Raw genomic sequence first — 71,626 nt, 5'->3', positions numbered from 1 at the left:
TCACAAGCTGCCCTGGGCAGTGATTGCAAAATTGAGTTGTAAGCATCAAAAGGAGACTGGAGTCATCCTGAAGCTCACCCGTGGGTGTCCCTGGGATGCAGGAGGCTGAGAGTGCTGCGTGCTGGGCAGGGAGGGATTCCTGCTCTCCTGGCAAGCCTCTCTGGGCTCCCTATCCACAGCTCATGCACACACTGTGAGGTAAAGCCAGACAGCATCAGGGCAGTTCTGCTTTCTTCTCAGCATCCTTAATATGGGTGACATTCCTAATTCCCCTAATAATGCTAATTCCTGAAATAATACCAAAAATTAAGCCTATTGTTAAGTGATTAACACATGAAGTGAAAAAAAAAAAACAAAAAAACCCTATAAACCCCATTTTTGTTTATGTTCAACCATTGTAGTAATACAATAGGAAAATTGCTATTTATTGTTTATGTATTTATCTAGCTTTCAACTGTTTTAGCTTGTTTTCAGGATCCTTCACATTTTAATTCCTGATGTAGGTGAGCAGCAATGTCTGGAGACAATTCCATGCAGGCAGGAAGAATATGCAGTGTATCTTTTATGGAGATACCCCTTGTTTGGTGATTTCCCAAACTGGAGTGGAGGTCACTACTTCCCATGTGCAGCACGGTCTCTATTTGGGGAGGGCAGGGGTTTTGTCACCATGTGAAATTGAATTGTTTTTAAGATGAAATTTATTCCTCTTCCTCCCAGTTCCTGTGGTAATCTATTGGTGCCTGAGGGCAGCATTTCTGTGTTTAGGAAAGGCACAGCAGGGAAAATGTCAGGTGACTTTCAAGGTACTTGGAACAACTCTGCTGACCCTGGTGGGAAGACCAGGGCCAAAAGGTGGAAGGACCTGATGTACCTCAGGCTACTCTGACAGAGAATTGGATCACAGCCTGTGTAAATAAAGGTCAGCACAGCTGGAAATTCTGCAGAAAGTTGAGCAGCTTGGGCAGATATTGCTCCAGACAGGAGCAGGTCCCCAGTGCCTGGGGAGGTCTGGGACAGCCAGGACCACTCAGCTTCCCAAGGAATATCCAAAGCCAGCACCTCCCTGCAGGCAAGAAGAGCTCTTTAAATGCAATTAGGACTTGGGTTACAGGCTGGCTTTGCTGTGTAATTATCAGCATTACCTCAGCATTATCAGCCCGGGATTTCACTGCTGATCCCGAGGATAATCCTCACCCGAGTGACAGCAGAGGCTGCTGCTCCTCTCCGAGCTCAGCATCCCCTCCCACCCCACTGGTGTTTGCAGTGTGCGCTGAATTTTCTGCTTTGGTGAGCACATGGTGTGAGAATGGGCAAAAGAGGATCCTCTCAGTTCAGCCCCAAACCAGGGTAGAAGAATACTAGCAGAAATTAGCCAAAAAATATTTGTCTTTCCTGCCAAACCCTCTCAGGGATTTTTTTCCTTTTCCTTCTTTTTCCCCCTCCAAGTTTCGCACAAAGCTCTGTCTTTAGGATTAGCTGTCTACAGGCAGCTCTTTGTATTCAGCTGAATTTAAGATTATGGCTGAGCCATAAAAGGGGAGAAAGGTGACACTGGAGAGTTTTCTGCAGCTGTAAATCCTGAAATATTCAGGCCCATGACATTTTTGTAGCTGGCAAATGCTGACTGAGGCATATCTGGTCAACACTGGGGCCCAAAACTGGCTGGATTTCATAGAAGAACCTGCTGTGAGTCTCAGGTTTGGGTGGCATCAGATGCTTTTAAAGACATCTTTCAGGTCAGATGCTGAAGTGCTGGTTTTATTTGCTGCTCTCTGCAGTGATTGCCAGGAGGTTTCACACTGGTCTCCAAACCGTCCTGAGCTGATGATGGCTCTGGAGTACTCAGATGTGCTTTGACTGAGGTGTTAAGACGTGTGTGTGATGAGTTAAATCTGTCTGGAAAGGTTAAATGGGCTGGGGCTGTGCAAACCAGCCTGATTCAAATTCCAGTTCATCACTGGATTGGTATTAAATCAAATACTATTTACAGACACATGTATAAGTCCCTGGGTTTTGATTAACAGATCTTGAGGTGAAGGGGATCTTTGGGATTATCATCCTACCACAGGCCTCCCCTCTGGAATCTTTGTGCTGGAAATCATATTTATGCAAGTGAGCCTCCTACAGGCAATGAATTTTAACTCCAAAGTTCATGTCTTTAGTGTTCAGAGACAGGAAGGCAGCTTGAGATGTGGTTTCTCCCCATACCTAATGAATGTTATTATGAGGAAATCTTCTACTGGATCAGATGCTTCCAATGAGTCTTTAAAAGGCTTTGGATGTATTTAACAGGGTACCAGAGCTCACCACAAACGGGAAGAGGAAAAAATTTATGAAGTCTGAGGCTTTGTCACCATGGTGACATCTATTTGAATTTGGAAGCTGCATTAGTTTGAGCTCACAGATTTTTCTTTTCCTGTCATTAAAGGCACACCTCTTATCCTCTCTCAGTTCCCTCCTCCTTCTCTTCTTACCCCACAATGACTACATTTAAAAACTAAATTTCCTTTCAGAGAAAAAAAATGCACAGGATAAATTACCTCCATCCATTACTGCCTCCAGCAAGCTGCAGCTGCTGAGGTCCATTTCCAAATGGACTTCATGTATAAAATGAGAGAAAAAAAAAAATTTCTTTTCTGTGCAGTTGAACAGCTATGATCAGATATGTCCAAGTGTGAGAGGCCTTTAATGATCACAGGGCTGACCACATTCACCCCTGCAGTCACTCCCCAGGATTAGGTGGAGTTCACAGCAGAAGTGGATTGGACCCAGGGAAGAACATCAGTGGCCTTCTGGGTTTGCTTTGCAGAGCACGCAAAGAAGCTCTTCAAAGGTTTGTGGTACAACATAACCTTGACTTCAACTCTGGTTTTAATGGCTACTTGGAAGATGACAACGACCACACTCTTAGGGAATCTGTCATGGGGTGAGAAGCCTCAAAACCACAGGGCCCAAACCTAAGCAGAGATGAAGCCTGTGCAGCCCACACAGCTGCAGTGGCAGCTGTCAGGAGGATGCCAGAGCAAGCCCTGCTCCTGGCTGACAACTGCAGGGCAGAGAGGCTGAAGCACAGCTTAAAGGGGAAAGGTTTCTTTGATGGACATCCAGGATGGGTGATGCTTCCTTTCCTGCTGTGCCTGGGAGATGCTGATCAGCTCCCACAGCAGCCCTGCAGCCAGCATGGATGGGTGGCATGGCAGGAGCCCTGATCCGTAGGCAATGGCACTTAGAGAACGTGGAATTGATGAATTTGGGTGTTTGTTTGACTTGTCAAAGGGAGAAGCCAAGCTGTTGTTGATGCATAGAGGAGGACTGGGCTTATTCATTTGCTAATGGTTTTCTGGCCGCAGGGAATCTTGGTTTTGCAGGAATTCTGTCCTGGCACTTGGTTTTAGCAGGAGTTTTCTCCCCTGCACTGACCATCCCTCCCCGCCTCCATCTGTGCTCACAGTCTAGTTCACTCTCAGTAACACGTATTTTATTAAATTTGGCTGTGAGAATGTCACCAATTATGAAGGGAAAAGCACGAGTGAAGGTTAGGGGGGAAAGGTGAAGGTTAAATTCAAACATTCATAAGTTTATGGGGCAGTTTGTCCTGAAATCAAAGCCAGGCATTCATGTTGAGCTATGTAAACAGGAATAAACACTCATGTGAAAGTCACTTTTAAGGAGCAAAAACCCGTAAGAATGTTTGCTGCAAAATATGTGCTTTCTTCTCACTCCCTTCCCCTCCTCTTGGCCCCACAGAAGGAGATTGCTCAGAGTGCTTCCAGCATGGACAATGTGATGCCTCCAAAGACAAAGACAAAACCATCCCTGCCACGGACACATTTCATGCTCTGAGCCACTGCTGGCAGCACGGCCTCAAAAAGCAGCATAGGACTGCAGAACCCTGGGGTTAGGACACATCCCAGTCCTTCTTGAGGTGCCCAGTGATGTTTTTTCCTCAATACCACACTCTGTAAAGGTTTAGCTCAAAGTAAAGTTTTGGGAAGAAATGAGAAAACTGGTGAGAACAGTTTTTTAAAAAGCAAATTAACCTCAGATCCTCAGCTACCTTTTATTTACCAAACAGAAGAAGTTTCTCTGTGTGATACATTTCTCAAATTATAGGTTTCCCATTTCCTGGCATCCCAATAAAGTCTAGATGAATGATGAGAGAGTCTGCTGGGAGAATGAGTAAACATCTCCTACTGTCTGGAATGCAAGACGACTACTGTCTTATCCTTTGTTACAGGTTGTTAAGATAAAATTACCCTATATATCAACAGCACTGTCAATGAAATTAGAAAGGGTATTTTACCTCCACACTGCCCCCGAGGGTTTGAGGAGGGAGGAGGGAAGGCAGTTGTTTCTTTGTTTATTTTGGTTTTTCTTATGCCGTGAAAGAAAGGAAGAAAAGGGGTTTGTTTTGGGTTGGGGGGAGAAGCTTTATTTTGCTCCTTTTTAATGCAAATGAAAAAGAGGAGAAAAGCCAAGGAGAATGTGCGAGGCAGGTTTGGGTATTTCACTGGCTGTGCAAGCAGGAGAGGGAAAAAGTATGGTTTGATGAGAAATGCCCCAGGACAGGCTGAACTGCAGTGGCAGCAAAGCTTGGGTGCAAGGAGACCCTGAAGCTGCAGGAGGTGGCTCCAAGCAGGGCAGAGTCCCCGAGCCAAGGACACCCCGGGGCTTTTGTCCCCATCAAGTGAGTGCTGTGAGCAAGGGCTGCTGCAAAATTCGTCAGCTGCAGTTTGGGGAGAACCCTCTTGTACATGCCTATAATCCACTGACCTGTCTCTGGTGTGTCTTTTATCAAATCTTCTTGCTGTGCTGCAGTTTTCCTGGTCTTTAGAGAGAAGATCTACTTCTGGATTTTCTGGAAATGTGAGTCTCATGAGTGTGCACTTGATTGCCAAAATACTAGAAAACACTGCACATGATCTCCCTGTACTCAGAGATACCCAGTTTTCCTTGCAATTAGGCTGTATCACCAAAGTAATCACCTGGTTTAGGTTTGTTACATTAATTATGTCTTCAGCTGTCACTGCCCTTGAACCCTAGAGCCATGAGTGGGATCCAAAACTTAAATCCCATTGCCTCTTCTCCACAAAAAAATTGATTCTCTGTTCCAGACACCTCTCCCAGATGATCCCTAAGCTGCAGGAGGTGCTGGGCTGTGGTGGAGCTCAAGGGCTCCTTGTGGAGGAACAGGGCTCTAGTGCAAGTCAAAGCCTCATCACTTCCATGTCCTCTCTTGTATTCAAGTCAGCTTCTGTCACAATCTCAGTCCTTTGCCTTTTCATTCTATTTTTCCTGAGAACTTTGGATCAATTTTTTTTTTTAATTTTAAAACAGGGCTGTTTATTCGCTTTCGAAAGGCAAACATTTCACACTTAAAATATTTTCATTTTGAAAACAGAAAAAAAAATTGACTGGAAACAATACTGGAGAAAAGCTGGCTATAAAATGCTGAACTTGGGTGAGAAATGCTCTTGGATTCACAGAGCATTCCTGAGTTCCCCATCCCATCTTGTAGCATGTCAGAAACTTTACATGTCACTCTCCTGCATTTACGTGTGTGTGTGCACACGCACACAGGAGAATTTTCTCTGACAAGCTGTAGGGCTTTGCTACAGATTTTCCATCCCTTACCAAGTCAAGAAGAAAATATCTTAATGCTCTATTCACAAAACACTTTTGGCCTGTTTCCATTTGAAAGTTATGCTTGTTTGCATAGGCAATTCAGAGGGGAGTCCATAAAACCTTGTTTTGCCTGAATTTGTGAATGTCTGCCCTCTGCACGGTCTTAAAATGAAATTACATTGGAAAAGGAGCTGTTTTGGGATGCATACATTTTGCACATATCCTTTAAATAACTCGGATATGTTTTCTAAGGGGGATGTTTTTCCTATGCACTGAAGGCCATGTTTGTACCACCACCTACGAATTTCTTCAGCTTCAAAACAGCACTGAGTAAATAGCTGAGGGTTTTGGCAACTCAGTGTTTCCAGCACTTGGATCTTCCTGTTGAAGAGATCCCTCAGCAAAGGACAACCTCTTGCTTTAATTCTTGCTGCTTAGTTCCAGCAGAAAATCCTTCTCCTGCCTCTGTTCCCAGCCTAAATCTGTGAAAATGGGGACAAAGCCTCTTCTCTGCCCAGCCCTGCCAGGAGCAGCCAGCCCAAAACGGATGTTTGTCTGTATTAATCAAACACACAAAGTGTGCAACCTGAACTCTGTGCAGAACTGAGTGGGAAAAGTGCAACCTGACCACAAAAGTATTATTTTATAAATAAGGTCCTTTAGTAGTAGTTAATTGGATACACATTTTGCTGGATTCATGGAACATTAAAAACTATCATATCCGAATTGACTGACTGAGTTCATGTTACATCTCCAAATTGCCAGTGACCATTCTGCCTCTCAACATCAGACCTTGGGTTCAGCAATCTCGCTCCAGGGCCTTTTTTTAAGTACATGGCGCTTTTTTTTTCCCCCCCTAATAGAGATTGATTTAGTGTATGTTTAATGGCCCCATAAATCACTCAACATGCCCAACTCGCATACAAATTCTGCCAAAAAAAAAAAGTTTTCAAGGAAGCAGATGCCTTGTTCGTGGAACCAATTTGCCCTGCTCTCTGCGTGTGCACGAACCCACCATTTCAAGAACCTCCTTATAAAAATGTTCTGCTCTCCCAGGCCTGCACGCCGGTCATTTTCTCTGGGGCTGCTTTCTTACCATGCCAAGTTAAACTCGGGCGATTCCCCCGCTGTGCCCGTTCTGTTCGAGTGCCTTTTAGATCAGCAATAAATAAATTCATTGTGCGTTTCAACAAGGAGAAAGAGCTGGAGCTGGAGCTGCATTGTGCCTGCCCTTGTGAAGATCTATTGTGTGCAAAGTAGTGCGCTATCGGATGGCGTGGGTCATTTTTCATTACCCCACTGAGGATGCAGCTCAAAGCAGAGGATTATAGAAACTCATTTCCTTTGGTTAGGGGAAAAAAAAAAAGAGTTAACATTCAATAAACTCGAGGGCTATGACGCAATGTGGCCCTCAGAACCTTCCGAGCAGAGCTGTTAATAGCTTCCTTTCCCAGGACGCGGGTTTGCCCCGCTCACTTATCGACTTTGATGCATTAGTAAAAGAAAATATCAGCCCCTCATAACTCTCAGAAATGATACAATACATCACTTAAAAGTAAGCTAGGATCAACACATTGTTAACTGTTTGATCTCTCGAGTCAAAATTAATGATAGGTGTTTTGCACACAAAAAAATGAATGTTAAAAGGCTATTTAAGCTAACTAAAGACATCCCTACAACATCAGGGTTGAATTGGAGGTGATTTCCTGCAATGCAGCTGTTATAAGTTTATCAGTCTGCGGGTGGCAGTAACCAGTAATCATAACCAGATTGCAGAGGGGTGGGATGGAACTTATCTTTAAATAGAAGATCTATCTAACTAACTAACTACAGAAAGCTGGTTGGGAACTGAGTCCACGGTATTATTCACTAGAACACCCAAGGGTCTGGGAGAAGCCAGTTTTATGTATATTTTAAAGAAATGAAATGATTCTGAAGGTTTAACTGCTAGGCAGGGAGAAACCAAGGTTCATAATGATTAACAGCAGACCTCCTGCGCTCTTGTACTTGCAGCATTTACACAATGATGATAGCTAATAAGAAATGGCATTAAGAAATGACTTCAACTTTCTCCACTGAGATCTTGCCATAGGCTGTTGATGAACTTTTAGCTCATTCTCTTGTGACACGGAAAGGAAAGATCTGAAATGCAGCATATACTTCAAGCAGAAAAGCGACTGAAAAAATTCCAAGAAATCTCTGTGAAGAGCCAAAGAGAAGTGTTGCACTGTGAGACAATGCCTCTGGACAATTACAGCCTGTTAGTTTTAATGCAGCTCCAATTGCTTCCGTCTGCAGCTAATCTGACCACTGGAAACAGGCACTTTTGCAATGCCCTTTAATTTTTCTGATTTGTGTGTGGGCAGTATCTGTTGGTATTAATATGCCTCTTTTTCCGGATTGAATTAGAGAAAACAAGATGAGCTTTCAAAGGAGCCTCGGCTTTCTTTGAGAAGCGCGAGCTGCAGCGCACGGGATCCACGCGGATGGGTCGGGTCTGTGCCAAGTGCCTGGTGTGCAAACACAGGAAGGAGGCACAGAGAAGTCCCATGGATCCCCAGATGTCCCCAGCAGCACCCCACAACCTCTTTAGCCATCCTTGCTCCTAATTCTGCCAGATACCCCAGGTACTCCAGCTCCATCCTTAGAGCTGTGCCCACAGCCAGCAGGGATCCCCACAATTCCCAACGTTCTGAGCCACGCAGATCCACTGTTTTCTGTGGATGAATGGATGCCTTAAACAACTCATGAGTGAGCCAAAATCTTCTTCCATCCCTGCAGCCAGACAAATACACATTTTGTTTTTAAACTGATCCTAGTTTGCAGGAGGTGTTTGTGTGAGCCTTTCCCAGATCCAGCTCCCTCCCCTTGTAGGGATTGTCTCATGCCTACACTTAAACCTGGCTTATGAAAACCACAGTTCCAGAGAAGCTCAAATTTGCTCTTTTTATGAGGAACAGGCTGAAAAATGGCAAACATAAAGTTCTAATAAAAATGAATGTATTTTTAAAAATTCTTCACACAGCCTTCCTTCAAATTGTGCTGCAAGCTTAAACCTAAAATAATTATTCCCCATGTCTGACATCTGTACATTATTTATACAACACCTTTTTTCATAGAGGTTTTTTAATTATTATTCCAGAGGTGTTTTTCAGTGGAGAAAAAGGAAATTATTGATGAAACTGTAAATTTGAAATACATTTCAATTAAGACCCTTAGTCATTTCCACTTTTTGTTTTCCAAGCCTTACTCAACAAAACCTCTTAATTATTTCTCCATGGCGATGGGATCAGCTCACTCTGCTCCTCTCCCTGCGGGGCCTATAAAACCCTCAGCTGGCAGATCTGTGTGTGCAACAGGCTGAGAGATGTGACACATCACAAATATCTGGAGAGGATAAATTTTCCATTGAACAAAGTATCAGAGAGGCCCCTGCATTGCCTGCATGAGGACAGGTGGATGGGGGCCAAACACTCCCTGATTTTTTGACTTGCTGTGTGATTTCCCAGTTACAGCATTGGGGGTGACCTACTCCAGGCAGTCTGGCTGCCCTCATTCCTGTCTGCTCAACTGTTGTCACTCCAGACTCCTCACCACAAGCTCTGCCCCCTGCATGCACTGCTTTCTGTCCTTTACAGCCCATCCCATCATAGCCGTTTCTTCCAAAATTCTGGAAAATTAAAATTTTACAGGCGGGGAAACTCTGGCACTGGTGGGTGAGGCCTCCTGCAGGGAGTCATGCAGTGGATGATGTGAAACACAGATCAAGACTCCAGGTCCAGCTCCTTCCCTGTCATACTGAGTTATGTCTTGTTAAAGGACAGAAATGGGAGTGCAAATTATCAATATTCAATAGAGGAACTTTTGCCAGAGTAGGCTCTGAAATTCTCTGATGTGTCAATCACTTAATTTATAGTAAAGGCTGTGTTGGGACATTGTGTGGTTTGCTGCAATCCTTAGGTTCACAACCCCCCTGTCAAAACACAGCCCTGTGCAGGTGTGGGAAGTGCTTCCATCCATCTGAACTGGAGGAAGATCTCTCTGCAGAGAAGGGGGCACTGGTAAACAACCAGTTAAGTGGCTGGGGCACTGTCACTCAATCCCTGCTGCACTGCAAAGCGCTGGATTCCTAAATGTGGGACCCAGATGCAGAGGGAACAGACCACATTAAAGTGGTGCTGATCGCCCGAGCTGTGGCTCTGAGGAAGATGCAGAAGTGCTTGGGAGGCTGACACAGGGCTGGGGACAGACAGCACAGCCAGCAATGGCTTTTGCAAGGCACATGTGAGGGGAACAAGGTTTCTGTGCCTCCACCAAACCTCCTTGTGTGCAGCCTGGGGCATCTGAGACCATGCCTGCACACCCACATGCGTGGGCAGGGCTCCCAGCCCCTCTGCAGATGTGGGCCCCCCCAGCCTTCTAGAGCAGCTTGGGAGAGGACTGTTTTGGGAGCAATCCTTGCTAAAATGAGCCATGAGATGTGAAAAATCTACCTTTGTTACACAGGCTTTCCAAAGAAGCCTGTGATTCCAAGTGATTTCACTAGAAACTCCCTCCCCACTGCCCAGCTGGACTTGTAGAACAGCCCAAAACCTGCTTGGACATCCTGATTCTCTGGGCAAGGAGAGGGAGACAAGACAGAGGCAGGTTCTGCCTGGTCCCCACGGTGATGTAGGGTAGAAAGTCCCCTTGCAGAGGGGTCAGGGGTGCGGGTGGCTTCTCGTGGCCAGCAGAGGACTCTGAAAGGCTGTGTGAGATCACAGTCCCCGAGGTGAAGGTGCTCACCAGCATGGGTGATTGCCTAATTAGTGAGGCCCTTGGGGATGGAGCCTGGGAGAGGGGCAGAGAGAGGCTTCTCCATCCTTAAACCATATCATATGGGGGAGAGACAACCTCATTGCCTTCTAGTTGAAAAACTGATGGCTAAATTATCACCAAATGAGGTGAAAAGCAGAAGTTCCCAGAAAGGACTGAGTTGTAGGAATTTAAACCAGTCACTGAGAAGCTGAGCTTGGTTCTGGGGCTTGGTTAGAGAGGCCAGAGTTTGTTCTAAGGAGGGGAAGGGTCTTGTGGCCTCTGGTATTTTGGTGACTTCAGAAAGGTGCAAGTTCTCTTTTCCCTGGAGGGACAAAATGCTGGTGCTACCTTGATGTCACAGCCTACTTCTCTTGAGAAGAGAACGTGGAGGAAATGAAAAAGGTGACCTCTGGTACTGGAGAGGTAAGATTTCTCTTTTGTAGTCCTAAATAAAATGATGCAGTAGTTTGCAGTGTCTGAGTAACAGGATTGATCACTGAACAGGCTGCAGCTTGAAATAGTGTGTGAATCCTGATAGAGGAGATTCTGTGTAGTGTTTTTAGAGTAATGTTGTTTTGATTATTATCCCAATGATTTATTTGCTCTGGCTTTGCCTTCTTTTTGGTCCTGACCAGGACTGGGGCTGGTTGTGACAGAAGCAATTTGGGCAGTGGCCTCTCTGTTGTAGCTGGCAAAATTTGCCTGCTGGCTCTGTGTGTTGTGCCCTGCTCTGCTGCTCCCCACTCTGCTCCACTCACTGAAAGGGGTGAGTACAGCACAGAGCTGGGGGTGGTTCCTGCAACTTCTTCACACTCTGCAGGCAAAATAATCTTGAAATTGTGAATTTTGCTGCTGTAGCTTGATCTGTAGGGAAGAGTGGATGTTGCTCTATCCATGTAGGGGACCAAAAGCATTGCTTGGAACCAGGGGTTCAGAAACAATAAATGAAGAGATGCTCTGCCTTCGAAAGTTGGTTTGTTCTTGTCCTCAGGACAGCAGAGCTCAGCCTGCAGCTCTGGCTGGAGGGATTCTGAGCTCCATCCCAGAGCAGGCTGATCCCAGCTTCCTGAGTAAGGCTGGCTTGTTGGAATAAGCTCTCCTTTGATCTGGCAGACAGAAGCCCACAACAGCTGCTCTGCAGCAGATAAGGACAGGCACTCTCCAGGCTGATGGTGTTTGGAGATTAGTCCCAGGATGTTGTGCAACAGGCGAGGTCTCCCACCTGCAGCTGGGACAGGAGTGGGGAAGGGACCTGTCTGCTGTACCAGGGCTCAGGGGTGATGTAAATGGATGAGCTTCTGCTTCGTCCTCCTCTGCTGTCCACCCACAATTCCCTCACTGGGCAGAGGCTGGGGAGAAAAGCTCTTCTTGCCAGTAAAACGTGTGAGCTGAATCTGGAAGTGGCTCTAAAGATTTTTTTGGTTGGCTGTTTTTTCCCCTTCTTTAATGGAAATTGCTTGGTTACAAGCTCCTCTCTCACAGTTTTTTAGTAAGAAGTTCCTAACATTTATTATTCCAAATAGACTCACTAGAATGCTTTTTTGACTTAAATGTTGATTTGATCTTGCGAGAGAGGGTGATGTGGCTTGTGTAGCCCTTTGGCCTTTGTGGTCACACCTTTCTTGGCACTTGGGGATGTTGTGAGCTGACAGCTCAGTCCCTATCAGCGATGCCAGCTCTCTGTGAGCAGCAGCCCTTGGATCTGGGGGCTGCCAGAAGTGTGGGTGAGTCTGGAAATAACCTTTGCCTGTAGTCAAAGGTAGTCAGGAGTGGTGGTGGACATGACTTCACCGTGCCCACTGCTCAGCATGAGTAACCAGTTCCATGCATTTCCATGCCAGCCATTAATTTCCAGATGCAATGACTAGCACGGTATTTTCCATTTCCAGGTCGTGTTTGTACTGGCACGATTTAAAATACTTTGTAATTACAGTGGTTCCTATAGTCGACCTTCTAGAGCAATGCAGGGTGCTTGGAAGTTCTTCTTTAACCAGCAATTTTGGTAATGACAGTAATTCACATAATCTATCTTTGTGGCCTTGTGGCTTTCTGAAGTATAGGCCTTTTTTTTTTTTAATTTTTCAGAGATGTAGCCCTATCTCTATATATAGCTCAGTAGATATCTGGTATTCTGGATGTGTTAAGACAAACTCCACTGAGGAATTCCGGTCCCATCACCACAAACCTTCTGATGTTGCTGTTAATGCAACTGAGTACATGGCAGAAGAAAATGGAGTGGGGTGGGGGAATATTGCAGTTTCCTCTCAAAGATGAGGAGGCTTCAACAAAAACAACTTCAGGCAGCAGTGGAGCTTCATTTTGGCTGACAACTCACAGCACAATAAGCAGTTTTGGCAGCCAATTGTGACAACATCCTACTGAACAGGGAAAATCCTTTAGTTTGGGGGAGATGGCTGAATCCCAAAGCTGCTCTCATTTACTGGTTTAGAGTAACAGAGGCAATTCTAAATTACTTGAGGGAGAAATTGCTCAGACAGATCAGAGGCAGACATCTCCCTCCATGTGCAATTAGATGTGCTGCCTCCTTTGAGAAGGGGCCAAAGCAAATGGGAAGCAGCAATTAAGGTAGACACCAGCAATGAGGACCTAAAGTACAGGGCACAGTGTTTATCAGCTGTTGCTGCACGGAAAAGGTCTTTAATTTGACTGAGGAGGGAAGAGCTGTAGCTCAATATTCTTGTGAATTGATTAGCTGTTATTTTTCCCAGAAGATCCTCATATGTGCCGGGTGGGAGGGACAGATGTTGATTAAATGTAAACTTCTCTGCAAATGCGTGTGTGACCTCTGGCATGTTGTTCATTCACACTCCCTTCAGAGGCAGGGAATAGAGCTGGGGAGGGTTTTCCATGCCTCTGTCCAATTAACCTGTGTATTTTCCACCAGAGGCTGACAAAACTGGGGGATCCTGAGCCTAGAACAAGATCCTGAGATCACTATTCTCATACTGGCAATAAATCACCCCAAATAATTTATTTTTTAAGCTGTAGGAGCAGTTAATGCAGTCTCTGGTATGCCAGGGTCTGACCTAGATGGTGACAATCCTTGTGATCTGTCCCACCTCTCCATTTGCTGAGAGTATTTCAAGAGGAGGAAGGTGAAGGACAGACTTGATGCATCCCTGGTCTCCCACCTCTGTTGATAAAGGGAAGGAGGACACTTGAGGAGACACCAGGGTATGTCTGACACATGGTCTGGAAATGAAACAAAAGCCACTCCAGTATCCTGCAGTGCCAGCAGAGATGTTTTCCTTTTCATTTTCTGAGAGGTGCTGCAGCAGAAAACCAGATCTGCTTCCTCAAAGACTGTCTCTCCCATCTGGAGAACATAATATTTGACCCGTGGGCTTAATTTGCTGTCAATCTCCCACATCTCCCAGGAATCATCCTCCATCTCCTTTTAACTTGAGGCTGTTACCTCTTGCCCAAAAAGCCAGGTTTCTCAAGGCTTGTTCTTGAGCCAGATGAGAAACATGAAATAACTGAATGCAAAATGCAAGCGTCTTCCTTTTTAACTGACATCAATAAAAACTCTTTGAAGAGGGAATGCTTAGCAAGTGTTAATTAACAGGACTGTCACTGTGACTCCACATTGCCACTGCAGAGTGCAGTGAGTCACTGGAGACACACGTCTCTTTTTGGCTGTGACTTTTTTTTTTATTGAGCATCTTGTTCTCAGCTGCTACTAGAAGCAGGAAATCTCTCAAAGCTGTGAAGAGTCGATCCAGTCTGTGCCTTGAATTGGTTATGCTTTTCCACCTACTCCCATGAAGAAGTGCCTCCAGCAGCTCTCACATGGGACTGCTGCCATTCCTGGCCAAGGAAGAAATTTGGGACCCCCTGTCTCCATCAAGTGTACTCAGACCAGAGTACATCCCCACTAATGTAGACTATGAGGAGGTTAGTTTTTTCCTGCAAACCAAAAATACCAACTTTTTTTTTTTTAAATATCTGGAAATAAACAGTTACATGATCCACTGAAATTCATAACAAAGAGCAAATTGAATCCTTCATGCTGTGTAACAGCCATAAATAAAGGCTTTATGGCTGAGAAGTTGTAGGCAAAGCTCCAGCAAAATCAGATTTATTCCCTCCCCACCCCCTGCACTGTAAGTCTCTGGAAATGGGGGTTCCAAGGGCTGTTCTGACACAACATTAACTGCAGCTTCTTATACCAGACTCCCTGCCAGTATTTACAGTTCACATTCTGTGCATGGTATGTGTGTATGTAACTGCACCAGCTTTTACAGTTGATTTCTCAGTAGTCATGTGAAACCAAAACAACTCATGGGCTGAGCTTGGAATCGCTTGTGCATTTTTCTGATTTAGAATAAAAAAATTCTGCCTTGGTGTTAGGGAGAAGGATCTCCTGGTTAAAGTTGCTCCAAGTTGATGGTGGCCCAATCTCTGTGAGTGTCGTGTTCCTTCTCCCCAGCACCACTGGCTGGGTTTCCAGGGGAGCCCTGCAAGATGGATTTCAGAACTTGGTTGTACAATTGCAAAGGCAGTAGCTGCATTTTTTTCTTCTCACAAAGGCCTGGTGCTACCTCTACTTATTGTCTCCTCTAAAACTTAGCCCTGAGGTGTCATGAAATCCATCTTGGGAGTAATTAACCTTGGAGTAATTAACTCCTAAAACTGCAGTTCAGCCAGGTCATTCCCTGTTAAGGAAGAACAACTCATTTCAGTGGATTTAAGAGCTGGTTTCTCACTTCAGGAGACAAATACAGGTCAGCAGTGGCAGCAGATCAGTGAGAAATGTATAAACAAATCGTAAGCAAAGCTCCTTGCATGTCAGTTTTGGATCAGCTGATATGTTGGTTTGTTCTCCTTTCTTGTGCGCTTAGTACGTAGCCTAAGATAGAAGCTAAAATGAGGAATTTGTTCCCATTAAGCAGCTGCCCAAATCTCTCTTTTTAAAGAGTCTGAGGCAGAAGATGTAGAGCCACTGACTGCTCTGCTCTTGTCTACAGCTTGTTTTAAGCACTGAGCAAAATGACTTAAATTGTTGGGACCTGAGAAATGATATCTTTGAGCTCTGACCCCTCATAACTGAATCCAGACACTCAATGTCTCTGCTTCCACATATTTTATACGAAGCACCTGACACAGCAGCAACAAATAGCATGGGAACAAATCCAGCAGCCTGCAACAGTTCTCCTTCATTAGCCAAGCCAAAGGTCACCTTGCTGGTGTCACCATCAGTGTCTGGCCACTGCTGGGGCTGTTGTGTCCTCTGGACCTTAGTGGAGAGATCATGCAATGGAAGGGAAGGTGGGGAGCCAGGTCAGAAGAGCCTCTGTGGCCCTTTCTGCACTCCACAACCACAGGGACATCCCAAACCTGTAGCGCTGCTCTGGAAATTTAGCACAACCCCAACATGCTGGGCTGGAGCCCCAGGTGCTGACACACTAAAGCACAACAGAGCCACTGAGCTCCTGGCATCCCCTCCTTTCTTCTTAAGAGCTTCTTAAAATAAGCCCATTAGGCCCAAGTTATCAGCAGCACAGAGCTGCTCACTCAGGAGTCACCTCCGCTCCTGGGAAAGGCTCTGAGCATGGCTTTAATTACAGGCATGGAGGCTGCAGTGGATACAGCCACTCGCCCCAGACACAGCTGCTCCACTCCCCAAATTGCTGCTGACTGGCCTGGGATTGGGTTTTATTGCAGACAAGCGAGCCAGTTCTTTGAGGGTGAGGTTAATTCAAGCAGCCCCATGTAGAGCTTCAGCCTGCAAATGGTTAAATGCTTAACCATGCCTGCAGAAGCTGGTCAAGTGCAAAGTTGTCTTTCTAAGGGTTTGTGGGGCTGAGGCTGAGCCCCCTTTTTTCCCCTACAACATTCCCCAGTACCTTTCACTGGGGGAAAAAAGTGTGAATCTGATGAATCTGTCGATGGCTCTTCCCGTTTTCATTTTAAATGCAAAGCCAAACTTAAACTGTTTTAAGATTTTGCTGCCTTTATTTATGGAATTAATTCATACACAAGGATTCTGTTGGAGAAAACAGCAGATAAGTGGTAAACCTCACAATACCAAGAAACAACTTTCCAAATACCAAAATTAAAAAGCCTGTTCCCATTGCCTGGTAAATGGACCCTTGGAAAACCAGCTAGGAAACAAATCAGTGTGTTAAACCTGCTACCCTAAACTTCTAATCTTTCTCAGCTGCTGATTTAGGAATACAAATTCCACAGCATTAAGCAGAAAAAGGGAATATGTATTTTTATTTAAAACAGAGTAACTCAAAGTGGTCATAATGACCCATTTCTGTTGCTTTTGTACTTGGGTAATGAGTGACTGTAGTATAAAGTGCTCCTAGTTTTTGCCTCGAGGTCTTGTCAATCATTACCTGATAAATAAAAACTTCAAACTGGTTCTTTTTAGCTTAATTGGGCAGAATTTCTCTCCAAAGGAAGGTTGAATAGCGAGAATAATGTGTTTGTGGCAGCAGTGGAAGTCAGCAAGCAGGGTATTTGGATGGAAGCATACAGAGGATGTGAACTCTGAACTCAAAAGATGAGTCTTTGGGGATTTTTATCCAGAAGTATCTGTTCCCATTGCAGGCAGAGCTGCGGGAGGGAATCCTGCAGCCCCTGGCCATGCCCTGAGCTGTGCTTGTGCAAGCTCTGCTGTCCCTCTCTGGTTTTAGGCTTTACAGCTGACGCTTCCATAACAATCAGGAATCTTACAATTGCACTAAGGCTTATTTAAATCATTATTTTTTATTATATGAACACTGGCAGCAACAGAGGCATTTTCCTGCATAGGGACAAAAGGATCTTTTTGTCAGTACTGGAACAAAATTAAACAGCTCAATTAAGCAAACATAACATCCTCAAAGTTTGGCCTGAAAGGAAACTAAAATAACTGTTCTATAAAATGTTTTAAATGTGCTTTAAAATGTCATTACTCAGATAAATCTAGCTGTTTGGAAGCTCGTTCACCAGGGTTTTATGGCCCTGCCAGTTTATGGCAGTGTATGTATTCATGTCAAGAATTCCTCTTCCAGAACAGTAGATGAGGAGACAAAGCCACAGGAGTGCTGCAGACCAGGGGGAGGCTGCAACCAGCTTGGGAATGGAGTTTTGGCTCCTAGGCTGGGAAAGCTGCTCCAAAGCACATCCAGCAAGTTGTGTGTATTTGTGGCAGAGCTGGAAACCAGCAGATATTTCATGATACAAGGCTGGACGCGTTGAACTCGGCGGTGAAGCTGCTGTTGGCTGCAGGACTGGCCCTGCAAAGTAAAAATATTTGTTTTATTCTTTCTCTCTTTGCTGGGACCACCCCTCCCATACACCTAAATGAAGAGAACTGGGACCATAATGAGAAATACCAGAGGATCCTCCTTCTAAATTTAGGCAAGGCCTACAGAAGCTGAGTAGGTCTCGTTTTACATCAACAAAGGTCCTTCCACTCCTCTTTCCTGGACTCTCAGAGGAGTGCACAAAGCAAATTTACTTATGAATTTGTAATTGCTCGTGGAAGATGGCAGATTAACTCCCAAATGCTGATTTAATCCTTTGGCCCAGCAAATATATCTATGTAAGCTGGCACAGCTCTGCTCACACTTCAAAGAAAACAAGAACCCCAAAACTGCTGTTGTGCCCCAAAGATATAATGCTCAGTTAGAGGGATTTAGACCATTATTTTTTTTTCAGCTGCCTCCATAGCAAAGCAGTGTGTTATCCACAGTAGGAAACCTCATGCCAGCAGCATCTCTCAAATATGCTAAAACAATCTAAATTAGAAAATGTCAGCTTCTTGGCTGATGTTTCTTTGGAGTTTCTTTCTTCCTTTCTTGTGCCTCTATAATTTTATTGGGATGACTAAATCTCTGAACTATGTTAGCAGTAAACAGAACTAATTTACCCCCTGCTTCTTTGAAACAGCTGCTGACAGCTGCACCATAATTCAATCATGGATCTTTGCAGCACAGACTGCAAAACACATCCATATTTTTGCTATTCTTCCCTCCCTGTTGTATTTGGACCGAAGGAGCTGCCCCAAATAATGACATGTGACAGTTTTGCCTGTACATAGAGACTGAGCTGCATGAAAACAGAGGCTCATGATGAAACATTGTCCAGCCAGAAAGGTTCTTTGAATAAAAGGAGAATAACCACACAGATACGCAATGTTGTCGGGGTATCTTTTGTAAAGTTGCAATGATTTATTTTACTAGTTTGTACAAAAAGGCTTCTGACATCTGCTCTATGAAAAGAACCAGAAATGTGTATGCATTTTTTGCCAACTGTTAATAAATATCTTCTTAAATAAGGAAACAAATGTGTTTAGGAACCCAGAATCATTTTTCCTGCATGTGATTGAAAAGGAATTCAGAGATGGAAATAAATAATTCTTCTTCCGCTTGTGACAACTATTTACATAAAAATGTACAAACAGTGAAGCCGATGTTGAGCCTAGCAACAGAAATCCTGTAATTATGCTTAAAAACAACAACAAAAAACCAAAACAGAAACAATCCCCACATAATATTTAATATATGAGTCCTATACAGCAAGACACCGTGGTCCAAGTTAAAAACGCAATACACCAACGCAGTGACCACCAACACTGAAACACCCGCAAGAGAAAACTAATCCTTGACTACTAAATAGTGGAAGTTCAGGCATTTTAACTTTCTAGGCAGCACCTTCCCTTCCTTTAGGAGGTTTACAGAAGCACTGGTGTGTATGTCTATGCAATGTGAAATGATGCTTCCTCTCTGCGTGATTTCAATTCCTCACTCTAACCAGGGATGCTCTGAGGGCAGGTTTGGCTGGTTATGGTGCTGTCTGCAGGCTCCACAAGGGCTGGGATTTTGGCTTCAGCTGTTGTCCTGCTGTGTGGCTGGCTGTGCTTGCCCAAAGTCTCCCCGTGGGGAGGTTTGCTGCAGTCCTACCTGAGGTGTGTGCCTGCTGCAGCCAGGCTGCTCCTGCAGATGTTGGAGAGGTCTGGGGGGACACCAGGCACATCTGGCAGCTGCTCACCAAGGCCCCCATCCAAAACCTACCAGTGTTGTGGATGGGCTTCCCCTTTCCCATCAGCCTAATCCTGCTACTGAGAAAGCTGCTGGGAAAACACCAATTGGCTGAAATGAGATGAGAATTAGGCCATCAGAAACAAGTTTCCGATTTATTTCACAGACAGTAGGGGTTTTTTTCTTCCTTTGCTTTTTCTTTTTAAAGTGAGGCATCTGGTCTGGATTTGATCTGTGACTTAAGGGGAGAAGAGCAGTGAGTGAAGTCCAGAATTTCATTTATCTTCTTTCTCTAACTCTCCTCTAAGGCAAGACATGGAGCCAAGTCCCTACTGTGGCTGCATGGCCCCATCTGCTCACTGAGCAGAGACCCATCTCCAGGGATTTATGGTGTCCTGGACCCATCTGTTGGAGGTTTAGCTTTCTCAAGTCTGGAGATTTAGGGCTGGGTGTGCTGGACATAGTGTTTTATTGGGCTTTATTTTCTTTTTATCTCCCTGGTTAAATTTATGCCAATCCTACTTTGGTGGCTGCCAAAGTGGGGAATTGGTTTGTGATTGGTTACTGCAACTCTGTATTCTTCTTTGCAACAACTTTAATTGAGCCTTAATTACTTAAGTGTGATGTTTGTGTAACCTGTGACTTTAAAAGAAGGAAAAAGAAAAGCCTTGAGGGGACATTTTCTTGCTTCTGGTTCCAGCGTCTTGGTGGCCCTTGAAGGGGATTGTTGTGGGTTTTTTGAGGTGAAGCCAAGAGAGCAGGGGGTTTATCAGAAGCACTGGCCCAGGGAAGGAAGGTTTCCTGGCTTGTTCCCAGTCTGTGTGGTGCTGGGCGTACATCCCAACTCACAGCACCTTCTGCACTTGAGTCTCCACGTTCTTGGAAAAGGGCTGGAACTTGCTCCCTCAGGGAAGTCGTGGACATTTTCCACACAGCAGCAGGATCTTTAGTTACAGCTCTTACAGTAACTGCTTAGGACACCCCAGCTAAACCTCAGGCTTAATCCCTGTCTCTCAGCATTTTGCTACTTTCCAGTTTCAAGTTCATAGCAAACTGAAATACTTTCTGGCTGCAAGAGGAAATCTCCTTCCTTGTTGATAGAGAAAAGTACACCCCAACATTCTCACTCTTTGAAGCACTTTTCTTCAGTTCTTTTGCTTGCCAATTGATTTTTTTTCTTAGCCTAATCTGTCCTTTGAATTTGTGTCAATCCACATCCAGCTTTTGCTACTGTAGTTTCAAACTGGAAGTTGCATGTAACTAATCCTTGGTTTTGCTTACGAAATTGAAGCAGAGGGATGGAAGCAATAATTCTCTAACAAAATACCTGTTCACTCCAGGTATATTTTGTTCACTTATTTTATTGCAAACCGTGTTACAGGAACTACACACACTTATTAGTCACAGCACAGTCTCACCTTGGATAGATTATTACTGTTTTACTCACAATCAACACTGGTGAGTTTGCAATCTCCAGAAAGACTCATTTGCAAAAGTATGTACTGTAGGAGCCAATTTTGTAAGCAGATTTGGTTTTAAACGGTTTCTCTGGCTTGTTTCAGTTTACAAGCTCATTGTCTGTAATAAACTAAAACAAAATGTGTTCAAATGCCTCTTTAGATCCAGAAACTGCTCCATTGTCTGAACTTTCAGAGGCCTGGTCCTAAAATGGTTTGGGACTTTTTTAAACCCATGGCTGGAGCACCAACCTTTCCCCCAACCCCACACAGCCACACAAACCCGCTCTTTGCAAATAACTTCTTTTTCTTTCTTCTTTCTTTGTCCTACAAATCTAGTGGCAGCCACATGCTCGTACCACCATGTTCCTGTATTTTTTTAAGATAACATTGGAGCTGTCATCAAAATAGAGCACTGAGATGGCGTTGAGTTGTGTAGGAGCACAGCAGGGTTTCGGCACAGTCTCTGGGTTTATAAAGTGAACCTGGGGAGTGAAAATAGAGGAATGTTAAGATTTACTTCTCCCCTCTCCTCCCCCCATATTCTTTTTTCCTGGGCAACCTTCTGCCTGTCCCGTACCCTCACTCAGACAGGAGCTGAGCTGTGTAACTTTGGGATTCACTGATTCTCAGTCTGACCCCAAATCCACTTTTGGTGGCAGCACGGAGTGGATCCTTACAGAGTTCCCCCAAGAGGTGCTGACGGTGTCTTGCTCCTTCCTTCCCATGCAGTGGGACTAAACCCCCATTAGTGTCTATCACAGAGACTTTCAAACCAGAGAGAGCCTGCCAATGCCTGCAGCAAAGACAGGGTCATTTCTGGCCAGGTACTAATTGGAGCCAGGTGCTGCAGGCACCTTGAGAGCAAAGGCAGATCCTCCTTCCCCTCTTAGCTCGGAGACCCTGTTGTGAATAAATTGATTTCTGAGTAGCACCTGTGAGATGTAAGCCTGTGCTAGGAGATGGGGTGCACCTACCAGTGTCTGTACAATGGCATGATTGGTAGCATTCATGTAGGAATTCAGGGGGAAAGCACATTCTCCTTCACAGTAATAGGCAGCGTAGCCCTCCGGAGCGATGATCCAGTCCTTGGTTAAATTGAAGCCATTAGATAGTGGAGAAGGACAGAAATGCAGTGAAACAAAAAGCCAACCAGCATGTAAATCTAAACATTCATACACACAGTTACAATGGCCTGCAGAATAAAAATCTGGCCCCCCTGGCCTTTCTAAAGCTCTCTTAGAGGCCTCTAAAGAGCCTGCTCTTTCTGGAGGGACACACCCCACATTGCAAATGTGCCCACAGAGCAGCTGAACATCTGGGTTCAGTTGTTTATCCATTCAGCAGTGTCCTGCCTGGCCACGAGGATCACTTCACCCAGCAACACAATGCAGACACAAGCTTTCAGAAAGGAAAATAGCTTTAACCAGGTCTAGAAAAACGGGTAGATGAAAACGGAGAGCCGTGTGTGCCTTCAGCACTGCCAGAGGACCTGCAGGGCCACAGCCCCTCAAAAGGACCTGAACGTGCTGAGCCTCCAGCCAAGCCTCACACTAAATATTTGCATACCCAACTTAGCAGAAGCACTTAAGCATGCTAAAGGCAGTATACAATATTTTTCCCCTTCAGGATTTAAAATAAAAAATCCAGTTGGTGGCTGGATCTCACTGCTGCGGTTGATAAATGATGTGCCAAGGCACCCCACTCCCAGCCTGGTCAGCCCCAGGAATGCCACCCCCAGCCCTTACCTGCCACCCCAGGTCCCTGAAGCTGACGTAGAGCTCGTGTTTCTTGCAGGCCTGTCGCTGGTCACTGCTGCTGTTCTCTGTGAGGGGACAATGGTGGCCATGAGGTTGGGCTGCCCCAGCTCCCTCAGCAGGGAGTGAGGCATTGCTGCTCATCTGGTGCACTTACAGCTTCTTTTTTAGCTGTTTTAGTCATATAATAATAGCTGGGTTCAACCTGTATGAAATGCACTTCTGGCTTTGTTGTGCAAAGCCAAAAAAGGCCTGAGAAAGTAGGTTTTATTATCTTAATTTTTATTTTTTTTTTTACCCTGGACTTCCTCTGACCTCCTAATAGCATCACACAGATCACTCTGATTATTGCCAATACATAAGAGGAGAATCAGTGCAGTTTTAAAGTTTTGTCCATCCTGGACATGCAGTCTGAGCTGAAGACCCAAGTAAAAAGAATGGCTCAGGAAGAATTTCATCACAGAAAGGGTGGTCAGGCACTGGAAGGAGCTGCCAGGAATGCAGAGGAGTCCCCACCTCTGGAGGTGTTCAAGGGACTGGACGTGGCACTCAGTGCTCTGAGCTGGTTGACAAGGTGGGAGTTGGTCAAAGGCTGGACTTGATGATTTTGGAGGTCTTTTCCAACCGTAATGATTCTATAAAAATGTGATTGGAAGCTCTGTTTTCCTTTTCCTTCTGCTCCTCACAACCTCTCCTTCCACTCAGCGAGGCACTCCCAGAAACAGCTGGAATTTGCTGCTGCCTCAGCAGAGCCAGCCCTGAGCTGTGGCTCCTGCTGGGATCCTCATCAAGGGCCCATTCCTCGGAGGTATCACATAATTAAACCACATTTCTATTTCAAATGCCTGATGGAGTTTTCTTCCAAATTAGGAAGCACAGCTCCCCCCAGAACAGCCATGGTTATCCTGAGAATGAATGGGTTTTCCTCTTCTATGCAAGAATGTTGGGACTACTACAGTTTTTAGGGGCTAAATTTAAAATCACAAGCCCTGAAAATGAACAGCATTTGGATTCAGATACACTGATCACTTTAATGATTTCAAAATGAGAATTTATTTCATATGGGAGAAAAGGAGTTTTTCTGGTTAGGTGCTTGGGGTATTTTTAAAATTTGGGTTAAGAAATCCCTCAATTTAACATCTCTTCAAACAAACATCCTTTTCCCTGACATTTCTGGAGCAACCCTAACCCCACACCCCGTTTCAAACCAGGGGTGGACCAAAGGGACAACAAACAGATAACGTGGGGGAAACCATTCCCACCGGAGCCCCCGGCAGCTGTGCCATACCTGCAATGTTGGAGACCCGGAATGCCTCCTGGTTCTTTGGTGTTTTGGACCTGTTCTGGCTCCTCTGCTTGCCCCCCGTGGAGCGGATGCTGCGCAGGTGCACCTCGGTGGCCTTGAAGAAGGCCACGGTGAAGGGCTGCTTGTTCTGGGGGCCGTGCCTCCCGATGAGCCCCGCCAGCTTGGGGTTGATGCTTTGCCCTGCAAGCACGACAGAGTGGTGAGGGGGCCTTGCAGCAGCCAGCATAGCACAGGGCAGAGCTGCTGCCTGCTCAGGGGCACTCCTGGGAATGCCACCCACCCTCCAAAGACCTGGGCTTAATGGGCAAAGCTGCTTCTGACAAGAGCAGCTCAGCACAGCTAACTTCATGTTATATCTGTGTGTAAAAGTTACGTTAACTGGTCCTACCTATGGTTATTTTACCCCAAATCCGCTCAGCATTAACTTTTCCTGCATTCTTTAGAGGGGTTTCTTCAAGTTCACCAACGTATAATTTGAAGTGATCCTATAAAAGGAACCATAAAACTCAGCCCATAGGAACACTAAATTCCCACTGGAAGGTTATTAGCTTAAAATAAAAATGCCTTGTATGAAATGCTGACAGAGCTCCAGATACACCTCAGCTGAGAGAAACAAATGTTCAGAGACATTTTGCTTATTGCTGCATCTTGCCACTGCCATAACTTTGTACAAAACTTTGATCATCATCCATGATAATCATCTTCATCCTTCATCTTGGGCTCTAGAATAATTTGATTTTTGGTAAAAAACAATTAGTAGGTTTCTCTGTAGAATTAAATCAATTATTTACAAAAAAAAGGCAAGGAGGGGGTGGCAGTGGGAAATGTAATGTTTCTCCTTGTTGCAGTCGAGGGATGTCTGGGTGCTGCTGTGAAATGCAGAGATGATATCCAGGATTATTATTCTGTCCCAAGCTACTGAGTGCTGCTGCTAAATCCAAGTTATGGTAATGGTTTTGTGATCCTTTTGCTAAGGCCAGAGCTGGGCCTTGTCAGCCACAAATCCAACATGGCAAAGGACAGCTAACACTTTCCTGGAGAAGCCCTGCAAGGCTACCTGGGACAAGGGCTCTCAGCTCATTTATTTAGTATGCTTTTTTTAAAATAGACTGTATTTGCTTCATGATTACAGATCATGTAACAGCAGATACAAAGAAAGGTTGGGGGTTGATTAATTTTGGTATTTGACTTCACTTAAAGCCTTGAGGACTGCCCAAGCATAAAGTGTTGCACCAAAATCCTCCCGTACTTAGAGCATGTGATATCTAGTGCCTCCCTTGGCTGGGAATCATGAAACAGAGTCCCTGATTTCTGCTGGTGTGTGACACTCACCATCAATGCCTTCCACGGACAGCTGCAGGCCAAGGTTGTGCTGGGGATTCACCACCCAGTGGTTACTGGTTGCGGTTATGTCGAACACCAGCCACCCTTCCTCTGCAGCCCAGATCGTCCTGGAGTCCAGCAGGAACAAATCTGAATCCCTGAAACAAAAAGCAGAAGTCCCAGTTAGCCAGAATTTCCAGTGGAGCCTCCACAAACATCCTTTAGGCAGCACATGGGGTTGGGATTTCAGCAATATTTGGAGCTGGGCTGCTCTGTGCTCCCCTCTAAGCACTGTCAGATGAAGCCTCCTCTCCTCTCCTCTCCTCTCCTCTCCTCTCCTCTCCTCTCCTCTCCTCTCCTCTCCTCTCCTCTCCTCTCCTCTCCTCTCCTCTCCTCTCCTCTCCTCTCTCCTCTCCTCTCCTCTCCTCTCCTCTCCTCTCCTCTCCTCTCCTCTCCTCTCCTCTCCTCTCCTCTCCTCTCCTCTCCTCTCCTCTCCTCTCTCCTCTCCTCTCCTCTCCTCTCCTCTCCTCTCCTCTCTCCTCTCCTCTCCTCTCCTCTCCTTACTTTGCTGTTAACCTTGAGCTCCTGATACAACTTCAAAAAAGGTTTGCCAGGCCCAGATCTGCAGAATTACTCTTTGCATATGCAAATCCGGTAATTGGGCAGACAATGCTGCTCATTAGCCTTTCCACACATAATTTCCTGACTTTTATGCATAACTGTAGTGTTGGTGCAAGCCAGCTGGAACACTGATGTGCATACATTAACATATGTAATAGTGTTTTTTTTTTAATTTGCTCATCTGAGGTTACAGATAACAGATTGAGGCAGTAACCCTCTGCACAGTCACAGGTCTGCACTACTGTGGGTCACAATCTTTTTTTAATTCATTGCTTGGGTTTTTTTTTTACAGGCCACTGCTGGGTTACTCTAGCTGGAGAAACAATATCAGAAAATGAAAAAGATCCTAAATAGCGAGATTCTGTTCTTTAGAAAAAACTGAAATTGTCTCAGATTTACGAGACGTTTCCTGGCAAATTTCTGAAAAATTAAAATTTGAGAAAATACAGGTTCTGTAAAGGAAGGAGTCTTCTCTTATCAGAAAAGAAGGAGATAAAACTCAGATTAAAAAATGGATGCTGTTGCAGTTCTTTCATAAAAAATTACTTTAAAAGAAGAACAAAGACACATGGTGGAAGTGTCTAGACAAGTCCTGTAAGAGCTGCTTTTGTACCTACAGTGAACAAACATGACAACTTGTTCAAGTGTAATTATATCCTTTTGAATTAAGAACTATCCTTGAAAAACCCTTTAATCACATCCTCAAAGCTTTAAAAGGCCTTATGAATTTGGTCACTATAGATTTGGCAGTGCAAATATGTATATTCAGCTTGGTTTACACAGTGCCTCTTGTTGGCATGAAACACCAAGTGATCAGAAATGAATCTGAGCAGAGCTGTTGGCATAAGGGCTTTTGACTCACAGCTTTTAGCGATTCTTTCCCCTTTGACATACCAAGAAATTAGAAGCTTTTTGTCCCACACAGAACAGGAACAGAGGGGGGTTTGCAATGCTTTTACTATTTATCTTTCCTTTCAACCAGAGTGTGTAAGAGATGATGGTGTGAGCTAAGGGGTGTCGCTACCCACCTCTGACTGTGCTGACTTACATGAAATTAAATTTCTGAAATGAGTTCCTGCAGAGCACGTGAGCACACAGGGTGTGCAGGAAGAGGATTCTGTGTTTTTTCCCTAAAGCAGGAGAAATTTGGGTACCCCATGGCTGAACATGCAGCCGAGGGTGCAGCTAAGGGTGTAGTCTTTAAGCAAAGCTCTGCTTTGTGGAAGAAGCCCTGCATCAGAGCTGGGCTTGCTGCAGCACTTCCTTGCGAAGGCAGAGGGGATCCTGTGGGAGTGTTCCAGTGGATGTTTGGGAGCCAAAGAGGGTGGCTCAGGAAGGGCTGTGGTGCAGCAATGCAGAGGCTCCAGGCAGGTGTTGGGAGCTCGGTCAGCTGTGCTGAGTGCTCCCAGAAAACTGAAGTTAAACAGGACGGGTAACCCCTCTCGCGTTAGTTACAGCAATGCAAGATGCTTGAACTCCAAGCAGGGGACAAATCTCCTGGGGTTTCATCCCCACCCAGGAGCCGTGGCCCCGTTCCCACAGTGCAGGACACCTCCCACCCTTCCCTGTTTACAACACACTGAACCAAACACATCCCAGAGGAGCCAGGGACGAGGGAGTTGCATGGATTGGCCCATTCCAGTGGCTGAGGCCAAGTTTCCAGGAGTTTTTTATTCACACAGTACATTATTTAAGCATGGCCCCTGGCTGGAACTCATGATTCACACAAGGTTTACTTAACAGGGACTTGGCTTGCTTGGTTTTCTCCCCTTGTAGTTTGCAGGTCGATGATAGTAGAGATCATGATATTTTTTTTTGTTTTTAGCTACTGTTCAGCTGCAGTATTATTACTCCATGCTGACATGATGCAATCGGGGTAAGCAGACTACACGAGGAGGCATCAAGTACCAGGGTGAGTCAGTCTGGGAAATTGTATAAAGCATTTTGTTTTCCTGTAGTTACAGCAATGTGCAAACAATGGGCCTGGAGGGGAAGCCTGAAGTGAGAGAGATCAAAGGGACCCACTGAAGGGAAATGTCCTTCCCACACACACTTGGAACATTTGGACCCCAAAAAAGCCCCGTGTCAGATGCCCTTTGGAGGAGTTCAAGCACTCCTGGATTAGTGCTTTCTGCCCTGGCTCACCAGCAGTGGCCAGGGGTGGGATGCAGAACCTCACTGGTGTTGCAAGCAGAGGCTCCTGGTGGCTCCTGTTCAGATTAAAAGAAACCTCTCATCCTTTTCAAAAAGAAAACCTCCTTTAAGTGGAATGTCCTGCTCTCCAAAGTCAGGCAAACAGCATTAAATCACCAGCTAATAGGCAGCCAGCCCTCAAGATATCCTTGTTGGACAAGACACAGTAAACACAGCAAAGAAATGTTGTTCTGCTAAGACTTAAACAGCATTTATTCTGAGGGATCCCATCTAATGGCTTGTCACAGAAGGTAGTGCTGGTTAAGTCTAACTAATGTGTCTGCTTTGGGTTTTAGCTGTGAGATAAAGATCTGAGCCCAAAGAGAAAAGGTTTCTAGTGAACATCTCACTCCTGTACCTCACTTTCCAGCTGTGTACTCACAGAGCATGTCCCTGGAGCAATGTGAATGATGGCTCTGCAGCAAGGAGGCAAAAAAAACTCCTTTGGTTCCTTGGCCCTGCGTTCAGTGCCTTCATTTTAGAATTTCAGTGCATGCAAGAAAGTGTACCATGCCTTTTTCCAGAGCGAGAGATAGGAAAGGCACATGATCCTCCTTTTACAAAAAAATTAAGCTGGGACATGGAAATGTTAATGTCTAGATTAGAGTTACATAAATTACAAAGTCTGGATCCAGACCACAAGTATGTTCTGTTGAGACCACATCAAAATGGCTCGGCGTTCAAAGAACTGACATCAGCGGGAGTGTCGGAGCTTTTAGCAATGATAAAATTTGGGGCTTTCTGCTCAGTTGTCTCAAGCATCAGGCTCTCAGTGGAGCCCGAGATGAAGACAGGAGGTTGGCATTTGCCTGCTGATGTCTTTGGTAGTGTCTCACACTGGATGCCAGACAGGAGAGTCACCTCCTGTTCGAAAGCACTCCCAAAAAATTTGTCTGCAGGTCATGTAAGTGCTGTGTGGTCTGTGAAACTTCCTGAGTGAACTTGTTTTCTGGGCTCAGGGGTGAGTAACAAGCACTGCAGCGTGAGGGTGGCTGGGCAGGATGCATGTGAGGTCGTGTCTGGGAAGCAGCTGGAGCTAAGGAGGTGGAAGGGCTGACCTGCCAAAGGGCTGATGGTGGTAAGGAAAGGGATCACAAATATTTAGTGAAAGAGAAAAGGACTGGAAGAAGTGAGGATTGTGGGGGTGAGCACAGAAATAAGAGAATAAGGCAGGGAAGGGAAGGTGTTGGGTAAAGGGAATTGTTGCAACATGGCAATTCTAAAATAAGAGAAAGGATTAGCAACAATGAAGCTTTATGAAAATAGTATGTATGGCTTCTTTGCTTATTGCTGGCGTACCTTTTCAGTCCCTGGGATACAGTTTGGTTTGAAGCCATAAACACTAGAAATATATCCAAAAATGAGAAGTGCTGCATCTGCCCCAATCACCTGCCTTGCTGAGCTGGGGCACGAGGAGAACATGGATGAAAACGTGACAGATAGAAATTCTGCATTAGCAAGAGAACAGGAGATAAAACTCTGCATTTATAGACTATAATGCTGTAAGGTCTACACTATTTTAGAACAGTCCTCTTGCCAAACAGTCCCTGCTTTTAGGTCTATTTTCTTCACTCTCTGTCCCCATCCTTCTCGTCAGCCCTGTTATTTCAAGCTGCTGCTTGACAAGTGGTAGTAAACACTGAGGAGCACTTCCAAGAGGGATAAAAATAAATGGGAAAAAGAACAGGCAGCAGCAGTGAAGGTGACTCTTGGCAATTTCCATTACACTGTAAGACAAGGTGATTTCTGTGCTGGGAGCAGCCCCCAGGCTCACCTGGCTCTGTCCTGACAGCAGCAGGTCCTGCCTGCATCAGGGCCAGGGAATGCCTCAGCCCTAAGAGCACACCTGGCAGCTGGGCTGCCCTGATCCCTCCCTCTACCTGCAGGAATCACAAACCATCAGTGCTTTAAACAGTAAACATACAGAGGCTCCTTGCAACAGCCTTTGGATGGCTTTACAAACGTGGGTTAACCCTCCTGCTTCTGTTTTAAAGTAGGAAACACTTGAGGCATGGATATGTTGAATTGTTATTGATTCAGCATGTAAACCACAAAGCCAGGAGCCCAATCCTCTCCTCTCCACTCATATCCTAACCCTAGAGGGGCTGTTTGGGTCACAGGCATGGTGCAAGTTTTCCAACAGGCAGCCCAAGGACAGAGCTGGCATGGAGGGAAGGGGGTTATTCACGTCCAGGTTTCAGCAGGTGGAGGGAGGAGAAGGCAAAAAGGGTGCCCCGGGAGGGTGAGAGGAGATGTGGGGTTAGAAGACATCTGTTTGGATTAAAAACCTGTCGTATCCAGATTCCAGTTTGCTTGGTGTCATTGCTTAAAGTCAGCTGCAGCTGTCCAAAGACAAGCTTAGGAAAATATTTTTCAGACTTTCCTACTTTGAGAGGGCCCCAGGATCTCCCTGGGCCTCTCCCTGGCACGTTTGCAACACCCTCTGTACGCAGACCTGATGCAGCCCTCCTCCCACACCTTCCCTTCCCTGTGCCTGGGATCCCCTGCTTATCCTTCCCTCTCCCTCCCCACTGATAAAAGCTCTCCCCACTGATAAAAGCTCTCCCCACTGATAAAAGCTCTCCCCATGCCCCCAGGCAGGAGCCACCAGCCAAACACAGCCCGGTGGCTCTGCCAGGTGAAGGGATGGCCACAGCAGGAATTCAGTTTTGCTAGACGTGTTTTCCAAGGATTGGCCTGAAAACTGGCTGTAGTGGTAGTGAAACAGATCTGTGTAAATTGTGCTGAATCTAGGGAAAAATTAAATTAACTTTAAAATTGCAGCAGATTCTTAATTCTGCTTTGTGTGCTTCTAGCAGTTGTGTTGCCTTTCTTACACAGTGTTGGAGAAGGGTAAGATCTGGATCTCAAAGGCTGATTGAAAGTGGCAATGGGAGCTTGCTACTGAGATGCAACATGTTTCCTAAACATGAAGCCTCTTGTACAAACAGTGCTGGGAGAAATGAGGTTATAGACATATCTCTGACACTTTCTGTACAGCTGTTTCTGCTCAGCATTGAAGGGCTGTTCATTAGTGCATCACTTACCCAGCAAGGACCCACTGGGGTATGCAAAATGCCTCCTGCAGCTCCTCAAGTGCCTGTGAAGAGTTGTGCCTTGCTAAGTGCAAGATTTGTCAGAGGTTTTGCAGGCTGCAGTGGCTTTTAGGAATGGTCTGAAGGAGCAAACCAGATACAGCTCTGTTCTTGGAGAGCTGCAGTTCCCTTGCTACTTGCTGAGAGATAAATGTAGTTATCAACTGAGTTGCAGATAAGTCACCAAAAATTATAATAAAAGTTATTGTCCCTATTTGTAGATACTGTCATGGTGCTGGGGCTCATCATTAAATCCAACTGTGCTGTGCTGTACCATCCTCAGAACGATCACAGTGGTACTTAAAAAAGCCCCAAAAAGAAGGCACATCTGCTTTATGGGTTGCGTGGGCCTAAGCCTTCCTTAGGTACTAGAATTACATGTTTAAACCCACAACATGGAACCAGACCCCAACAAATGGCAGAAAGGGGTCTGGAGAGGGGCTCAGGTTTGATCTGGTTCAGCAGTGGTGTAGTTTGAAGCTCAAGCTAAAGCATTCCAGCTGCAAGTCAAACCCAGGAATGCATCCTGCAAGATCTGATTTTTCTGTAGGGCTGGTAACATGAGCATTCAAATCACTGCCTTTGAAGCCCGTGAAATCCATAATGGCCACAAAGTGAACATGTAACAACTACATTTCAATTACCAAGGGCTGGTCAAGTACCTGGTTTTATTCTCTCCAGTAACAAAACTCCCATCAACTTCAAAGGGGTTGGGATTCACTCTGCAGTGCAAGAGCTGGGTCCAACGAAATAGGAGCTGTAACTCTGGGATGAGGTATTTCAGCTTCAAAAGGCGCAGACAGAAAAGCAGGATGGAGCTCTGAGCCTTAGGGCTGCTCTACAGTCTGCATTTTTTCAGGTTAATAAACTCAAGGGGATGCCCTTGACTGAGCACTGGGATCTGCTTTGCTCTCCCTCCTTTTCCAGAGAGGAGGAGACTTGAGCAGCCTCTGGCTCCCCAGTGGCCACCTTCAGCTCCCACTGAGGAGGGTTTGTCACCACAAACGTGGACTGGATGTCCTGCTGCTCTCACCCTGCTCAAGTCAGGCCCTGGCTTTATAAAACACCTTCCCAGGCTTTTGGGTGAGTGAGCCACGAAGTCCAAACTGAAGTTGGACATGAGTCACTGGACTTTGAGCTATGCACTTGAAAGCTCTGAGACATGTTATACCAGTTAAAACATCATCAGTGTTTGTGATATTTGGGGCATTTTTGTTCATGAATGTACTTGTTTGCCTAAAGTGAATAACTGATGCTGTGTGCCTAAAGAATGCTGTGCACGCCTTTTTATCAGGGAGATGTTGGCAGTTTGAAGAGCTTGCCTTGCAACAAAAGACTTGAAAAAGTGAGAAAGAATATTTGATTGTTTAGCCTGATTTCCTACAAACTCCTGTAATAATATCTTCAGTCTGACAGAGATGTAATTTCTGGCAGTCCAAAGTCAAGTGGCATCTCCTCTGCTGCAAAGGAAGGGCTGGGCCCTCATTTTTGCTGCCAGGGTTGTTAGGTTGAGCAGGTGGATGGGGAAGAGGTTCTACCCTGCAAACACTTGAGCTGTTGAGGGGCAGGATTTCAGGAATAATCTGTTGGGGGTGCAGCTGTTGCTCTGGAAACACCTAAGCCTGTATTTTTCACTGACAATGAAGTGCACACAAGAGATGTTGCTGGTTAGATACCTCCAACCTGTCTGAACTCGTGAAGTCATTAACTGCTGAACTGCTCATACCTCTGATTTATGTGAGCTGAGGGCACCATCACACCCTCCAAACTGGAGGCTCTTCTGTGGTTTAACTGAAAATCCTGCCTTCAGCACATCTCACAGTGGAAAATCTCTCCAGCTTGAGCTTTCCAGCTCGCCCTGTGCTGTTGTGTGGCTCTGGGAGCTGTCCTGCTCCCTGCTGTGTGTGAGATGATGCTGAGCTGCCCCTGCGAGCCTGGCAGGAGCTGCTGTGCCTCGGGCACTGCACAGGAGCAGCACCAGCCTGGAGAAGCTCAGGTTCAGGGCTCAAAAGGCAATTCCAGCAGTGCTTCTGTGTCAGAAGAGCCCTGGGAGAAGGAAACCCAAAGGCAGCAGAGGTTTCCCTGCCTGCGAGGGGGGGAGGGTTTGGCTTTGTTTTGTTCTTGTTGCTAACAACGTCAGATGGGGCTGACTTTCCAGCGGCTCAGGATGAGACAAACAGCCAAGGAAGCATCAAAGTGAATGGGTGTTTTTTGATCAACACTGGAGAGAGTTTGTTTTCTTTCTCCACTTGCCCAATGACACACTGACTTGGATGACTGGGCTGTGACAGAGCCGGGTGGAAAATGTCAGTGGAAAAAAGCAGAAAAAGAGCAAATATGTTTACAAAAATTAGTGACAATATTTTTACCTTTGGTCAATCCAAACCAACAGGAATATTTTTTTCAGGACAAACTGTTCAAAACTCACCATGGCCTGTGCCAAAATGTATGCAAAAGGGGAATATGCATGAACACTCATTAAAAATAGTGTTGCTGTGGTGAATATGATGCAGTAAAATTGCATCTGATCTTATGGCTGGAACATCTGTATAATTAGCAAGATTCCTCACCTCTTCCAGACAGTGGTTGATGTATATGCCCACCCTTTACATACGTTTTTTTTTTTCCTTTAGGAATAGGAATTAGAGGAGGACACAGTTTGCAGAAGCATCTGCTGCTCCACACACAACTATCCCCAGCAGTACCTTCCCCTCCTCTCTAAACAAAGTTGTAACCAACTTTTGGATACGCCACTGTAAAATGAAGATATCAGATCTCATCCTGACTCTGTCAGTAAGATTCCTAGCAGGCACCTCACTCACCAGGACCTGAGTGGGAGCTTCCCTTGCATCTGATTTACTCCAGAACAGGCTCCTGGCAATTCCCCAGTGCCCTGGCACACAGGTTGGTGCCTCCTCCTCTGCCAGCACATCTACAGTTTCTGCTCTTCCCAAGACTGGAAGGATATCCCTGCAGGCTTGCACCTAAATAACCCACTCCAGAAATAGAGCAAAGGGAGGCTGCTGCCTCTGGAATGGCCTAAGAGGGAATAAACTGAAATGTTTAGGGTAAGCAGGAAATCTGATGGGTCCTGTGAACAGCTCTGGCTTGTTGCCTTCTCCTTTAAGGAAGACCTGGTTAAAATTCAAAGTTTGAATTTCCACTGTTTGATAAAAATAGATTAGTTTTAGCACAGTCCCCAAACACTGCAAATAATTGCATCCTTGGAAATGTCAGGAGAGCCATGAGTTTTAAGCTATAAAATCAGAATTTCAGATGTGGAAGAAAACACACCAGTGGTTAAATATTTTTACCATCCAGAAAACCTGGTAGAAATTCTCACTATTAAAAAAAAGTTGACAAGGTTTCCTGACATATTTCAATTTTTTCTGCATTTTTATTAGTTCTTATAAAGCTATAAAGCCAGAGTCCTGATTATACTTTTTTTTCTTACCCTTTTGGACTTTCCACTTTTTAAATCCCTAGTGTTTCTCTTTTCATAAACCTAAATTAGGACTGTAGTATTATTGGCCCATACTTAGTAGTCCTAAAGAATAACTTCTGACTAGAATGTGATTGTAAATACTTTTCGCATAAATAAATGCAATCTCACTTTTGGTAGGATTTGTATGTGAAAGAAATATGTGGAAATGAAACTAAGTACCTTTGATAAGTGGTTTGGGATTGCTGATTAATTGGAACTAAAACCAGATGAGAAAATTGAACATATGTTCTTATTCAAGTTCCCTGGAGGATTTTTCAGGGAGCTTGGCATACATTAATAATTGCTTGGAAGAGATTTAATAGCTCATCTTGTAGTTTTGCACATGCAAAACAATCAGTCAATATAAAAAGCATGGTGTCATCTGTCTTTGTTAATTAGGGAGCTTGAATGCCTTTGATAATAAGGGCTAGTAATTAAGCTACAATTCCAAAGGAAGCATTTGGGTTTGCCACCTCAGGATCCACCAGCAGCAGGAGGAAGGGGGGAGGACTTCCAGAAATCTTGAAATATTCCTGGCTTATGGTAGTTTTTCTGCACTAGCACATGGCCGGGCTACTGAGTGCTCCCAGAGGCCAGAGCAGGAGTGCTGGGGATGCTCCCTGGGCCACGGGGAGGCTCCCAGGGCGCCTCTGCCCACATCACAACACGCCGGAGCTGCTGCAGCAGCATCGGCCGGGATCCCCTGCACGCCCCACAGCCAGACCCAGCCACTGCTGCTGATGGCACCTCTGGGAGCACTGGCTGTACCTCCCTGCAGGAACAAGCCGTGCTTGTGCTCTCAGCAGGGTCTCCCTGTGGGTCCCTCACCTTCCCGGGTGCTCCTGCAGGACCTGGTAGACGCTGATCTGGAAGGTTTCGTTGTCGAAGCGCTCGCGGATGAAATCCTTGTAAATCCTGAACTCGGCCGCCGTCACCGCCTCCCCCTCCGGGATTCGGGAGAGATCAAACCTGAACTCTCGGTAGTGGCAGCGCTGATGGTGAAACTCTCTGTCATGCTCCACTGAAACAGAAAACAGCCCATTAGCCACCTGCTTTGTTCCCCTTCCCTCGCCATCAAACACGCTCGCGAGTTGCCACAACAGAAACGGGCGGGAATATCTGATCGCAGCATCTCAGGGGCTGCTCAGATCTCTAAAACACAGAGGAAATACCAGCCTCTCTCTGGGCTATTATGGGCATATATGTGTTTATCAGGCTCCCTTTGGAACAGTTTTGCAGTTGGCTGGTACAGGGGGCCATTGTGTTTTAATGATTTTTGGCAGCTTTGTGCTTGACAAGTGACTCTGGACATTTGCCACCGATAAGGACCGAGCTGCAGTGGGAAGGAGCTGAGACAAACAGATGGGGCTTTTCAGGAGTGCTGGTTCTTGGCCTGGCTCTGCTCCTGACAATCACACACACACATACCCGCACACTATAGACACAAATTCCAGCCCTTGAGGCTTTTGGTGCCAGTGACCCACATTTGGTGCCAGCTGAACTCATCACAAGCTCATGGCTCCGCTCCGTAGGGTCAAAGCTTTCATTTTAAAAGATCTTTAGTGATCAGGGCTCTGAAGCAACTGATCAAAGTTCAAAGTGAGGACTTTCTTCCACCTCCCAAGCCTGACTGTGAAATAACAAGTGCCAGTTCCTCCCAGGCCGGCGTTGGGATGTGTGTTATCCCACGGGGTGACAGGCCTGCCTGTCCCCTGATGGGCAGCTGGTGGTCCCGTGTAACCCTGCTTGTGGTACGGAAGCAGGGGGTCAGTGCTGGGAGGAAACAAAGACTTCAAGCCAATCCTCCAGCAAGGGGGAGGAGAGGTGTCAGTGCCCCAGCCCAACACGTGAGCCTAGGCACCCTTCTTGGAACAAATTCCAAATTAAACAGACAAGTCAGACAAAGGAGAAGGGGGAAATGGACGTATAAGGGGATGAACTGACTCGCCCAAGGTCACAGCGCATGACATTTTAAGAGCTGAGGTTTGAACCAGGGACTTCCTATACATCCCAGTCCTGTCGTCTGTCCACTTGACCTCTCTGCAGCTTGACTGCACAATTCAAGTAGTTAGCTCTGAGATTTCCTTGGCGAAGAATGTGTGTCTTTCTACAGGCCTGATTTTCTTCTGGCAGCAGCAAATCCATTGTGTAAATCCATTGACTTAAAGGGAATTACTCTTGAAAAAGAGGAGTTTCAAGCCCGGGTCTGGAAAGTGCTGTTTAAATTTGCAGCTCTGCATGGTACAAACACAGATCAGCCCTGGCCAGGGTGTCCTGGTGGCAGGGACAGAGCGTGGGGAGGCTCTGGGAGCAGGGCTGTGTCCAAGCATGGAGCAGGTTCAGCACTGCTTTGCTGGCCGAGGCTCAGCCGCTGGCCATGGACTCTTCCTCCTCTCTCACATCCCTTCTGTGAGGAGTCCAGTTTGCCACTGTGTGATTGCTGCTCAGGGAAATGCTTCAGAGCTCTTACTCATATCTGGGATTCATCTTAGAGGAGTTTTTTTAGGTATGAAACCTCTAAACTTTCCAGGACAAAGGTGATTAAGTTTAGCAAATGGTTTTATGTGTTGAGCAGTCTCAGTTGCACCTCTACTAAAACATCTCAGGGGCAGCATTTAGTGTCTCATACCCTGATATGGAGGAATACTGTGAATGTTCACCAGTGTTTGTGAAAGACTTGGCAGGCTACAACTGCCCTGGACGTGCTAGCAACACTATTAAATGAGCCTCAATCCCTTTCCTCCAAAGTACTCCTAACAGAATAAGATATAAAGAGCATAATTTCAAATTTAAAGGCATTTATCTGCAACTAAATTAAAATGGAATGAAAAATACTTTAATATGGAATCACTCCTTTAACCACAAATGTAGAAGAATGAGTATAATGCTGTGTGGGTTTAGTTGCAGCTGTTAGCAGTAGGATGTACAAATATGATTTGCTTCCAAAGACATGGGAAGGCTGGATTTCCAGAGGAAGGTGGGTGCAGTTTTTCAGTATGTGTGTGGTGACAACTACATCAACCAACACTGGCCTTTAGCTGCATTTTATACACAAGGTCTGACAACAAGCACATGAAGATGAAACTTTTTGGGGTGCTGCTAAAGTTCACAGCAATTCCCACTGCTGAGCCCTAGAAAAAATGTGTCGTGTTAGTATGAAAAATTAACAGCCAGGGTCATAAAATAAAGAGGCCCAAAGTTTGAACTTTCCCATGCTTTGCAGATGTTTGGATATAGGGTTTTGGCCTGAGCCATCTTTAGTGTTAAAGCAAACATTCCTGTGGCTATAGTCATTAAGATCATGAAAATATGTGGATATGTAACTGAAGAAAGAATCCCAAGAAACCCTTCAACTCAGTGTTTATTGTTTTTCCCCTTTTTCTTTGCACTCTGGACCTATCTGCTGACCCAGAAGTAACAAATCCTTTCAGAACTAATTTATGAGAAACACTGACCCTGAATCAACATCTGTTAGATGACTGCAGTAAATCTTATTACATAATTAAACACCAAAATCTATGTTAAAATAACGTTAAGGGCCTGACTCGAGCTCATAAAAGCAAGACTCTTCATTATGAAGGCTGAAATCCTATCCCTAAGTCATGCTGCTGTGTGCTGGTATTTGGGAACATATGGTACAGTATATCTGATCAAGCACTTTTTGTAGACCCCTGTAATACCTTAAGCACAACAGCACGGGGTAAGCAGGGGAGCATTCAGGGAGCCTGAGTTTCCTGGGTTTGATGGGTGTTAGACCTTTGACAATGCTGCAACTGGGTCATTTCCAGTTAATTACCTGAGGAGTTGGAAGGGGGGAGAGCTTAAAAAAAGGCAGGGGGGAATAGTGGTATTTTAAGTGTTCACTGAAACAGTCAAGAGAATTGCTGCAGCTCTTTGGATGTGACTGTAGTTCCTCCATTAGATTTATAAAATCCATGATCCCTATTGACACAATGACCGTAAGAAGAACCTTTGGCCATCCTTGAAGGACTTAATCTCAGCTGTTCGTTAGCCATTAATGTTAAATTAATGTTAAATGCTCCCTTAAAAGACATCAAGCATTTTGAATATTTGCTGGGTATGCTTCATAGCCCTTCTGCCCACAGAACTTCAACTCATTTTTGTCCCGGGCTCACAGTTCTCACAAATCTACTACCCAAAGGCTTTGGTGAATGGTTTTAGCCCAGATGCTAATTTCAAACATTGGAAATTCCAGCTCACAATTCAAATGCCTTGGCAAGGCAGCTGCTTGGAGAGGAAGCCAAAGCTCTGGATGTGCAATCAAAGGTTGTAAAATAGGAAAAGGAAGAACACCCTTGAAAAATAATTCTGCTATGAAACAGACTGTGTGCCTTGACTGTGGGAAAACAGTGCATTTCCTCTCCTTAAAAAACAATCCAAAGTCACTCGCAGGTGATGCCTGTGTAAACATGAGCCTCTCCTCATTCTTAGAAGCAGTATTGCATTTTGGAGGCACAACCACTGCAGACAAATTCTAACTTGATTTGGCCTAATTTGACACTGGGCTTAATCTGGCCTAACTAAGAAGGCCTAAGAATTTAACACAGGGCTCAAAAATTGCTGGTGTAAAATAACCCTTGGCATGGTGAGTGTGGCAGTTAATTGGAGCTATGGTGGGTGAGGATCATCAGACACTCCCTCTGGCGTAGTCCTTGGGACAGGTGGAGACAATGGGAGCTGAGAGCTGTGGGGTGGAGGAGGACATCAGATGCATGAGAAAATAAGCAAGACACCAAAAATCGTGGGGGGACAATTAAGACGATGCAGCCAAAACAAGGAATATCTCAGGCTGGTGGTTATCAGCAGCTTGGCCACACCTGTCACAAATATGCAAGTGAGATCAGCACCTTTGAAAGTCTGGCCTTGCCTATCTGAGCAGGATCTGAGTGCTGCCCTATCTGACACAGAGAGGGCTCCCAGCTCTCTGAAGTCCTTTGTCTCTCCAAGCCTCTGTTGTGGCCTGATGGTGATGCAAGAGGGGGCAGGACGCAGTTGTGCAACTGACAGGGATGGTTAAAAGAAAACAGGACGGGTACGTGTGTTCAGGTGTGGAGCAGCCAGGTATCAGATCCAAAAATATGGGAAAGCTGGAGATAAAACATCAACAAATACTGGGTGCTTGTTCTGACGTGTGCTGAAGATACAGAACTTAAAAACATTAGCAGACAGGGATGAAACAGTGCGGCTGTTGATATTTAGAACTTGCAGCAATACAGTTAAAGCCAACACCAAAAAAATAATGTTGGACAGAAAACCTTGTGGTCCTGATTTAACACCCCAGGTGCCCAAACTTCCAAAGCAAATGACACATCAGCATAAAGCTGGAAACTTAAACTGATCCCATGTTTGGTCATTTTCACAGCAAAGTATGTTGAGGTTAAAAACAAACTAACTCCAACTCTTTGCAGCTCCTTTGTAAATCTCTGCTGGCAAGTGCAAAGGCAACCTGAGCTAATTCTGCAAACCCTGGTTGGACCTTTGGGCTTGTGTCAGGGATTGCTGGTAGGCAAGGCCTGGCTCGTGACACAAGGACTGTGGTGAGGCACAGCTTGCTGTGTTTTTATTTCTCCCCACAAATCCCAGCTCAGCCCGGGGACCCAGCACAGCAGCACCATGCCAGCCACCAGCCCCAGGTGCTGAGCAAAGGACTAGTGAATCACAGCAAGATTTTTTTCCAAGAATGACTGTGTTAAAAATAATTATTATTGAAGCATTAAAGAGCTTATCTAAATGCCAGGGAAGTCAATAGAAATATTTTCACTAATTTCAATGGATTTCACAAGAGGCCAACCTCCCTGCTTAGGCATTTTTACTCTCTTGTTTGCTGAAGATGCAAAAAACTGCTTTTCAGAAAGAAACTCAACATCAGATGAATAGACTCCGTTCTCAGGTTGCCAGACTGGGAAAGCTTTGGTAATTCCACACCTCTTCCTCCCTGGCACGTTTGGGTGATGCACTTAGAATAGACTTTGAATATATAAACAAGTAAAAACTTAAATTTTCTTGTTAACGCTTTCACCTGATAATATGTTAATTGTTTTTATAGGGCACTTTGAGAGCAGTTGTCTCATTTATTGTAGTGCTTACAACAATTAGAACTACTTGTTTCTCATTTACAATGGAAAAAGGCACCAGAAGGAATGTGCAGTAGGGTGTCTGTAACTTCTTCACTCCCGAAAAAGGCCAGAAGGGATTTGTGAAGGACTTTAATCTCAAATAGATAAAAGGTCCTGAATTCCTGAGACTGAAAGATAAGTCAAAGGAAAATAGATTCCAAAAGACAACACCCCCCTGCCTCAGCCTCTCAGCCATCAGCAGTTGCCTGAGAAACCCCTCAGAGATTCGGATGCCAAAAAAAAGTCTTAATGCCACAATTTGGCATTAAGGCCTAACAGGTTTTCAGAGTCTACCTGTGTGGTGAGTTTAGAGGGTAGGAAAGTTTTTCTGCTTTCTCTCCAGCAGCTGCAGAGCTACAGAAAATGGGCACTGTTTCCTCAGAGGTGGCCGAGGGCTGCCTGGATTGGTCTGAGATCCAGTGGATGGATCTCAGCCTCAGTGAACTAAACTCTGACTGACACACCTGCACCCAGCAGTGCAAAGTCTTATCTGAATTTTGCAAGAAAATTTACCTTTCCTTCCCTCCATCATCACCTCCAAAGCTTCAGAAGCTCTGTTGCATCATTTCAGTGCAGAGCAGGAGATTCCCAGAAAACAGCTCCACCTGGGCCCCACCAGCCCTTCCAGCCCGTGTCACAAAGGGAAGCTCCACTCCTGTCTCCTGCCTCACCCTCCTGTCTCCCTTGGGAAGTGTATTCAACTGGAAAAAAATTTTTCCAGTTTCCCAGATGATCTTTTGGGTGGATGCTGTCCTCTCCCAGCTCCCCACGGTGCCCCAGAGCAGCGTGGCAGGAGGACCAGGGACCTCCCAGCACGGCGGGAGGGAGGCCAGGGCCACCCCTTGGGCTCGGGGCTTGTGGTGGTTGTGAAACTGTAAATTTTGTAAAAAAACTGTAAATGTGAAACTGTTGTGAGCTGTAAATTTTCGGGATGCCAAATTCGAGACCTCTTGATGGGCCTCTAATTAGCAGGCATTAAATGTTCCCTCTATAAATTGCACTTCTTTGTCTCTAAATTGGTGGATAAAACCATGGCACTTATGAAATATAGGCCTTTTCTCCTTATGTTGCTGAGGTTCAAGGAGGAGGAAACCAATTAGGGGAAGGATCCAGTGGTCTCTGCAGCTGAAAGAACCTACTGGGCTCAGCAGGACGCCTGATTGAGCAAGAAATGCGAGGTCAGTCCTTATATTTTTCTGAGGAAAAGGGGGACTATACTAAAGATTATTGCAATAATGTCATGCCAGGCCACAGTCTGCGAAGGCACATGTTTCCCTCCTCATTGTGCTTGACAGCAAGAGTTACAGGGGCAGTGGCAGGAAATTTATAATGGCAAGAATTTGGGAATGCAAAGTTCTGTGATTGGTTTTCATCTGTTTCATTCTCTCAGCTTCATGATTTACATGCTGACATTAGGCAGCTAAAGCAGCAGTTACAGAAATAATTGAAGAAATAGTTGAAGAATATAAATTGGGAGTTCTATAAATGGAGTAGAGCAAATGTCCTGGGGTGTGTGATGAGATATATTTTTAATTTTTTTTTTTAAGTGATAAAAACAGTATTTGGCGGGCCTTTTACATGGAATAGTTGCAGCTCTCCAAATCATCTAGAAGCTAATGCAGGTTTTTGGAGAAACCTAAGGAAAAACAAATACCAGATTCTGATCTGTGACATGAGCTTACTAGAAAAATAGCCTGTGGTCTTTCTATAACTCATTAATGCATCCCATCACCCGGGATTGCTGCCATCCTGCCACTTCTAAAAACACAGCTATCCTTGAGCCACAGGCTCAGCAGCCCCAGATATTTGGGGGGCTCTGGGCTCATCAGCCCTGGCCTGATGCCTTGTCCCCGTGTGCCCTTTGTTGAAGGGGCTGCTCTGAGCCAAGGCAGAGCTCAGCAGAAGGGAACCTGCACCCAGCTGCTCCCTGCTCAGGGACCCATTTTACAGCCAGGCAGAGGGAGGAGAAGGTGATAAACTGTTTCTTGCATGGTAAATTCAGTGTGTGCCAGGGCAAAGTCCTGCCCGATCCATGGGTGGAGAGCGGGATTAATGCAGTAATTTCAAAGAAGATGAAAACCAGGCTCCATAAATCCCTATCCCCAAACCCAGAGGTTGGAAATTCTTTAGTGCTCCCTCTGCAAAGTGATCTGGGGTAAGCATTTTTGCTTCGAAAGGGGGGAAAAAAAGCCCTCTGGAGTTAATATTCTCCCTTTAGCCATCACTTCATTTTTTCAGCTTTCAGCATGGAGCTGGTATTGCCAGCAAGACCACCTAGCCACAAACCCAGCAGGGAGCTTCCAAAATTCTTCTGAACACTGACTCCTTGTTATAAATTGAAAAGTGGTAATAGCAACAGTGCATATCACATCTGTGCCAGGCTTCAGGCCTGGGAAGCAGCAGCCTCCCTACTGCAGAACACAACTTGGAAAGATCCTTTCAGTCCACACATGTATCAGCATTAGCCATTTCTTTGTCAACAAATCCCTTAATACGTAGCCTTTCTATCGTGTACAGATGTCCAAAAAATAATGGAATACTGTACTACAAGATTAAACACTTTAATGTCAGCATATGTGTTGCATGACTCTGAACAATGGTATCATTGTGCGTGTGCAAACAGCCGGGCGAGGGAAGATGGGTTTAATTATCTCCCAAACAGCAGCAAGTTCTTCCTGACTAAGTCAAACTTCAGCTAGCAAGGGCTGCTCAGGGCAGAAATTGGTGTTTCTCCCTTCCTGGTGTTCCTAAATTGGTGTTCTTCCAGTGCTGGGGTTAGTGCTGTACCCGTGTCAGGCAGGGCTTCGGAGCGCGGTGCAGGAGCCACCTGCTCCCCCAGGAGCCACGTACATGCCACCTTGGAATGTGGCGTGGGGACCAGAGGATGCTGTGACCCACCACATCCTCTCGCCCCATGTGTCACCCACGAGTTCTTTAAGTTAAAATTCCCAAGTATGGTAGATGGCAAAGGGGAAAACAGTCACTGGGAAGGAAGGAAAGGACAGAGAGAATGGTGCGTGCTGCCGTCTGAATTCAGAGACATTCCCTGCTGGGATTTCTCTGCAGACACTCTGAGGCAATGCTGGATGGTAAAACCATTTCTTTTTAAAGAACATCCATGAAGTTTCTGGGCAGGTTATGCACAGGTAATCCATTTTCTTTCCCGAGTGTGCCCTGATGGGTGCCCGCTTAGGCTGTGGTTTCTCTGCTGAAAGCAGAGCCAGACGAGATGAAAGGTATTGTGAAAAATTTACTCGTGGGACTGCTCTGCGAGCACGAAACTCTCCTAATAGTAAACAGACCGGTGGTGGTGTGGCTCCTGGTGCTGCTTGCTGTGTCTGCATGTGTATCTGGGGAAAGCAAAGTTAAATAAGCAGGGAAGAGATGTGTTTCTACAGAATACCTTATTCACAGCCCTGTCACGTGAAACACGGCAGCACATGGAGCTGCAATCCATCTGCAGCTGCTGTAATGCACTGAGGATTGCTGTGGGATTTGAGTGGTGTGAGGGAATGGAGAATTCAGGGAGGGGTGACAGGGAAAAGAAAAAAAATGGGAGTTCATGAAGTTGTTCCTTTTGACAGACTCCCTCTATTTCTACCTTCATCCTCCTGGAATCCAGTATAAGGTAATCTCCTGCAGGGCCTCCTTCTCCAGGCTCTCAGATCCTGTTTCTCTTCCTCCTTCCACAGCAAAGGGGGAACCCAGGACAGTGCTGACCTGGGGATTCGCCCCAGCAGCTCTCCCATTCCCAAAACCTTGTGGGTGGCTGTTTTCCAGAGAGGCAAGCCGGGGACTGTGGTGATGCTATAAATCCTGTGTCCCCCCAGCTGGGCCAGCGTCCCCCCGTGCTGTGGCCATCACAGATGTCTCGAGCTCTCGTGCTGGCACTGGGAGCAGGGCTAACCCAGGCTGGTGTTCAGCCCTGACAGAGCAGGGCTGTTGTGTCTCTCTGTACCTGAAAATGGGATGCACCTGGACAGCAGCTCCAAGCCAGGGGTTCCCACAGCTCCTGCAGTGACTGCAGTGACTGTGGGTGCACAGGGCAGGCTGAAGTGAGTGCACAGCACCCAAGGCAGCCTCAGCTCTGCTCCACACCCTGCCCTAGAAATGTCCCTGCAGCCAAACTGAACAGTGAGCAAAAGGACAGGCAGAAGCTCATGACTGCTCCTGCTTTCTTTTCTCTGTCTGCACAGAATGTGGAATAACACAAGAAGCATGTGCTGTCTAACACATCCCCCAAACCCTCTGGGTGCAGCTGTGGGAGGTGTGTGAAGATGCAGGAGTACATTTTTCTTTTCCCCCTTTGAGCAGAGATGATGGTTACATCGCACTGCTCACTGACTTTGTAATTCAGGGCACAGCAGGGCTGCTTCCCTGGTGCTGTGGAATCAGGGAGCTGTATCTGGCCAGGCCAACTTCCCAGGAAAGCTGTGCCAGCCTTAGGTGTGAATTGCAAGTCACACATTTTGCCAGTGCATCCAAGGGTCACGGAGATAGCGGCAGTCTGGGGAGGAATCGTGATGAGGATCAGGCTGAGGTGGCAGCCACAGCACAGAAAAGGGAGGAGGAGAAAGCAGGAGGGTGATGGGTGTCTCAAGGGGGAAGAGGTTGCAGAGCACAAAGAGGGAGAAAAGTTAAGTGGCAATAAGGTTTATTGAGAAAAATAATCCCCCAGTCCAGACACTTGACAAATGGGGCCCAAGGCACTTCCTGCAACCTGCTCTGAGACTGAGCAGGTCTCAAAATATCACTGATGCAAAAACCAGCAGCCTGCCCTGACTGCTTGTACACACTGAGCAATGGAAACATCCCCAGGCCCAAGGAAGGAGAGACAAGTGGCTGAATAGATCTGGTCAGAAATAAAGTGTATTCGGCCAGGGGAGATAAGAGGCAGTGTGAGAGACTGCTCCAGGCAAGCCTAAAATGGGGAAAAAGCCCACAAGGGAAGGACTTGCAGGAAGATGGGAGCCTGTTGGGAGCACAGGCACCTCAATCTGCAACTGGCATGTGCAGAGGACATGCAAATTCAAATCAAATCTTGTTATACTAATTCTTCAATGCAATGATTTGATCATGCAGAGATGTAACAGGATCAATTTTATTTCCCTTGCATTCCAGTACCTACACTGGGGTAAATAAGTCTTATTTGATAAATTAGATACTATTCATAATAAACAGCCTGAGTCAGTAATTTTGGGAAGGTCACTGCCTGAGCATCTCTGATGTGTTTACACAAAACAGACAAAAATGGCTAAAGGTAGCTCTGGTGTCTGGAGAGTGAGTTCCAAATCTTCCCTCCAGGGCCAAAAGAACTTTATGAAAATTGTGCTCATAATGTGATGCTTTTAAGTTAAGATGCTTATATGTTAATTATCTTCTACTACATGATTTTTTCCAAGCTGCTCTCTGTTTTTTATTACTATTGCAGTATCATTATATAGCATAAATTTCTTAAGACAGCAAAAGATTCAACACTTGGAAAACTGATAGAGAAAGGAGGACTGGATTCTGGACTGGTACAGCTGGTTTAAGGTATTTTAGAAGTAAATGAAATCAAATGAGAATTTATAATCCTTCCTGAGGTCTGGATTCCATCAGACTAAACTCATTAGGCATTAAGGTGCAGGTGCAGCTAAATAAAGGATTGTTCTGCTTTTCTTAATGCCATAGATTCACATCTTGAGTTCAAAATAAAAGTCTTTTAAAAGCACATGTATATGTTGTGCATCTACTGGCAACACTTGAAAGGGAAAGCTCAGCTGATGGAATCTTCAAATGCCTCATTTTTGCCAAAAGAATGTGCCAGTTTCTGCCCCAGCTGTGCTGAGGGACACGAGTGGAGAAGTGCCTGGACGTTGGCCTCTTGAGGCTTATTCATTTCATTTGCATTAGACTTCCTTTCATCTACTGAACAGCTGCCCAAATAAATAGCATAAATCTAATTAATCCTCCTTTAATATTGTGTTGCCACAACAATTCCAGCATCCCCCCAAATGCTGCAGGAGTGTGGGCCTACACCTGCACAGGCTCCCTGGGAGGAGCACGGCAGGAGTTGCAGGGAACCCAGCCTTTCTTGTGGTTTCCTGGGATAAAAGGAAAATAATTAAAAACCAGTTTCCCAGGTTTGAAGCCATACAACTTGCTGGATTTCTCAGCTGAAATCCCAGATTCTGGTGCTGTTGAGAGAGCAGCTTGTGGGATATTACAAAACAAGCAGCAGATATCAGGCACGAGGCCATCAGATAAGGATCTCAGCCTTTGATTGTGATCAGCAAAGTCTCAGCTTGGAATGTACACACTGAGCTGTGCCCCAAGACCACGACCAGCTGGGCCTTTCGAGCTTGTCTGTGCACTGACAAACATCTGCAGCTCTGGGCCAGGGGAGCTGGGAGATTAGGGGACAGCAAACTATTGAGGGGAAAGGTCCTGCTGCCCCAGAGGGGAAATCCCTGCCAGAGCTGTGCTCTCCTTGCACCCAGGCTGTTACAGCCATTGCCTCGTTCTCAGGTGTTCTGTACGTGGGAGGCCCAGTGGTATTAACACGGTTTATAATTATTAGACAGAAATGAAGTATTTGGAGGGATGTTTTTGGAAAATAACCATTAGAAACTTTGGTTACTGCTTACAAAGATGCTGTGGAGTGCCCTTCCTCATGCAAGTGTGACTTCGTGACCTAGTTCACATTTTTCTTTGAGATCATCATGTTTCCTCTGTGCTGCCAAGAGAGGCGAGCTCAGGTGGGGCACTGGGTTTGGGACAGGGGACCTGGAGAGGAGGTCACTGCCTGGAATGACCCTCCCTGCCAGCACCACACGTCCTCTCACTGTCCTTTAGCCTGTGATGGGACTCAGCTTATGCATAGGAGCTTTTTGCTTTCTAGGAACATTTGCTGTGCAACACATTTATTTTATTGAGAAATAGGCAGGCGGCTGTTTGTTCTTTATTAACCCTATACAGCCTGGAGAGCTACGAATATAAGACCTGGGGGTTGCTGACATCCACATATACTCCTGTTTGCAGAGAGCGATGGCAAGTTTAAACTGTTATTTCAGGAATGTCCTCAGGAAGATAAACATGGTATATCCACGTGTAGAGCATGGGCACGTGTCTGTCCCCTTCACACTCTAAACGTTGGTGGCCCATGCCCCAGGCATAACGGCATCTGAGGGTGAGGCAAAGATTTATTTGCAGTTTAATTCCCACCCACGATCCCTTTTATACAAGAGGAATTTTCTTTTGGTACAAGATAAGCCCATCAGTGACATCAGCAGCACCTAGCCCTGCATACCACAGCCCTGCTGGATTCCTGACACTGAGCCTCTCGCTAGGGCTGGGCCATCCAGGCCTCCTGAGTCAGCCCCTAACAACAGCATTTTCTGTTTTGTTTTGGTTTTTGCGTGTCTTCAAACACAATTTTGCAATTGCAGTTCTGGGGTAAAAGATCAGCTGTTGAAATACACCCTGGTGTCCTTGCAGGGGTCTGGCATGAATGGAGGGAGCGCAGCTCACGTCCTGTGCAACTGGCAAAAGTAGCACAGAAAGGAGAGCGTGGGGTTTGTGAAAGCATCTCTGAAGGAGCAGGAGCACAGAGCACTCTCCTCCAGCTCGGTGTCCTGCCTGCCAGGCGCTGCTCACTTGTTGGGCTACAGCTGCCAGCCCTCAATGTATCAGACACACAGGCTTAGATTTACCTCCCTGCTCTGCAGGGTTTTCAGTGAAGCAGCTCTCATCTTACAGCTGTGGACTAATGAGCAAAATGACAGTGTTTGCTGAAGAAATATTTGGGGCTTGCTTGGATGCGTTTCTGCCTCGTTCTGGGTTCTTTTGTGTGTTTCTGTACTCCTTGTGTGAGGCTTTAATGCAGCGGAATTTCCCTGCATATGGACTCTAATATTCTGTAATTGGATTACAGTGCATGCCATGGATTGCAGGAACTATTGCATTCAGAGGTCAAAGTTGTGTCCACACCAATGAGAGAAGTTTTACACCACGTGTCTGATTTGCTTCTCCTTTTCACCTGTCTCAGGAGACAAATGATTCATCACATAGTGCTGAAATATCTTCATCTCCTGATTTGGGCCAAGATTTAAGAGTGGTTACCCAAAAGTTTCTTTTTGAGCTGAGGAGAAAGATCTGTGATGAATCATTCTTTTTCAGTTCTCTCCTGCAGTTTATTACGAGTATATTTGTGTAATTAGGGGGCCCAGTAGTAATGTTGTTAAAATACAAGTGGGCACATTTATTGTTTCCTCCAAAAGGAAACAACCAGTCTCTAGCAGCTCTAGTTTTTTGCTGCCTCAACTGAACATTTACTGTTTTATGTAGCTAGCAGATTGAGGCTAAAGTTACTTCTTTCTCCCCCCCCCCCCTCCATTTTATTTCTTTTTGTTAAAAAGAAAAGAAAAAAATCCCCTCCATTCTCTTAACAAATGCTGGATTTTTTAAGGATATGGTCAGAAAGGGGAACTTAAACTCAGCATGTTTATAGTGCCACACAAGCTTCAGGAAAAATGATGTGCAGTACTCTTTATTAACATCTAAAAAGGCCCCGTGGGACTTTTTTTATAATGACTGCAGAGTAATAAACAAATAAAAGTAGCAAGATTAAATTGTTCAGAATATTTTTAGTGATGGAAGAAGCAATAAGTTTTAACCTTGTGAACCAAGGGAAGAGCAGCTTGTGGGTAGAACAAATACAATTAGGAATGAATTCCTCTTAGTGATGACTGGTTATCGTTCATGGCATTACAGATAATTGTCTTATGGAAATAACATTGTTAAAATACGGATACAAATGAACAGTACTCCAATGTAAGCACCAGAATTCAGGATTTCTAAATTACAGTAATCTTTAATATTACATTTAAATGACAGACCTGAATTTGCTTTCCCTTGTGGTGCCAAAGGACTCGGTACAGTCCATGGGTGTTCCAGGCACTGACACAGGGAAACACAACCAGCCCCATCCCCAGTCCTCACCCAGGAAGAAATTCTTCTCTCCATCAGAATTAAAACTCCCACCTACTGGTGCTGCATTATTTTATGAGCATTTTTCAGTACTTGTCCCAGAGCTCTTCTGGTCTCTTTTTACAAGTTTTACAGCCACTGAGCTGTGGGAAGAACAATTGGTAAAGCCGAGGGAGCCCCCGCAGTGCCGAGGCAAGGCGGTGGCCAAGGGGCCAGGGGCTCCAGGGCCAGAGTCAAGGCTCAGGCTGATTTACAGCCCCCAGGCTGGGCACAGGACACCGTGCCAGCTCCTCACATGGTGTCAGGGCTGCTGACTTCACCGCCGGGGTGGCTGCAGCTGAGGGTGTTGGGGTGACATCAGTGGGGCTGGGGTGACAGCAGTGGGGCTGGGGTGACATCAGTGGGGCTGGGGTGACAGCAGTGGGGCTGGGGTGACATCAGTGGGGGTGGGGTGATATCAGTGGGGCTGGGGTGACATCAGTGGGGCTGTGAGGAGCTGGGGTGACATCAGTGGGGCTGGGGTGACAGCAGTGGGGCTGTGAGGAGCTGGGGTGACATCAGTGAGGCTGTGGTGACATCAGTGGGGCTGGGGTGACATCAGTGGGGGTGGGGTGACATCAGTGGGGCTGTGAGGAGCTGGGATGACATCAGTGGGGCTGGGGTGACATCAGTGGGGCTGTGTGGGGCTGGGGTGACATCAGTGGGGCTGTGTGGGGCTGGGGTGACATCAGTGGGGGTGGGGTGACATCAGTGGGGGTGGGGTGACATCAGTGGGGCTGTGTGGGGCTGGGGTGACATCAGTGGGGCTGGGGTGACATCAGTGGGGCTGTGTGGGGCTGGGGTGACATCAGTGGGGCTGTGTGGGGCTGGGGTGACATCAGTGGGGGTGGGGTGACATCAGTGGGGCTGTGTGGGGCTGGGGTGACATCAGTGGGGCTGGGGTGACATCAGTGGGGCTGTGTGGGGCTGGGTTACATCAGTGGGGCTGGGGTGACATCAGTGGGGCTGTGTGGGGCTGGGATGACATCAGTGGGGCTGTGAGGAGCTGGGATGACATCAGTGGGGCTGTGTGGGGCTGGGGTGACATCAGTGGGGCTGTGTGGGGCTGTGCCTCAGCCCAGCATCGCTCAGCGCGGGGAGGCTGCGGCAGAGCCTCAGGAAACTCTGTGCTCATTTGAAAAGCACTTGTGTGCAACAGGGAGAACCTTCCAGGGTGATGCTCCGCGCGATTATCGGCTCATCTGCAGCTCCCCCACCACTGGCAGAGCTCCTGCTCGCTTTAATTATTGCTTAGGGGGAAGCTGCCTTCCCTCTCCCCTCCTTTTCCTTGTTTTTTGGGTTTTTTTTCTAAGGAAGGTAGCTTTTAAGAGCTTGCCACGAAGATCTAAGTTAAGGGATTTTCTCTACTACAAAGCCTGCATAGTTTCCCAGGCCAGGTGGACCCGATAGCACTGACTGCATGCTGAAAAATCTCATCCCCACCCTTCAGGCACTTTAATTGTAAGCCTTTCCAGATACACTGGATAAACACTGTCAAAATGAACCTGAAAGGGTTGATGTTGTTGGTTTAGCCCTTAAATAATTATGAGTTTGTCTGTCTAATTACAACATAATCTTGTTTAAACTTGGATGGCTATTTGCAGTATCTCTTAAATGAGGTGGAAGCAGAAACACTGAGAAAAAAAAAAAAGAAAATTCACAGTTCTTCCACTTTAAGAGAAGGAAAAAAAGACTTTTCACTCCTGTAAAATTTAATTCAATCTGACAACAAAATTCTCTAACTTGGAAGCTACTGTGGTAGAATACAGATGATAAAGAATAAGAACCTCTGAGATGCAACAGAAACTTAATCCTCCACGGATAATATTTTTCAAACAGTTTAGAAATAGTTTAAGGTAATTTACGGGAAGACTTGAGTGACAAAGCACATTACTTGAAGTGCCTTTCCTTCACTAGGCACTTTCTAAATTCTTTCTCTTTCATTTCTTTACTCTCCGGAGACTTTTAAATCCAGTGAACCAAAACAACACTTTGTTTGTTGGTATAGCACGGGGCTGGCACAGATGGCAGACACTGCACCTGTTCCAATAAACTGGGGAAATGCAGAGATAAACCATAGCACTCATTAAGGGGAATCTACTGAAACATGAACAACTTGTATTTTGAATATCTTCCAGGAATAAAGGAGAAATACATAAACAGACTTTGTTTTTACCGTTATCAGTTTAAAGTAAACTTTGTTTAAAGAGAACTTCACATTTGGTTTATGTACAAAGGCAGACATACCGCTAAAGAAGTTATGATAATGCTTGATTTTCTTTAAGAAAGGCAAATGATTTTATCGAGCTGCTCCTATTCTTCTAAAGAAAAATTACCTGTTGGCAGTTTAACCAAAATCAGTTAATTCCCCTGTTCCTTAGTAGTGGCAGCTTTTTTTGCTTTTGCATTTTCTCACGGTGAGTAATATCACATTCTTACAATCTAGTTCAGAATGATCAGAGGAACGACATAAACTAAAGTCCATCTGCTCATCTATTAATAAATAACTAAAATTATTGGGGGGTGTGGGGGGGAATTGTTTGGATCGTTAGCAACGAAGTTCCCTGCAAAACAGCTTTTTGCTGGGCACAAGGAATATGCTGTGTAGTATCTGACAGATTATTAAAAAATCCTAAATAAGAGGAAACATTAAGTAACAGTTCCTCAAAGGATAAATTTCTGCAAACACTTGCCTTGATCATCAGAGCTTGTGCTGTCCAACATACCATACATCTCCCTCAATTTCTCTCTCTCTCACACACACACAGCATTAAATACAAAATGTCATGAAAATTCCTAAGTATCATTTAATGTTGGCAGCCCTGCACTGTAAAGCCATTTATATAAAACTGTGGCTGGCAGCTCTCACTCTTCCATGGGAACAAATTAACATTGGCATTCCAAACACAGGAAAGTAAGGAAATTAGAAACACAGTTTATATTTGGCCAGTGCTTTGAAATACTGTACCATGCTACTGATGTCAATTAATGAAAAGCAGAATTTTGCGGAGAGGGTCTGGTTTTGAAACACATTAACACACGTTAAACATGTTTGCACAGGAACTGGATTGTAAGCATCTTGGTTCCAAAACAATAAAGCAATTACACTAAAACTTGTAGTCTCAAAGTTGCCATTAATTCAATCCACTCAGTCTGGATCACTGGAGGATTTTCACTGACTCTGAGATGTAGATGGCACAAATGTTTAAAAGAAGGGCTAAGGCACAGTGTGGTGGGGATTACACCCATGATGGCTTCTCTGTTACCTGCTGTAAATCAGGTATATTTATGTATAAAAATGGAATTATAGAACATACACCCAAATACGGGGGGGGGGGGGGCTCAGTAACCTTTGTGGTCCTCATCAATGAAACAAGGATTTCCAAAACGCCTTTTTGAATTAAAATCAGCTCAGTCTTTGCTACCTGCAACCTTTTTTGTAGCAAAGATTTTTACTGACAAAATCTTCAACACCAAAAAAATCTAGATGGCAGTTTATCTCCTGGCACCATTCCACTAACTTCAGTGGAATTACTCCAGCACGGAATTTGGCCCTGCAGCCTTTACAAGGCGCTGTTTATTTGTACTATGATTCAGATATTTTGATACCAGGAATCTTTCAGCACTGAAGTTTCTCCATATGAAATATGTCTTGTATTAAGAAATATCAGTTTCACATTTTTGTCAAACATTATTTGCTAAATTCTGTTTGTTGCAAGGATGGGAATTCAGCTGTAGTTCAACAACATGGATCGGGCTAATAATGATAAGCAGTGACTAATAGGAGCTGGTTCATGTTTTCATTGTTCGCAGCAAAGGAAATTTCCCTCAGAAACAATTTCAAGATTAGGAGAGAAAACTCTGTGAAGCTCTAGCAGAAACTACTGCATGCTCATTATTTCAACACAGGGGCACTTCTTTGGCCCAATTCTGCTCTCAGTGGTGCTCGTGTAAATCAAGAGGGAGTTTATGGGAATTACTTTGGACGTAGAGTTGTATAAATGAGGCCACAGGGCCAGCTTCAGTAGAAATTTGACAATTTACACCAATGAAGACCCAGCCAAGAATTGTCTCTTGGGTGTCCATTTTTCCAAACTTAAGCATGTGCAGAACTTTATCCATGTGATTAGTCCTTGTGTGTAGTCTCGTTTATTTCAAACAGTTGTGAAGGAAAATCTTCATCCTGAAACTAATTTAAACAGCTCTCTCATTTCTTTAGAAGTTTCTTCCATTTAGAGAAGAAATATACATATATAAAATAGCATATTTTATTTATATATAGTATGGTATGTATTTTTGATATATATGTAGTTAATTCATAAAAGTACTTTGATGTAGGCCCTAGAGAGGAGGATTGGAAAGGGTTTAAAATATCCTGGTCTCTTAATGCTGTATATCAACAGGTAGTCTCCTTATCTGGCATGCTATCAAAATTTGCTTACTTGTGTTCTTGCTCAGATGACTTCATCCATCATTGCAACTTCTCACTGGTATTCATCCAGTTAGGACAATTTAGAGGCATAAAACTAAGTGTGTTATCATTTTAACCACGAATTAACAGTTTCCATATAAATATTAGCATTTCCTCACTTGATTCAAGGATAGCAGCCCTAATGGCACTAACCGTATATTTGATTTAAACTAATTAAAAACAGGGGCTCTTGCAATTTAATATATTGATTTTACCAGTGGGACTTAAATCTTTTATAATAAGTGTACACAGCTGCAGCACTCACCCACCGCCACTCTCAAACCTAATCCCTGCATTCCTCCTGACAATAACATGACAGGATCCACACATCCCAGTATTAGCCTTAACCCCGGTGACACTGCCAGAATGTATTAAACTAAAACATCACAGTGTCCTATTTAAAAGGAGCCTGTCAACGGCTCTGACTGGGCTTTAATAGTTATAATCTTTTTTTTAATTAATGTTTCCAACCACTTGTGTAACCTTCTCTCACACGTCTCTCCCCGCCGACCCGAAAATGTGTTTCAGGCTTATTTCCAGGGAATGCAGTGCCTGGTTTTGTGCTGCCTGTCCAGAGGCCGTTAAAGCTCCTTTGCAGGGTGAGTGCTGGGACACACACACACACACACACACACAGAGACACAGGCATGGCACAACTGGGAGCACTGGGAGCAGGTCCTGCCTGCTCCACTGGTGCCCAGCTCCTGTTACTGGCATCACAAGACCTGGCCATCAAGGCTTGTCTCCTTCAAAGCCCTTTAAGAGCTGTTGTGTTTTGGCTTCTAAACTGCAGCTCACAGAGGGGGATTCACCCCCCCAGGACAGCCTGTGTGGGAGCAGAGGAAAGACCCTGCTCTGGGATAAATCCGCCGTGTGCCAGCGGATGGGGACAATTTCCAGGTCCTTCTTCCTTGCGTGAGGACATCTACCCTTAGCTGCTCTTTTCTCTGCTCCCAGCACACCCACATGGCAGAGGTAAATAGTTCCTGTCCTGTTCTGCTGTTTGACACCTGGAAATTAGAAAATTAATTAAATTCTCTCTGGGATGGGTCTGCCCATTCAGAGAAAACCTGCCGGTCACTTGCTGCATGGTCCTTCATACCTTTACTTGGCTGCGAGCTTTCTGCCTTAGCCAGTGTTACACCACCAAGGGCTGCACATATCCATGCTGCCCAAAACAATTATGGGATGTACCTGTTCAGGCTTGAGAGCTTTTAACAGCGTTAGGTGGAAGAGAAGAAAAAAAAAAAGCCGAGGGTTTGGCCTAATGTATGGACAAACCATGTGATCGGGACCAGGCATCCAGGGCTAACTTTTAATCTGCTTTGTTTCAAGTGGGAAATATGTGAAGATCAAATAAGTTCAAATCCAGGTCAAATATCCTTGAAAATCTTTGATTTATACAAGCAGGAAAATGAGGTTTAAAAGGAGTGATTATGAAAGGGTTACTAAAAACACAGCTGTACGTGTACTCTTATATCTGAGGCTCTCCAAAGAAAAACTGTGTGACATCTATATTAACCTTTGGCTGTACACCAATGAAGGCCTGTAGTGAGCTGGAATGCAAGGCAGCCCCTTCCAAATTTTAACACAAGCCAGGTTACAGCTGCAAATGCCTGCAGCCCGTGCTCACTTTATAAAGTATTCCCCGAAGGAAATTTTTTAACTGTTATAGAATCTTTTTCTAATACCCTACAGTGTTAAAGACTGTTATTAAAGGGCAAAGAGATGGTTCTCTATGCCAAACACTTGTCAACAAAAAGGATAGCCAGATGGTATGAAATAAAAGGAAACTTGGGGGCTCTTCAGCTTCTTGATTTATATTAACAAAAGCCACTTTCAAGTGCTCCTTCCAAGAATGACTAATTCCCCCCCCTTCTTTTTTTTGCCAGGATTAAACAACGTTGTTCATTTTATAATCAACCACGAGACAAATTAACAAATTGCATATCACTTGTGCCGACTCTTTTAAAAATATTCGAAGCAAGTCTGTTTACCAAGGCAAGTTTACCAGCATAAGGACAACGCAATTATTTTTAGAAGGCCTAAGTCATCTAGAGGATGTTTACTCCTTAGCTGCTGTTTATAAACTTGAAATTAAATTTGTGCAGAAAATGCTTTGCATTTTTTCAGTTCCTAAAATGGATCCGTTTGTAAACTGTATTGGACAGGATCTGAAATTAAATTCCAAATGCTAAAATTATAGCAATAAATTTTACAAAATTAGCCAGTAATTAACTGGCTAACTTAGTCAGACCACTGTGGCTAAATTCTCTTTTAATTTACAAATAACTTCATTCTTGACACAACTCCATTCCCAATTCATCTTAGCACAGGTGTAAGCTAAGGCAAAATGTAGCCTGTAAATTAACTGGTTATAAATCTAAATCTAATTAGTTGTCAGGATTTTACAGTAAGTAAAACTTTGCTTAGTACAAAGCTACCTAAAACGGAGCACCTGTATTCTGGTTCCTCCCTACCAATACCCAGCATAAATTTTCTGGACTAAACATACACAGTATCTCCATAGAAATCAACATGTGTGGGGTTTGTTGTTGGGGTTTTTACTGTGTAGCCCAGTAAATCCTGCAATGTAGTTTTTTAAAAATATTATTCCCTCTGAAGTTATACAACTAGATGGATGAAAAATATACTTAAGGCCAAAAAAGTGCTTTTGTAGATTAGCATTTAGAAGCCTGGAATTACCATTTCATATTGACTGAAATTTCAAAGTATTATTTCTTTATTCGCTATTACTTCCTCCATGCTAAAATGAAACTTTATTATGCTGTGACACTTCCTCATTGTGATGGCTCTGGTATAGTAATAAAAGCCTACCTGTGAAATGCAATGCTCACAGAGTATCTCTTACAAAAGTAGGACACAGTTTACTACAGTCTGCATTTAGGAATTCAGCTCTGCTTTAAAAAGGATCATTGTAGAAAGTCTCCAAAAAAATTCAGTTCTACAATAGATCTTCTAATTTTCCCTGAACGTCATAGAAAACTGTATGTCTCAAAGCAGGTGGTGTGTTTGATTATATACGGAGTGAGTGGCTGCTCTAATTCATTAAAACCTCCATAAACAAGCCTGCCTTTGTCCTATAAAGATGAAAGGGCAATGACTATAATGGGATGAAAGGTGTGCACAGCGATGAAGAAAGCTATTATAGATCTGTGTCCTTTTTAAACTCGTCCTGGCATGCACTGTTGACAAGGGAACAAAACAGCACAAATAAACCTCCAAAATGTGCCTTGCTGGTCATAATTCCACCTGTCCTTAAAACTACTGGGCTTTGCTTGTGCTCTTACTACTGAGAGCAATTAAATAACACAATCATTTAGGATTTTGCACAAAGAACACTCCTGCATTTCTAAGCTGACAACAAAACCTGGTGGGTTGAAATGAATGAATATATCCACTGCAGTCACCAAACTGCATCAGGATGTCGATTATCAGAGATTATGGCTTATACAGGTAAAACCTGCTGCATACAAAGTTCTCACGTAGACACAGACGTATCCAAAATGCAACTTTTATTTCACATTTATGGATCGATTCCACTCCTTTGTATTCAAAATCATCAGTGGCCTTAATATTAATTCTTTCTTATAACTCTTACATGAGCTGACAAGGAGACTCTTCCTTGCATCGGCAGTGTGGGACGGGAGCGCTGCAGTTTCACTGATGATTCAGTAAATTACTACACCTGAGGAGCAGAGCTAAACTCCCTCCCATTATGTACTTACATGTTTCATAAGGTTCTTTCCTCTCTACTGAAATGGAAAGCAAAGAATGAATTTCGCTATTGTTATTTGAACATCTTTTGTCTTCTACTCAGGACTCTCCTTGCACTCGGTGTAGGACCCAAGAACCACGGAGAACAGTGTTAGCAAGGTCACCCTTATCTTTAAAGTCAAATATTTGACTGCTATTGGTACTTTTGACTGCTCAAATATTCGATTTTAAATGTATCATTGCTCATCGGCTTAAGTATCTAGCAGTGACTAGACAAACACTGTAATTCCAAATGGAAAGCACCAGCCCTCATAGAGCACAGCCCCCGGGCCAGATGTAATTCCGAGCTTCCCACTGTGAAGCTTATGGCAGTTAATAAGGAGGCGCAGCTCATGCAAACTAGAGCTCTCCCACAGCGTCCCGTGGCTCCTTATCATGCAAGAATTGTGCCGGGATGGCTACCGTGTCTAATAATTATTAACGTGTGTCACAGAGCCTTTACAGCTGCTGAGCTTTTCAAGTTAGTTAAAGTGCTGGGATTAGAGAGGTGGTGGTTTAGGTGGTGATTTAATCTTTGCTGCCTCTGAAGTTCCAGACAGTGGAAGTGTCCAGAACAGTGATACCCATAAAGGTGTTAATGGGTTTATTGGAGATGGGGGTCTGTAATTCCTGGCAGGTTATGTGCCAGAGGTGTGCTCCTCTTGCACTTTGCGTTTCCCTTTGTTTGGGACCGTCTGAGCTGATCTTGTTTTGGAAATACAATTCAGGTTCTGCCTTGAACTTGCAGGCACCCAGTCTGTACGTGTGTGGTTGGAGAGCCACACATGATGAGGTCTAAAAACGGATAGAGCGAGCCAGGTCTATAATTATACATTTAAAATAGAATGCGCACCCTGACAATGTTTTACTCAAATCCGGCCAAGTCAGTCCACACGGGTGTGCAATCTGCAGCGAGCAAATAGAAATCAGATTGGGCCGTGGCATCCAATTAGAGAGGCCTAGTGAGGCGCATACAAAGCGTGCCAACTCTCGTATCGTTTGCATAAACCCATCCACATGTGCTTGTGAAAAGAGGCGAGTTAGCGGCATAAACTGGGGTCAACAGGAAAAGCTGCAGGACTAAATAAGGATTTACTGTGGAATCCCTCCCAAGCCATTAGGAAAACATGTGCGAGCAGCTCAGCCCCTCCGGCCGAGGGAGCGCGGCGCTGGGATGCCGCAGGGAACCGTCCCAACCATCCGTCCCCGCAGCCCCGGTGGCTCCGCAGCCCGCAGGAGCACCAGCCCGGCACCGGGAGCCGTGCGGGACCCGTGCCGTGCTCCTGCCTGGCTTTCGTGTCTTCCTTGGCGGTGTGGGATGTGGAGCAGACCTGCTAATCGTCCTGTTCAACTCCTACCTGCAAATCCCATTTCTGACGTGCAGCAGCTATCAAAGGGAGTGGACGACAAAGACCTCACTCAGCGTTTCGGCGTGTGTGGAGCGTGGGGAGAGCTCGTGGCTGTCCAAACGCTGTGAGGGGAAGTCAGAGCCCTCTCCCCGTCGATGCCACTCAATTACCGCCTGGCAAAGCAGCCACCCTGCCGAGGGCCGCTACCTGCCCTTCCTTGCCCAGGTGGGCTGTCACCCACCTGACCCGCTGGGAAACAGCTCCCAGCCGGGGCCGCCTGCGCCGCCGGCCCCTGTCCTCCCGTCGCTGGCCAGGTCCCCGCTCCAGCCTCCCCCTGGTACGGTTCCCTGCCCGGTTGCCCCGGTCCCAGCCCCGCCGAGACCGGCACTCACCCAAGTTGACGAAGCTCATGACCATGTCAGCCTCGGTGAGGAAGTTGCTGTCCTGCAGGCTGGCCAGAGGCGGCCCCTGGGTGCTGAAGATGGGCTTGTAGGGGTAGGAGAAGCCCTCGCCGTCCTCGGCGGCGGCCCCCGCCGCCCCCTCCTCCACGGACATGGCATTGTAAAGGTCCAGCATGAACATGGGGGCCGAGTTGTGCTTGCCGTGGAGGTGCGGCCGCGGGCGGTGCGGCAGGCCGAGGATGGAGAGGATCTCCCGCTGCATCTCGCGGCGCTCGGGGCCGCGCAGCCGCCGGTGGATGAAGCTGGAGTGCACCTCGTTGTCCACCGTGAAGTCGGCGAGCACGCAGCGCAGCCAGAGGGCGGGCGCGGCGGCGCCCAGCACCAGCAGCCAGGAGGCGGGCTGCCCGCGCCCCGCCACCGGCATCGCGGCGCGGCGGCGGCGGCTGCGGGGCGGCGCGGGGGGCGCGGGGCTGCCCCGCCGCGGGACGCGCCCCGCCACCGGCATGCGCGGGGGGCGCGGACGGACGGGCGGCCCCGCGCTCAGCCCCCGCGGAGGCGCCGCAGCCCGCTCATGGCCCGAGGCGGCGGCGGCAGCGGGGGCTGATCAGCGGCACCGGCCCATGGACGGGGCGGCGGCGGCGGCGGCGGCGGCGGCGGCGGCCCGAGGCGCTTCCCCCGGCGGCGGCGGCGGCAGCGGGAGCGGAGCGCTCTGCCCGCGTCCCGCACGCCGCGGCGGAGCCGTGTGAGCGGCGCGGCTCGGCGGGGAGCGGCGGGAGGGTGTCTCTGGTGGGAGGAGCAGGCAGCAAAAACCCAAGCGCTCTCTCTCGCTCGCCCGCTCCAAACCGCTTGGGAGAGAAAATCCCTGGAACTGCCTCGAGGAGGGACGTCTGCTCAGGTTGCTTTTCAGGATGTTTGTGGAGGCTGCGGGCTCGGCGAGAGGCTGAGCCGGTCCCGAGCGCCTAAATTGCCGTGAACGTCATTAAGGAGAAGACAACCCAGGAGAGAGGGCGGTTTATGGATAAGGAAGGGGCCCAAACTCCCACAGACTTTATAGATGCGAGTACATCGGCCGTCTGCACAAGCACGAGTACACACTTCTTTTTCCTGCCTACTCTTTTTTTTTTTTTTAACAAGTTCAGATTAGAAGAGACTGCCCGTGACAAAACCAACTCCATTAAATAATTTAAAACGCGATGATTATATATTCACCTACATAGACACGTATGTGTGTCTCTGTGCACGGAGCCCCGGGTCACTTTTTCCAGCTGGCAGTGGGGAGAGTTAATGGAGAAGCGTTAGAAATCCGAAGGGGGAGATATTCTCTAAGAATGGTAAAACCAGGAACATTTACTTGAAATGTAACTATCAACCTGTGCACACGGGTGGTTTATGCCATTACCCTGCACCCTTGCATTCCCATCTCCTTCTGCTCCTGGTACATGCCATTTTTGGGATATTGCCTTGAAACAGATTGTCAGCTTCTTAAAGCAATGACTTTTTAAACTCAGTGGGTGCAACATCTACAGTAATGGAACCCCAGTCCCTATTAGCCCAGCTAGATGTCTGCTACAATAGTAATTAATAATAATAATAATTAAAAAATAATAATAATAATATCAGGTGACAAATGTAAACCAATGCTTCCCAAATCTTACTTGGAAAGAAGGGGAAGTCAGGATAGTGTATTTGGGTCACTGAATGGAGGCTGAGGTAACCTCAGAAATCATACATATATACATTAAGTTTATGCTGACATTAATTCCTCAGGCAAAGGAGGAAGAAAAGGGGTGGAGGATAAAGCAAGTCAGCGTTTTTGGGGGGCGTTTTTTGATAGATTGTTCCTCTAATATTTTCAGACAAGCAACATCTGGTAGTATCCAGCACCAGGTCCCGCAACTCTTTCGGAAACTAATATTCAGCACTTCTTTTTGTTCTTTATGTTTCAAATCTTGGTGTGAACAGCAGGTAGCCAGTCAAAAAACTGCATGGGAGTTGTGATGAATGATATAATGTGATTGTAGGCATGCATGTGCACCTCTTAATAACAGGGAAACTGAGGCATCACATAGAAATTACTCATGGCACTACTGAAATAGTGGTGGAACCAGCATTAAACCCTCAGCTCAGACTTAACACATGTTTAGGAATGGCTCAAGTCTGGGGAGGCTGAAGGGGGCAGAGAGGTTGTGGAGCTACATCCACCTTAGGTAACATGAAAGCACTTCCTGCACTCACTGGTGCTGCTCAAAACCCCCCCCTGTAGCTGCCTTCCCAGTGCTCCCACTGATGCAAACACCAGTACCCAGCAGTTGATTTTTGGCTGCCCAGTTAAGATCAAACTCTCCAGCATCTTTTGTACTTCCTGAGGAGCAGCACTAACCTGCTCTTCACCACGCATACATTTGCCTAAATTTCTTCCTTGCCGAGGGTGTGGTTTCTAGATCAATTTAAGCTGATTTAAAGCCAGGCTCCCCCTGAGAAAGATCTTTGTTTTCTCATCCCACCCCAGCCTGGACCTTCAACTGTGCAACCCCACCCCTCTGCAGTGCCGGTACCAACACTTGTTCCCAGGTCAGAAAGCTGATTCTGTTTTTAAAATATTTTGGTTTTTAACCATTTGTGTATTTGCTGAAATAATTTTCTGCTGGATCAGCTTCTTGTTCTGACTGACTCCATGCTGTGGTGGAACGAGGGAGGCCACAGGAATGCACAGCTGGGGGCAAGGAGAGGGTGTCTGGGTCAGGCTGCCGTAGGAAGGGCAGACAGATGATTTGGGATCTCTCTGCTCTCCCTTTCAGCTGCAGACAACTTGATTTCTCTTCCCTTTTTTTTTTTTGTTCCTTGTAGACTGTTTTCCCAGAGTTGTGAGTGTTGGCCTTTCATCAAGCAGCAGTAGGACAAGGAGCCTTGCCTTTGGCATGGATATGAGATGAAAAAGTGTGCAAGGATGGAACAGTGGGCTGGAGAGCAGGTGTCTCTGCTGCCTAAATTACTTGTACCGGAATTGCTTGTAACTCCCATTTAAAAACTGACTAAACTTCAGGTCAATGTTGTGTTCTGAGAGAAAGAAAAGGAAAAGTGTGGGAGGTTTCTCTGCTCACTCGTTAACACCTTAGGTAACTGCTCTGTAGGTGTCACTGGAGAAAGAACAGAGGACAAAAACTAAACCTTGAAACTCTGGATTTGACAAATTTATTGAAAAAGTGATGTTTGAAACTATTTCCTTCTTGTTTTGTCCAAGTGGTCTGGGTTAGGCCACATTTAGCTATATTCTGATTTAATGCAGGATATACTCTTAAAAGAGGGGCCATGTTGCAACTGTAACCTGTGCTTTCACAGGAGCAGTTGGGAAAGTTTTCTCTTTTATACAGTATTTTCTATGATCCTGCTGCACCGTACACTTTTTAATAAATGCATGATAATTGGCAATGGAGGTACTTGAAAGAGCGTAACAAAACCATGCCAACAGCATGGGATGAGAAAGTGAGTTTGTTAAAGAATAACTTTTTGATGTGAAGTCCTCAGCTCTTGCCTTCATCTTGCTTTGGGACACAACAAAGGGCAGCATTTATTCTGCTGGATACAATAAAGGATGATGCAGCTCAAACTGCAGTGGTTCAGCCCTCAGATCTGAGCTTGAATTTCAAATACCTTTCAAACAGAAAGGCAATCCAGTTTGTACCTTTTTTCATGGACAACGTCTTTCTCTTCCCTCCTTTCCTGCCTGCTGTGTAAACCCTATCCTGCTTCCTGTAGGATCAGTTCCACACAGGCTGCTGAAATATTGGCACCTTCATGTCACTGTCTTTTTCCTCCTCCTTCCTGGATCAATTAAGAAACCAGTTTTTCCTCTTAGTCTTCTCTACTTCTTTTGTGTAGCCTCCTCTTCTTGAGAAGGAAAGCTAAATGCTTGTGGTGAAGTAATCCCTGTTTGTTGGCGCTTGCTGCTTCAGATACTTTCTATAAAAACAGACTCCCAAAGTTTCTGGGGTTCTGCACAAGCCACATTGCCAACTGAGTAACTTTTTGATCTCTGTGAGCTTTGTGTGCACGCTCTTACCCAAGTTTAGTAACAACTACTACCATTTTTCTGTTTGCGTGGAAGACAGAATATTTGGAAGCGTGTATTTAGGAGATAAATAAAGGGGCTGATTTAAAAACATGAACAAAAATGTACAGGTTTGTGCTTGGTGAATTTGTCATTCTCATGTACCCATGTGAGGCATATGCCAAGGGCAGAATTTGGCCATTTGCATTCAGTTCTACCAAACGGGCAGTAAAAAGTGTGGGTTCTGCTCAGAAACTCATTTAGTGACTTCTCAAAAATTAGACACAAAGCATTTTGTCCTCTTTTCTGCTGATTCAGCTTCAAGCTCCTTGTCTTCCTACTTTGATGTCCTCTTTTTAACTTTAACCATGGTTCTTTTCCATTCTGGTTTGCATCTTCTCTCATTTGTCTTGAACAAAGTGCAGCTCCTAAATTATAGCAAACTTTTTTCTCCTTCCAAATAGTCTCACTAAACTTAGCATGTGTTTGGGGAATTTTGAGCTGTTTGTCTATGCTCTTTGCATGAAAAACATTAATACAGCAAAAATAATAGCATTATTATTTGTATAAGAATGGATAATTCGCTCACATATTTTGTTACGCTGTTTTTGATTATTCTTATCAAAAGTTTCTAGTAATCTCTCCAGCGTTATTACTGAGAACATATTCACCAACATGAAGTTAATCATGTTATGGATAAAGCCATTATATTACCTCTAATCCAGGAATTTGTACAGATTTGGGTCGAGCTGTGCTCTGTTGGAAAATACTGATCACGTTATAAAAATTAAGTGTTGATTCTCAATGCTACTGATCAGAGGAGAGTCAGAAATGAAATCTGTGTTTTGGGGTGTGAAAAAGGCATTATTACTTCTGAGGATGCCAGTGAAAGCTAAAATAGAATTTTAGGATTTATGAAATGGGGCTATGGCACTGAATTTAATGTTCATCAACTGGTGAAGGTGGACAAAGTTCAGTCCTTCACAGTTCAGCCCTTCACTTCCTAAAACTGGAATGCCATGGGGATCCTTTTATTGCTGTTTACTTCAGAGAACATTAGAAATGAGTTCATGTTACTGAAACTTTTGCATTTTTACATTTATTATACATTTATATACAAACTGAATATTGGCATGTGCTATATTTTCTATATATGTTTATATATTGGTATGAGCATGCATACATACACCAGTGCACTTCAATCATCTCTTTAAACTTTATGTAACTAATCTATTTCTGCAGCATGGATACAGGCTGGGAGTATTGTTTAATGTAGACTCCAATATTGCCAAAGCAGCTCGGAGAAAACTGAATTTAATTTTGTACTATTAAATTATTGTGTGCACACTTGATTTGGTTGACGCTTTTGGCACAAGCCCAGGTATTTCCTTCGTTGGTAACATTGTAATCTGAACGTCTGAGATCTCAGGCTCATATTTGTGAAAAGCTAAGCTGGGCACGAGCTCGGACGTCACTGTTGGGAGCGGATTTGAGTTGTGCTGCTGCACCTTGGAAATGTGCCTCTGAAAATCTGCTTAGCTGTTACATTTTCTTAAATAAATGGTGATCTTTGCTCCTACAGGCATTCAGGATTCTTCTTATTAACATATATTTATGTCTTTTTCAGTTTTCTGCTGTTTGCATTCACTAAAGGCAGAGACGTTTGCTATTTTTTATACTGGACAAAAGGCATATAAAACAAATCCATTTTTTTCAAAGGGAACAAAATAACTGATCCCGACCTGTGAATGCAGTGGGATGAATTTGGACGTCTTTACTTTCTCTCTCCAGGCAGGTGCAGAGTAATACCTCAAAAGAACCATTATTTTGTGCCTTTATTCCAATGTGTACATAAATGCTTGCATAACCCTTGCACAGCTGCTGTACAAACTACTCATGCCACAAGTATTAGTAATCCTAACAGGGGAGGTTGCATGGAAAATTGGGGTGTGTATGCTAAACCATATGTACCATGCCCCTGAATCATAAAACTCGTGTTGCTGGAGCAGAGAGATCTTTGGAGACTGCTGGTTTTACAGGTCTGTAGGAAGCAGGATTATATACAACAGCTGCACCCCGCAGCTTCTCTCCTGTTGAGGCTTATCTTGTGCATTTCAATAAGCAGGAAACAGAATTTGGTCCAACATTATCTTATATGGTCTCAGCTCCTACTTTTATTTATATTTCATTTCCATAGGAACAATTATTTTCACAGTTTATTTTGAATACACATTAGAGCCACTCCAATTGGAAGTTTTGAGCTGCCAATTCCAAGCTGCATGGGGCTGCAGAGACACAATGTGCATTTTTTTCTTTCTGGTTCTGCCTCTAAAATAACTTTCTTTATATCTGTGGTGATTTATAGCAGCGTTTCTGAACCAGTCTGGAGGAAGATGGAGGCTGGAGATTCATTTGATTCTCCAAAGCCCTGGCCACAAAAATCCCCTCCCAAGCAGAGCAGGGTAGCAGGGCTTGGCCCCAGTTCTGCAGGGCTGGGGGAAGGCTCCAGGAGGTTTGCCACATTACAAGTGGCTGCGTGAAGCAATCGCCCAGACCTTTAGCAGCACAAAATCACGAATCAGGAGGATTTTAAAATAATCTGAAGAGCCAGTTTCCTCTGCTGGCGTGTGCTGGCGCAGCACTGTGTGAGCAGATGGAGGTGTGCGTGTTTGCACCCACCCAGGGGCTCCCCGTGGCTGGCTGTGGAGCGCTCGGTGTCACCGCTGCCCCTTTTGTGGAGGGTGCTTTAGTTGGAAGCGCAGTGCTGCAGTTTATCTTTCCGAGACTGGCACTTCTAAGTTTTCAGTCAGAACAAATGCGCTTCCTAAATGGTGCTCAGCGTGCACTGAGTTGGCTTTGTCAAGTGCATCTTTTCAGCATTCATCCAAAGCCCTTTCTGCAGTTGTCTGAGCCCCATAGGCGAATATATACTGTTAGACTATTAAGATAATTTTTCAGTTAAGACATCGTCAAACTGCAAGCGGGACAATAGAAACAAAACCCCTTTTGTTCTGACTAAACTGTTCCTAATGACCCCCTCTATAAACAGTGGCACCAGCGGAGGTCTCAACAAGGCTCTTCATTGAGCCCCCTTTCAAAAGGACAAGCAGAGCAGAACATGGGGCAGAAACTCTCAGAGTTACTGCACTTTACTCCGCTCTGGTGGTCTGACCGCAAGAGAGAATCTGTTGTTTTTGTTGTTCAAGGCACCCAAAAAGCATAATTTAAAAGCATGGATTTCCACAGTTAGCATCCTATAAAGAGTACTAAATATTTGGATTGTCGGGAAAGGAGCAGAAGGAAGCAGTTTGTATGTTTGTTTTTTTGTTTATTTAAATCAAGGAGTTATGAAATAGACTATTTAGAGTTCCATACAAAAATTTAACTTATTTCCTTGGGATAAGCTGCTGTCTGTTAAGCTCATGAAAATGTAAAGTCCAGAGAAGTTAAGGTTTTTACAGTCCAGAAAGATCCTCACGTTTGTTTTGGGGGTAAAAACCATCTTCGTGAATAACATGTTTATCATAAGCAAGGGAAATGTTTCAGTTTAATGTGTACAGAAATTGAAGTTATGATGATAAACTGAAACCACACAGGACCAAACTCCTGTTCTTCCAGCTGAGTAACTGCAGGATACGTGCAGCTCAGGCAGTGTCCTCACACAGATGAGGGCTATGGAGATTTTGAATCACTTCCTGATTATTCCTGTCCCTATTTCCATGTCCTGAATACATGAGGAGAACAGCATAGGAGACCTCCCACTTCAACAAAAACCTGTTTACAGAGCATCTTACTGTCTGTAAATGGGAAATGATGACAAGTCAGACAGCAAACGTCCCTAATTTGGACGGTTTGGGAATTTACACTGGCTACATTTGCAAGTAGAAATGCCAGTTTCTTTTGAAAGACTTTGGGGTTTGTGTTTTAATATCGGATTTAATAAGAGTATTTCTAACTTAAAGCATAGGCTACTGCTTTGTTTGGAAACAGGGAGAGATTGAGGAAGGAGAAGGGAGAAGAACATCCATTAAGACAGGAAGTACATACTGAGTAAAGGCTAAATCGTGGAGAAAAGTAAGAATATTCAGAACATCTTAAAAATTCCATAATGTGATGAGGATCTGAGGGCACTCTGCCATCTTTGGGAGGAGTTCAGCAATTCATAGTTCTAAGGTTTTGGTTTTTTGGTTAAGGGTAGTGCCTATACTCTTCCTTTGTAAAGTGTGGGATGGAAGGTTTCAGTGTGTCCTGGAAAAAGGAAGGATTTGGGTAAGTCCCAGGATGAAGGTCCAGTGGCCTGTGACAGGATACTGAGAGAAAGAGAAATGTCAAAGAAATCTTTAAGGGATTTTCAGTAGAAACAAAAGAATCTTTGTGAAAGATACTGTTAGCAAGTCTAATGGAAGGAATGGGGGCGAAAAGCGAATTGAGAGGATTTGCAAGTTGTTTCTAAGCCTTGAGGCAGAACAAAAAGCTGAGCATTTACTGTTTACTATATTTGGTAGATATGGAAGAGCACTTTGGCCATCAAGGGAGCTCATAAACTGCAGAGCCTCATTGTCTCCTGACTGTGCTGGGGGTAGAGAAAATGCTCCTGTTAAAGGACAGTTCCGAGGAGGAGCAGCTGAGACTTGACCCTGCCTTTTGTGAAAATGCTGTTTTCACAGCAGCACGGCTGTGAGATCCATGAGCACACAGCCGTGTTTCCATGAATCTGATTTTAGTTTTCTTGTTTGTACGCGTGTAGGCATGATAGTGTGTGTAGCTCTAGTTTTCAGGATTAAATATGGTGATTGCAATGTGATAGCATGAAAGTACAGTGTTCATTTTGTCATATCTTTTCTCAAAAATACACATTTGAAGACAGTTTTTACTGACAATTTCTAAGAACAAGATATTAACTGTTTCTGACTAAAATTTGCTGCCTCAGAGAAGTCGAAGTGGATCGACAAAAGAAAAAACATATTTTTTTAATCTAGCTGAATAAGTTTATGGGAATTAATTAATCAGAAAAAAATTAAATGGATTTTTAACTGTTTAATGCCGTGTAAAGCAGATTTGATTTATCATTTGATTAGCCACTCTTATGCTTAGGGATCACATTAGAGATGTGATAACTTTTTATCATGAAAAACAAGTGTGTCAAAATGATAATTTTCTCCAGTTTTCATATGGGTACATGAGGAAAAAGTAACAACTTGAACTTTATATTAACTTTGACTGCTGTAAAATTGCTTTCTCTTGAAAGTGATGGATCTGGTTATACACACATCTCCTGAGCCAAAGTATTCTTCTTACTCTCTTCCAAAAAATGTTGTGATTCACTTAGTTTTTAATAATGCTAATAGTTTTTTTTATCCCAGTGCAAATAAAAGCTTATTGTGAGCTTTCAACCTATACCAACAGCAGCAGGACACAGGTATATTTGTATAAAGCAGTGATCTTTAATGTTTTCTAATTTGCAGACTTTGGTGGCAGCCAATTCTTTATGTCATGCCAAAGCAATGTGTCTTATTTACCTTTTTGGATCCCTGTAAAAGCAGCTTATGGGCCCCAAAGGCCTGTGAAGTAATTTTAAAAATCAGTGATATTGGACAATACAGAATGCACAAATCAAATTAATTTTCCCTATGCAAGAGCTAAGTATCTCTCACTCTTCTAAAGGCCAACAAGCTGGACCAAGTTAGAAGAGATGAACTGAAGAGTTAAGGGTGGTGCACTGAGAATTAGAGTTGACCAGAAACAGAAAAAAAATCTAGTGTATAAAAAAATTAATGGTTTTGACATTTGTTTTAGATTTGTCACAGAATGATTTAAAAAACAAAACATGAATAGAAAGAATGAGACATCCCAGAATAGCCAACATCCAGTGGCTAGGGTATTTACTTGGGCCCTGTCCAAGGAGTGCTTTATGGGATTTGGAGCAGACATTTGACATAATGTTTTCAACATTATTTTTGTCAGACTGAAATCTGGGCTCTGTAGTGGGTTGAAAAAGAGCTTGCTTGGAGTCCTGTGCTTCATAGGTGAGACTTAGTCACCAGCTGTTTCATCAGGCAGTTTCTCTTCAGCCTGGGGAATTTTATTTATTTATTTTTTTAAATAAAATAAAGTAGCTGCATGGAGAATAGACAGTTATTCTGTTGTGCTTGGTAGGGTGCTAGCATATATTTGGGTATAGTTCTGGCTTTGGGAGTCTTATAAATCACCCCTCACATTTCTACTCCATTCTCATTCGGTACAGATTTTTCTCATGGAAATATCTGAACCTACCTAACGGTATTTCCATGGAAATCAGCAAAAATACCAATTTTTTTTCCAAGTTAGCATTTTCTGATAGAAAAAAGCACTTTGTCTAAAAATTCTCAACCAGGTTTTCTGAGGTGAGATCTTTCTCTGTGTTTGACAAATGTGAGGAGCTTACCTTCAGTATTTTTGTAGGTTGAAGAAGAGCTCATAAGTGAAGTGTGGTCTGGGGTGATGAAATCTAGTGGGTAAATTCGTGTAAACATTGTAAGAAATATCTAGAGCAAAATATAAGAAGATGTTGGTGACTGTGTCTCAGCTCTTACTGAAATTAGGTTAAATTCAGTATGTGGGGGGAAAAAATCAGAAAATGAGTTGCAAGGTGGAAATTTCAACCCTTCTCCTTTGCTTTGCAAACACGGATCTTTCAATCCAATCCTTTCATCCCTGTTCCCACTCTGAATCTCATCAAGCCACTGGACACACACGTTCAGCTTCTCTTTCTGGTTCAGCCTGTGCTCCTGCCAGCCTCCCACTAGTTTGTATTCCTTCCTTCCTGCATCTGTCTGACACCCAGGCCTGATCCTCCCACAAAGGCTCTTCCCCAGCGCTGGGCAACCTTGGGCATTCTTGACTAAGAACTGAGACTTGCAAGTGTCCCAGGGGACTCTAAAGGCATTTGCAGAGGTGGGGAGCACGTGTTTCACCAGGCACAGCTCCACACCTCAGCACCCTCCCTTCATTAATCAGCAGAGCCCATCTGAAAGATGTTTCCCACGTCTGAGACTGGTTTTTGGATCCTGGGTTAATGGCCCTGCTTGGAAACGGTTATCCCATTTCTGTAGATGAGGTTGGTGCAGTGCAGGACACTTCATAATAAAGCCTGGTCACAGATCATTAATGCAGTCAGTGCCTTGTTTCCTAGAAGAATTAAGTGGAAATATATTTGGCACCAGACATTAAATGTTACTTGCCCAACTCCCCAAGCAATTAGGAGATATTGAACAATATTTGGGGGATCTGTGTTTGATGCCACATGTGTCCCTCAGCTCCATTCCCTTGTCCAGATTCAGTATCTGTAGTGTTTCACTTTTAACTGAAGTATCTAAAAGTGAAAATTCATGCAGGGACAACAAATCTATCTCAGTCATCTCCAGCCCAGGATTTGGTGTAGCTGTGCTAATTCACTGACTGAGAAATAAACCAGGGTAATTATCTACTGAGAGGCAGAATTTATTAGATCTCATGCAAGTGTCTTGTTGTGCTCCTAGAACCTGGTCCAGCTTGTTTTTGAGATCATGCAGGTAGTCTGGACAAGTGCTGCACACAGTGTAAACAAGATTCTACTGACTTCTGGTCAGTGCAGATCCTATCACACCTCTTAGTCTGGTTCCCTAGGGAAATCACTTACACAATCTAATTATTTGTCTGACCCACTTTCCAAGATGCTGACACATTTGTCACAGGTTATGTAGATGATTTTGAGACACTCACCAGTCGTCCTTACCAGTTTTGCAAGAATTAGCATCTA

General features: G+C 45.0%; 1 protein-coding gene across 1 annotated transcript; it reads right to left on the bottom strand.

The window, feature by feature from the left end:
* Nucleotides 1-18,578: 18,578 nt before the first annotated feature.
* On the bottom strand, nucleotides 18,579-60,306 carry BMP7 (bone morphogenetic protein 7). Its single transcript, XM_053958861.1, has 7 exons — nucleotides 59,793-60,306; nucleotides 35,486-35,678; nucleotides 25,274-25,422; nucleotides 23,924-24,121; nucleotides 22,627-22,703; nucleotides 21,856-21,966; nucleotides 18,579-21,363 (listed from the first exon to the last, which is right to left on the bottom strand). The coding sequence occupies exons 1-7, from the start codon at nucleotides 60,304-60,306 to the stop codon at nucleotides 21,214-21,216; spliced, it is 1,392 nt and encodes a 463-aa protein (XP_053814836.1). The 3' UTR covers nucleotides 18,579-21,213.
* Nucleotides 60,307-71,626: the final 11,320 nt, after the last annotated feature.

The sequence above is a fragment of the Vidua chalybeata genome, chromosome 17 (assembly GCF_026979565.1).
Source record: "Vidua chalybeata isolate OUT-0048 chromosome 17, bVidCha1 merged haplotype, whole genome shotgun sequence".
Taxonomy (NCBI): Eukaryota; Metazoa; Chordata; class Aves; order Passeriformes; family Viduidae; genus Vidua; species Vidua chalybeata.
The sequence above is the reverse complement of the archived record's forward strand: the minus strand, read 5'-3'. Positions and strand labels throughout refer to the sequence as shown.

Bases quoted from the DNA above. Each gene is read 5' to 3' on its own strand.
- BMP7 (XM_053958861.1), bottom strand. From the start codon at position 60,306: ATGCCGGTGGCGGGGCGCGTCCCGCGGCGGGGCAGCCCCGCGCCCCCC. The intron at 24,122-25,273 runs GTGAGTGTCACA...TCGTGCTTGCAG, and splicing joins GTCCGTGGAAGGCATTGATG to GGCAAAGCATCAACCCCAAG. The intron at 21,364-21,855 runs GTAGGTGCACCC...TTCACTCCCCAG, and splicing joins ATGCCATTGTACAGACACTG to GTTCACTTTATAAACCCAGA.